The 66,190-nt window shown below is 43.2% G+C and overlaps 1 protein-coding gene across 3 annotated transcripts; it reads left to right on the top strand.

Moving 5' to 3' along the window:
• Window positions 1-26,868: 26,868 nt before the first annotated feature.
• Window positions 26,869-59,907, top strand: pigg (phosphatidylinositol glycan anchor biosynthesis class G). 3 transcript variants are annotated; one of them, XM_033021354.1, is made up of 14 exons: window positions 26,916-27,063; window positions 27,155-27,166; window positions 30,135-30,347; window positions 30,945-31,154; window positions 35,682-35,870; window positions 36,406-36,544; window positions 40,108-40,317; window positions 42,297-42,514; window positions 44,397-44,678; window positions 52,068-52,525; window positions 53,913-54,104; window positions 57,343-57,652; window positions 58,127-58,290; window positions 59,546-59,907. In XM_033021354.1, the coding sequence occupies exons 3-14, from the start codon at window positions 30,198-30,200 to the stop codon at window positions 59,772-59,774; spliced, it is 2,751 nt and encodes a 916-aa protein (XP_032877245.1). In that variant the 5' UTR covers window positions 26,916-27,063; window positions 27,155-27,166; window positions 30,135-30,197; the 3' UTR covers window positions 59,775-59,907. The 3 variants fall into 3 exon arrangements, with proteins under 3 accessions (XP_032877236.1, XP_032877254.1, XP_032877245.1); XM_033021345.1 differs by lacking the exon at window positions 27,155-27,166 and having other exon boundaries at window positions 26,869-27,063; window positions 30,142-30,347; XM_033021363.1 differs by lacking the exons at window positions 27,155-27,166; window positions 58,127-58,290; window positions 59,546-59,907 and having other exon boundaries at window positions 26,869-27,063; window positions 30,142-30,347; window positions 53,913-54,121; window positions 57,343-57,561.
• The last annotated feature ends 6,283 nt before the right edge of the window (window positions 59,908-66,190 follow it).

Below are 66,190 nucleotides of genomic sequence, written 5' to 3' on the forward strand. Positions count from 1 at the left end.
TAAATATTTAACATGTTCAAATACATCACCTTATTTATAATACTTGTACCTAATGTAACTATGTACATTATCTGAAAACACAGATTCTGTATGGCATACAGAATATACATTATTAACCATAGAAACAGAACCCACCTATTTACATTCAGAAAAGTTATAATGTGGTTTCCAGAACCAGAACACAATGAGTGTTTTGTTCAACCTCCTCACTGTTGTATTGACTGGCTGTTGTCGTGTCTTCCTGATTGAAGACTGGAAATATTTAAATATTCTTTCATCCATTTTCATTTTTTAAATGTACAACTGATGGGTTATATTGTAAATTCATAGGTGGACAAAAATGCTGGAGAAACTCAGCGAGTGAGGCAGCATTTATGGAGCGAAGGAATAGGTGACGTTTTGGGTCGAGACCCTTCTTCAGACTTATGTGGAGGTGGGATGGGGGGGGTGGGGGGTGAAGAAGAAAGGAAGAGGTGGAGACAGTAGGCTGTGGGAGAGCTGGGAAGGGGAGGGGAAGGAGGGAGAAAATAAGGACTACCTGAAATTGGAGGTCAATGTTCATACCGCTGGGGTGTAAACTGCCCAAGTGAAATATGAGGTGCTGCTCCTCCAATTTGCGGTGGGACTCACACTGGCCATGGAGGAGGCCCAGGTCAGAAAGGTTGGATTCGGAATGGGAGGGGGAGTTGAAGTGCTGGGCCACCAGGAGCTTAGTTTGGTTAATGCAAACTGAGCGGAGGTGTTGGGCGAAGCGATCGACGAGCCTACGCTTGGTCTCACCGATGTAGAGCAGTTGACACCTAGAGCAGCGGATGCAATAGATGAGGTTGGAGGAGGTGCGGTGAGCCTCTGCCTCACCTGGAAAAACTGCTTGGGTCCTTGGATGGAGTCAAGGGGGGAAGTAAAGCGACAAGTGTAGCATTTATTCATAGTACATTCATATGTTGCTATCAACTTATTATTGGCTATCTCCATCGATTTCCATGAAACATGAACTAACAAAACATGTTTGTAGATTAAATGTTTTGGGGCGCCATGGTGGTGTAGCGGTAGAGCTACTGCCTTAGAGCGCCAGAGACCCTGGTTCGATCCTGACTACGGGTGCATCTCTAAACTAAATGCAGGGCAGTAGTCTTAATATCTAATTTCATTAGACTGGAGCAAATGCTCAGAAAATTGCTAAGTCATCCATGGTGTGTTTTTCTATAAAGTGATTATGCACAGCGCATAGATGCATTATCAAAACTTAATCTGAAGTGCCATACAGAAGCATTTTCCCAACTCTTTGAGTATTGACCCCTGCTTTGCATCAGGAAACATCTGTTCAGACACACCGTGACTGGACAAAAAATCTGAGCAATCATGCAAAATGTTTCAAAATACCGACACAGGGAACTGTAGATGATGGTTTACAAAAGAAAATCATATTGTACTGGAGTAACTCAGCGGGTCAGGCAGCATCTCTGGAGAATGAGGATAGGTGACGTTTTGGGTCGGGACCCTTCTTCAGACTCACAACCCAACCTGAAGCATCACCTGGAACAAGCTGCCAGAGGAGGTAGCTGAGGCTGGGACTATCCCATCGTTTAAAAAACAGTTAGACAGGTACATGGATAGTGTTTAAGAAGGAACTGCAGATGCTGGAAAATCGAAGGTACACAAATATGCTAGAGAAACTCAGCGGGTGCAGCAGCATCTATGGAGCGAAGGAAATAGGCAATGTTTCGGGCCAAAACCCTTCTTCAGACTGGTGGGGGGTGGCGGGGAGAAGAAAGGAAAAAGGAGGAGGAGGAGCCCGAGGGCTGAGGGATGGGAGGAGACAGCCCGAGGGCTGAGGGATGGGAGGAGACAGCAAGGGCCAACAAAATTGGGAGAATTCAATGTTCATGCCCGCAGGATGCAGACTCCCCAAGCGGACTATGAGGTGCTGTTCCTCCAATTTGCGGTGTTGCTCACTCTGGCCATGGAGGAGACCCAGGACAGAGAGGTCAGACGGGGAATGGGAGGGGGAGTTGAAGTGCTGAGCCACCGGGAGGTCAGGTAGGTTCTTGCGGACCGAGCGGAGGTGTTTGGCGAAACGATTGCCCAGCCTCCGCGTAGTCTCACCGATGTAGATCAGCTGACATCTAGAGCAGCGGATGCAATGGATGAGGTTGGAGGAGATGCAGGTGAACCTCTGTCGCACCTGGAACGACTGCTTGGGTCCTTGAATGGAGTCGAGGGGGGAGGTAAAGGGACAGGTGTTGCATCTCTTGCGGTTGCAACGGAAAGTGCCCGGGGAGGGGGTGGTATGGAAGGGAAGGGAAGAATTGACAAGGGTGTTGCGGAGGGAGCGGTCTTTGCGGAAGGCAGACAATGGGGGAGTTGGGAAGATGTGGCGAGTGGTGGGGTCACGTTGGAGGTTGCGAAACTGACGGAGGATTACTTGTTGTATGTGACGGCTGGTGGGGTGAAAGGTGAGGACTAGCGGGACTCTGCCCTTGTTGCGAGTGCGGGGATGGGGAGAGAGAGCAGTGTTGCGGGGTATGGAAGAGACCCTGGTGCGAGCCTCATCTATGGTGGAGGAGGGGAACCCCCGTTCCCTGAAGAATGAGGACATTTCAGATGCCCTGGTGTGGAACACCTCATCCTGGGAGCAGATGCGGTGTAGACGGAGGAATTGGGAGTAGGGGATGGAGTCCTTACAGGAAGCAGGGTGGGAAGAAGTGTAGTCCAGATAGCCATGGGAGTCAGTAGGTTTATAGTGGATGTCGGTCAGAAGTCTATCACCTGCGTTGGAGATAGTGAGGTCAAGGAATGGTAGAGAAGTGTCGGAAATAGTCCACGTGTATTTGAGTGCCGGATGGAAGTTGGTGGTGAAGTGGATGAAGTCAGTCAGTTGTGTGTGGGTGGGGGAGGTGGCACCAAAGCAGTCGTCGATGTAACGGAGGTAGAGGTCGGGGATGGGGCCCAGGTACGTATTGAACAAGGATTGTTCGACGTACCCGACAAAGAGGCAGGCGTAGCTGGGGCCCATGCGTGTGCCCATAGCTACGCCTTGTATTTGGAGGAAATGGGAGGAGTCAAACGTGAAGTTATTGAGGGTAAGGACCAGCTCCGCTAGGCTGAGGAGAGTGTCAGTGGCTGGGTATAGGTTGCTTCTCTGTTCGAAGAAGAACCGGAGGTCTTTGAGATCATCCTGGTGGGGGATGGAGGTGTAGAGTGACTGGACGTCCATGGTGAAGATGAGGGGGTGAGGGCCTAGAGAATGGAATGCGCGGAGACGACGGAGAGTGTCTGAGGTGTCTTGAACATAGGTAAGGAGGGATTTAACCAAGGGGGATAGGATGGAGTCAAGGTACGTGGAAATGAGTTTGGTAGGGCACGAACAGGCAGAGACAATGGGTCTACCGGGACAGTCAGGTTTGTGGATTTTGGGGAGAAGGTAAAATCGGGCCGTGCGGGTCTGGGGAACGATGAGGTTGGAGGCTCGGGTGGTCAGGGCGTGGGAGTTGATGAAGTCGGTGATGGTGCTAGAGATGGTGGCCTGGAGCTCGTCAGTGGGGTCATGGTCCAGGGGTAAGTAGGAGGAGGTGTCCGAGAGTTGGCGCGTGGCCGCTGCTTTGTAGAGATCGACGCGCCAGACTACCATGGCACCTCCCTTGTCGGCTGGTTTGATAACCCAATCTGGGTTGTTGCGGAGTAAGTCGATGGCAGTGCGTTCAGAGGGGGGGGGGGAGAGATTGGAGTGAGACAGGGGAGTGGAGAAGGTACATGGATAGGACAGGCTTGGAGGGATATGGACCAAGCGCAGGCAAGTGGGACTAGTGTAGCTGGGACATTGTTGGCCAGTGTGGGCGAGTTGAGCCGAAGGGCCTGTTTCCACACTGTATCACTCTATGACTCTATGACTCTATCCATGCCTAATGGCACCAGAGACCTGGGTTTCATTCTGACCTTGGGTGCTTTCTGTTTTGAGTTTGCATATTCTGTCTGACTGAGTGGCTTTCCTCTGAATGCTCTGGTGTACTCCCAAATCCAAAAGATTTGTAGGTTAATTGTCCACTGTAAATTGCCCTGGTGCGTGGGTGAGTGGATGAGAAAGTGGGATAATATTTAATTGATATAGATAGTCGGCATGGACTCAGTGGACCAAAGAACCTGCTTCCATGCTGTATCTTTCAATTAAGATCATTTTGGAGGGGATGATGGTGTTGAACACTGTGGTGTTGTTGATGAACAACATTCTGACATACATGTTTTTATTATCCAAGTGGTCCAACAGAGTGGAGAACAGTTGAGATTGCATCCGTCGATGATCTGTTGTCCCAAATTTCAGTGGGTCCAAGGTAGACACAAAGTGCTGGAGTAACTCAACGGGACAGGCAGCATCTCTGGAGTGAAGGAATGGGTGATCTTTGGGGTCGAGATCCTTCTTCAGACTGAAGTGGGACCCTTCCCACTTTCAATGGATCCATGTCATTACTCAGGCGGTGTCGATATGCATCATAACCAACCCCTCTAAGTTTTAAATAATTTCCATGTATTTACAGTTCCTTCACAAAATTACATAGACACAGCCAAGAAACACGGCATTTGGTGAAATGTTTAAGCAGATCTTTGTTTCCACATGTCTCCCTCCGCTTACTTTATTAAAACCAATCTTCAAATCATTTTATTCCTTTTTCCTTTCTATTTTGTGTACCTATTTAGTTTCCACCTAAATACGCCTCTTGGATAAAGTACACAAAATGCTACATGTTAGCAGGAGTAGGAGTGGTTGCAGGAATGGGATTTAGGTATGGGAGGAAATTGCTCTTAAATGCCACATTGGTCCAACCTTTTTGATAGCAAAATATCAAAAGGGGATTTGGATGAGATGCCACTCCATTATTTGGCTAAACTTTGTTCCTTTTTGATGGACTTCCTTTCACTTCATTATATATTTATCCCACCTCTACCTTGTCAAGGTAGTGGAAAATCTAAAATAGATTGTAAGCTTAATAAGGTCAGCGCAAATGTAATTCATCATATGCAAGGACTTAATTGTAACTGCACAGCTCCCTATAAATTGGACATTGACTAGATATTTCATTTCCATCATTAAGCTACATGAAACTAAAGCTGAACTTGCAGCTAATGACAGATCATTTAGTAAGCTCAAGCAGAAAATTCAAGCCCATCAGTTCTCCAGTGTGGAGCTGAAGGCATGCACCATTAGCAATGCTTTGGCCATTGTAGAACCAAGAGCTCAATCTGTGAAAGTGATAAAAGATGAAAATTAGTCCTGCATAACTCAGTCAGTCTGATCCTCTATAATGCAACCTACTGCCTGCGCAACTCATACTGAAAAGCAGGCACGTTGTGTTGATGTAACTCCCAATTGACAGGTGCACAAAGCTATTTCAAAAAAGAGAAAGGGTTTAGTTCAATTATTTGGTTCAGCAACACCCCGTATAAGGTCCTATGTTTTGGTAAAATACAAAAATTAAATAATAAATTGGCCATCAAATGTCACATTTCTAATACAATACAATCTTGAAATCATTTCATTTTTAAGACATGATAAGGAATGGTAATGTTGATGTTTACAATTCCACATTCTGATCTATCCCCTGAAGTGATAGTTCATTCTGAGAGGTGGGCAGACAGTTGATTGGAAACTCTCCACGCGGCTGCTTACATTATTGATCAGACTTCAACTGATAAGAGAAACATTTGTTATGAGGGAAGCAATTTAAAGCTCCTCAAGGATCAGCCAAGATCTGTTAATGTTCATCATACCAAAAGTGATTTGAAGATTGGATTGTCAGACAATGCTACATTTTAAACTCAGATTCGTAGCGGTGAAAAGCAACTGAAGTGTTGTGGCCTTTAAAATGAAATATTAAAGATCCCTGAAATTCTATGTTTCTTATAAGGCTTTGCAGCAGTTCAATGCAACAATGTTTGTCCAGATGAAGGGTCTCAACTCGAAAGGACAACTGAACATTTTGCTCCATGGAGACCACCTGACCCGTTGAATTCTTCCAGCAGCTCTTCTTTCTTTGGACCTCAATACAACCTCATCTAACTTTCATCCACTCAGCAACGTTGCAGCCACAGTGCTAAATGCTGGCCATTGCAAAAACCTGTGATAGACAATGTCCACTGAAATTGGCACAGTACAATGCTTTACAGAGAAATGCAACAGCACTGTACCATCAACCTTGCAAATAAACACTTCCAGTCTATGTTGAACTTTAACAAACAGTATTAGGATAACCTACACTGCTTTTATAATACCATTAAATGGAGTAAAGTAATTTCTATGTCTATGCGAGTTGTCATTATATTCGACACATCCAAATGCTTAATCATTAAGCATCAGCTTCATGATCTACGCATCATATCCACTTGGAAATCATTTGCTGAATGGAAATGAGAATTAGCCAATTCCCTGATCCTAACTCTCAAAGAGGTTAGATTCAAAATTAATCAAGAATAGCTAAGTTAGTCTTGAAGTGGTTGCCACAGTTGAGACATAAAATGGTCAAATGAAATAAGTGGTGAGATCAAAGGGGTTGGGTCAGTCAAGTATCTTCCTTATAGGAATCATAAGTAGTTTTGTTCTCATTATCAGCTTTATTACAAATTATTTTCTCCATTGTCTTTGTCACCACAAGGTCTCACACTTTATGTTGGCATTTCTCACCTGTATCGTGTTGGTGTGACAGATTTTTGAGAAAAGAACGTACAAGAATGGCTGGATAGTTTTGTCCTTTGCATTTGTGAGAGAGATGGCATAAAGGTTTTTGTGCATCTACCATGCTTTAGGAATGTTGCAGATTGACTAGAATCCTGCAACTGACAAACAGTATGGATCGCTCCACTCATTACTCACCCCCCACAATAACATGCATCCCATCAGGAATTTTAGGTAACCTCTAACAATTACCCTTTCTTTACCCCCTCCCCACCCCTCCCCTGTGTTGCACCTAGACTCATGCCTATTTCTCCCTCTCCATCTACATTCCTTCCTCTGGCTTCACAATTCGCAACTCATCAATCCTTTTGTCGCACATCTTTTTCTCATATCTGCCTTTAATCCAAAATGTTATCAAAATTCTCCCTCACCTCTGTTTATCTATTACCTGCCTCACATTGTCCTGCCCCTCCTGTCTTCTAGCTTTCATCAACCCCCTCCCACAATCAGTCTGAAGAAGAGTCCCGACCCAAAACATCACTAATTCATGTTCTCATGGGGTGATGCCTGACCCACTGAGTTACTCCAGCACTTTGTGCATTTTTTTTTGTAAACCAGCATCTGCCATTATTTGTTTCTATATGCATTCCATCGTCGGATATATCCCCTTAAATTTCATTTTTCTCACAGGTATTGTGTGCAGGCCTCTCCTTTAACATAAATAGCTTTTAAGTAACATTTGATATTCATTATCAAGGTGGCACAAAGCAGCTAAACTAATGGGTCGATTAAAATGGAGGAAATCATTTTCAGAGTTGCAGATGCAGGCTTGGTTATGTAGCTGCTCATTTGGAACAGTGAATTTTAAACCTTGAGGATGTATGGCATATTGATGAAACTTGCAGAACCCATTTACGATCCTGGCACTGTGTGAGAGGACTCATATTTAGAGGGTTCTTTCTTTGGCACTCAGTAATTTGCCCATGCATTTCATCTCAGGGGGTTTTCACAAATAGAAAATCGGTACCAACTATGAAGAGAGGAACAGTTAGCACTGCAGGTCAATATCCTGTCAGTAGAACTGAAGGTTGCTCAAGATTAAGAACTATGGACCAGGAGAAGCCAGGCTTGGGGAAAGGACCACAGGACAAACATGAAACCAGGTAAGAGAGACAAACAAATCATATATTTTTTATTATCCAGTTAAATCACTGCATATTATAATTTAATGTAATTTTGATGACAAAAAGGGATGATTTTTCTCCTGTCTCTCCCCTTTAATCATTTTCAGGAAAGACTTAGTCTCTCCCAGGAAGGCAATAACATCTTGGCCTATAGACATTTTCATCCCCATGGCCAATATTACAATAACTCCAGCCTGGTGCGGGTGTAATCAGCCAAAGAGTTTTTTAGTCTCTCAAGGAAACACAGCCTTTGTATTCATATGGAATAAAAAAGTACTGTTCATCCAACTCAAGCAGATGAATTGGAGTGACTGTTACACAAGGAGATAAATCTACAAATGTCTTGTCAGATGGAAAATATTGTGCAACTTCCAAAATATTGTGCTGTCCATGACAAGAGACATTTCTGGTCAGATTAAAGCTTCTCAATCACTTGTCATTTCAATTCTGTAACTTAGAATCAAATCCAGCTCCAGAACCTTTTATCGAGGACACAAATAAATGATTTCTGACAGCAACAGTGGAGGTTCTGGTTGCATTTTGCAACACAAAAAGGAAACATAGGTTTGCACATCAAGTACTTTTCACAACTTCAGGAGATCCCAATATGCTGGAAAGCCACAAAGGTTTACTAAGAATGCATGTTTTTTCTGCTGTGATGCAGGAACCAGCAGTTACTTTGCAATCAGCAAGCCCCCATAAACAACAAGGTGTGAATGACTACTTAATAAGATTTTATCAATATTGTTGATTTGGGAATGAATATTGTCCAAGGCATTGGGAATAAACCCTGTGTTCTTCTTCAAAATCCCATGGAATCTTTTACATCCTGAGAGAGCAGACATACCCTTAGTTTAACATTCATGGGTAAAGCAATGCAAAAGACCCTTGTTACTAACTGAATATTAGCAAAGAATTTTGAGTTCAAGATTCTGGTGTGGGGAGACAATCACAGTCTTCTGAGTTTGAGACAAGTGCTTTTAATTGATTAGATAAGTTTATTGTCGGTAGGTTCATTCACGAAGATAGAATGAAATTCTCTATTAGTTTAGTTTAGAGATACAGCACGGAAACAGGCCCTTCGGCCTACCGGGTCCATGCAGACCAGCGATCCCCGCACATTAACACTATCCTACACCCACTAGGGTCATTTTTTACATTTACCAAGCCAATTAACCTACAAACCTGTACGTCTTTGGAGTGTGGGAGGAAACCGAAGATCTCTGAGAAAACCCACGCAGGTCATGGGGAGAACGTACAAACTCCGTACAGACTGCACCCGTAATTGGGATCAAACCCGGGTCTCCGGCGCTGCATTCGCTGTAAGGCAGCAACTCTACCGCTGTGCCACCATGACCAACCACAGAATAAACTTGAGCCTCACAGAATAAATTGTACATAAACAATAATGGTAAATACAACAATAAATGCAAGGATGTGCAACATAGCACAATGGTGCAAGATTGTAGTGCAATCAGTAGTACAAATAAAAAATTAAAATACAATACAGGATAACCAAATAAAATAGAGTTAAGAGAGAGTATGTGGTAAGCATCTGGGAAGAGGGCGTGAATGGGATTATTGGTTCAAGAGTCTGATAGCAGATGGAAAGAAGCTGTTCTTGAGTCTGGGCATTTGAGCTTTCAAGCTCCTGTATATTTACAGAGAAAGTAGAAGAAAGAAAAGGGAGTGGCTATGGTGGCAAACGTCCTTGATGATACTTCCAGCCATGCTGATGCAAAGCACTGAAGATGGACTGGATAGAAGGAAGTGACAAGTCTCTAAGGCACTATGTTTATCACTCTCTGTTGTTTCAGGTGTCCTTTAGCAGAGTAATGGCCATACTAGACTGAGATGTATCCCTTCAGAATCTATATTACTAAAAGTCTGATCTTGACCACTTCCTGGTGTTCTGTATATTGATTTTAGAAAAAACGCTGCCACTTACGGCTGTGATTTTTGGTCATCTTATTCAGATTCCCTCTCCGCTGCACAGGACAAGAGAATTTTTCCCATTGATGAAAAATAAAAGAGTTATTAGTGTTTAAAATTTTTTGAGATTCTCTCTCCTGAAGGCCACGCCCCTTCCGGAGGGACTATATGTTGAGTGTTGAGTGCCTCAGTTAGTCTCTGCAAGATGGGAAAGCGAGAGGATCACGTCTCTCAGTCTGAGCTGTGAATAACACTGAACACATGTCTACTAAACTGTGAGTGGTTTTACTGACCTGTCAGTGCCCTTAATGTGGTTTGAAAATATAGTTTGGAAATGCTAATGCTGTGTTGCCTTTGGTTTGGAAATGCTAAAGCTGTGTTGCCTTTGGTTTGGAAATGCTAAAGCTGTGTTGCCTTAGGTTTGGAAATGCTAAAGCTGTGTTGCCGAATTAAAGTTGCCTTGCCTAATTAAAGTTGCCTTGCCTAATTAAAGTTGCCTTGCCTTCTATATAAATAAAAGTCTAATCTTGACCACTTCCTGTTTGTGCTTTATATTGATTTTAGAAAATACACTACGACGTACGCTTGTGATTTTTGGCCATCTCACTCAGAGTCCGCCTCCACTCATCAAGTGCAGAGGATTTTTCCCATTGATAAAAAATAAAAGAATTATTATATGTTGAGATTCTCTCTCCTGTCAATCATGCCATGAAGGCCACGCCCCTTCTGGTGGGAGGGGGAGGGACTATAAAACCCAGAAATGTGGGCGTGGCTCAGTCTGCAAGATGGTGGAGGGAGGGGTCACGACTCGCTGTCTTTAGTGGCCTTGCATCCTGCTTGAAATGGTATGAAACTGCACTTGAATTTGGTGGCCTTGCACCCTGCTTGAAGTGGTAAGAAACTGCACTTGAATTTGGTGGCCGTGCACCCTGCTTGAAATGGAATTTCAAGGAATACCCGTGAGTCAACTGCCAGCCCACCAGCCGTGAGTGAGTGAGCTGCCTGCACAACAGGCTTGAGTGACTGAGCCGCCAGCCCAAGAATCCATGTCCATACTAGCCCTTTGGAAACCAGTCCCTTCAGCCCACAACACCCATACTAGCGCTCCAGAACCCCTCCACTGGCCACCAATATTGGAATTGGTGGAGAGGTGGAATATTGTGTTGGGGGACAAGCCCTCCCGTGTGACCTTGGGTCCCACTTAGTCTGGTATTTCCTATAACTCACCTCTAGATGTTTGAGAGAATTCTTGTGGACATGCTGAATCTTCTCACATATCTAAGGAAGTAAATATGCTGATGAGGTTTCTAGTTTCACATCAATGTGAAGGGTCCAAGTTAAATTGTTGGTGATATAGATACCTAGCAAGCTGTTGACGATGTCTACAGCTGCTTTGTTAATGTCAGGATTGTGTTCACTTCTTCATTTCCTTAGGTCAACAACCAACCCTTTTGTGTTGCTGACTTTATGGGCTCCGTTGTTGTCCTGATTAAACGTTCTTGATTTCTTTCTTGTACTTGACCTCATTGATGTTGTTAATCCGGTCGACAACAGTGGTATCATCACCAAACTTAAAGATCGAGTTAGTGTTGTATTTGGCCACAAAGTCATGTACAGGGAGTAGACCAAGGACCTGAGCACACAACTCTGAGTGACATCAATGTTGAGGGCCAGGGTCGAAGAAATATCATGACCAATTCTAACTCACTGAGGTCTGCCTGTCAGGAAATCCAGAAGTCAGTTGCAACTGAGACCATAGGCCAAGGTTCTTAAGTTTACGGATGAGCTTATTAGTTCATGTTCTAGGAGCAGAATTAGGCTATTCAGCCCATCAAGACTACCACACTGTTCAGTCATGGTTGATCTATCTTTCCCTCTCAACCCCATTCTCCTGCCTTCTTCCCATAACCCCTGACACTATTACTAATCGACTCCCTTACTAATTACGTATTATCGTATAGAAGGCTGAACTGTAGTCAATAAAGAACATACTGACATAGGTGTTTTTATTGTTAAGGTGATCCAGAGCTGAACGTTGTGGCAGGTAATAGGTTGATACAGGTGAGCGGGGAGAGGAGGGGGGGTGGGGGGGCTCTGATAGGTTGATGGTTGGACAAAGGCCAGAGATGAAAGGGCAGAAGGTGTGAGACATAAGGTTTGTTGTGAATTGTGAAGCTAGAGGAAGGAAGGGGAGAGGGAGAAAGAGCTATTTAATGCTAATTCTATTTAGCAATAGTTTGTCTAATCTTTCGTCTTCTTAATTTACAACGAAACAGAGACAGTAATTCCAAAAATATACATTAGTGTTTTGAAATCTCCTTAAGTAGTGATCGGTGCTATATAAACACAAATCTTCCTTTCTCTCTGATTGCAGACTTACAGCCATAAGGTGAACAAGAATAATGCGATTCTCCCTTGGATACTTTCAGTAAAGATGCATGCTGTCTCACTGTGATGACACAACTCCAATCAGGAATTCACTGTGGTAAGTTTGCATCTCACACTCTAACACGTACACAATGTGTTAGAGCCTCCGTGTGCACAGTTTTGATGGTCTGTTTTTAAAAGGGTACGTCACCTTGGTTATAGATCCTACAAAACGAGCCAATCTGAACAATAAAATATGTGGTGATACAATAGGTAAAGTGTTATTGGAGACCCACCTTCACAAAAGTTAATTCTCATGTACTAGCTTACAAGAAGAGCCTAATGGTTGATGGGAAGTAGCTGTTCTTAAACCTAGAGGTAACAGTTCTCAGATTCCTGTACCTTCCCCTCGATTGTACCAGCAAGTTAAGAGTGTGGCCTGGGTCTTGGATGATATTAGTTGCCTTCTTGAAGCTGTGGTTATTCATGTAGATCTCTTCAATGGTGGGGAGGCCAATACCTGTGATGGAACGGGTAACGTCCATCACTTTTGCAGACTCCTTCGTTCTTGGATGTTCAATTTACCAAACCAGGCCGTCATGCAGCCAATCAGCATGCTCTCTACCTGTAGAAGTTTCATAAAGCATTTGGCAACATGACAAATCTCCTCAAACTCCTGAGGAAGTAGAGCCATTAATGAGTTTTCTTTGTGAGTGGTTTAATGTTCTTTCCCCAGAACAGATCTTCAGAGATCTGCATACCCGGGAAGTTGAAGTCCTAACGAATGGACTCAAAGTTCCCAATGCCATCCTGAATGTGCCATCTTCAACAATGGAACAATGAAATTCATATTTGCTGCACTTTTGCAGGCAAATTAACTCTTTATTCCCTAACAATCTAATAGTCCAGAAAACTCTGTTGTGGATATCAAACCTAGAATATGGACCAATACAGCACAGGAACAGGTCCTTCAGCCCACAATGTCTGTGCTGAACATGTTGCCAAGTTGATCTAATCTCCTCTACCTGCATGTGATCCATATTTCTCCATTCCTTGCATATTCATGTGCATATCTAAAAGCCTCTTAAATGCCTCTATCCTATCTGCTCTTCCTACCATTCCTGGCAGCACATTCCACACACTGATCACTATCTGTGTAAAAAAAACCTGTCCCACAAATCTTTAAATTTACAGGTGCAAGAAACTGAAGAAACATCCTCTGTCCATTCCCTCCACATATGCTGCTTGGCCAGGTCGGTGAGTTCACTCAGCACTATGGTTTCTTTAAACTGTCCCCACTGACCTTAACACTATGTCCCCTAGTCTTTGACATTTCCACCCTGATCAAAATATTCTGATTATCTACCCTATCTATGCCTCACCTATTTTACATCCATCCTGGAGCATGGATGCCGAGGTTAATGAGAAAATAATCTGGATTTGTCCAATCTTTCCCTCTAATCCAGGCAACATTCTGGTAAACATTTTATGCACCATCTCCAAAGGCTCCACATCCTTCCTGTAATGGGGTGACCAGAACTGCATAGAATACTCTAAATGGAGCCTAACCAAAGTTTTGAGGTGCGAGATTGCAACCGTCACGTGGTCCACCCTGTTTCGACTACTGCAATCAACCCGATGTGCACAAACAAATAGATCAAATAAAACAAGTTGACCTACAACTTTAGGCTGTGCTCGCCATACGAAACCAAAGTTTCATAAAATTTCAACATGACTTCCTGGCTCTTATAATCAATGCCTGGCTGATGAAGATACACATATCATTCACCTTCTTTACCACTCTACGTCTGTTGTCATTTTCATGGAGCTATGGTCTTGGATCCCAAGATGTCATTGCACATCAAGCTTTCCTGCTTTCCCATTACCTTCAACCTCCCAAAGTGCAACTCCTCATATTTGCTTGAATTAAATTCCATCTGTAACATCTCTACAGTATCATCTACCATCTGTAAATGATCTACAGTATATCCTGCAGTGTCCGTTGGCAGACTTATTCATCGTCCGACTATGCTCGATGATATACTGAATGATTTGAACCTCTTGGTGTTCAATGTTGAAGTTTACAGGACAGGAAAGAATGAGTGGCATTGTAGAAACATACATCATACATATATGGACAATAATAAAAATAGATAATGCTGGAAATGCTCAGCAGAAAATGGAAAGAAAGCTAATATTTCAGGTGGAAGTCACTCTTCTCCACTTGAAACTTTTACTGTGTTTCTATTTCCACAGATGCCGTCCGATCTGCTGAGTTCCGCTTCGGTTTGTATTTTGTTTCAGTGAGTTTAGCGAGCCTGGCTGCATTAACAGGTAACTTCTACCTGTCGAGGAGGGGTGTGGGTGGTAAGGGGAGAGATACATTGAGAGTTGCAAATTGCTGGACAATTTTCCTGCTTTTATGAAAACATTTTATGAAAAATAAAAAAAGGTTACAGATGAAAATTTGCATAAAATGTTAATATTAATACAAGAAACATTCAACAGGTCAGACAACATCTGTGGATGAAAATGGACAGTGAGTACTGGCACTCTGTCAACAAATTCTGACCCGTCCATTTATCCAGGGCCTTAGAGATCAATCAATGGGCATTACTGCCACCTACTGTGGTGTTCTATCAAGCAGCATTCAATTCATACAATGCTGATTCCTTCAGTTCTAACTGTTAACGTTCCTTTTAATGCAGCAATTAAATGATATAAAATAATTTATCAGCATTTCAAGTATCAGATATGGCATTTTAACCTGTATGCTATAAAAAAAAAACTATTTATGCAGTGGATCTAGTACATTGTAATTGTGACAAATATAAATTTGTGATACAATGGTTCAATTATACTTTATTGTCACATGTACCTAGATACCGTGACATTCCTTTGCATATAGTGGAGCAAATCCTATTTTACGTAGGCACAATCATACTTAAGTACAAGAGTGTAGGAATAGTAGGTTGCACTGAGTACACAAGAGTTGCCACTTTTCTGATGCCATTTTGTATGATTGCCCAAAGTCCAAAGTTGTTAAAATTGTAGTCTCAAATTGGCCATAAAGGTGCATTGTCCTGGCATCGGCACTGGGTCAGAGTTGCAGGGTCGGTTTGGCCGGCGATATTGCCGTCCTGCTGCTCTGTGCTGCTGCAGGCCACATCTCAACACCGTTCTCGGCCTCTTGGAGTAGTGTCTAATCCAGTCGAGCTCTAGGCTGTTGCAGGGACTCCAGTGGCCCACTCCACCGTCACCTCGATCCGGACATATCGACCCGCGGACAATTAGAATCCAAAATAAAAGAAACATATGCTAAGATGATATTTCATCTATGAAAAACAATATTGCTGTTATCTGTACAGAATTCTCAAAGTAATAAAATTGGTGATTTAATTTAACAAGTAATTAATTTAATTTGATCATAGATGATGAACAGTGATGAAAATCAGGTTTAATTTTATTTGTAAATCAGCTAATTAAAAAAAGCATTAAAGAATCTTTCACAACTTCAGGGACTCAAAGGCAATGAGATTGGACACTAGTAACACAGGAAACACAGCACAATTGGACACAGCAGCCTGCAGCTGTCTGTCTTTTCACTTCTTTCTTTTATTTTTAGTGTGTTAAAAATTGTTTTGTTTGGAGGTCTATTCTTTTTTATGTGGGGGGGAAGGGGGAGACTGCTCTTCCTGGTCCCTACCCGGTCGGAGAGGCAGCTTTTCTCCGGGCTGCATCTTCGACCTGTCCTCGCGGCCTACCAACGGGTCTGGAGCGGCGTTTCCTGAGGGGCCAGGACCACGACTTCAGCGGCGGCACAGCGCTGTAGCGCTATCGCGGAGCGGGCGATGCTGGAGCTCCGGAATGCTGAGACCGCAGGTGAACATCGCGGAGCTGCGGGTCTGTGGATCGGCCATCCGTGGGCGGCGGCGCTGAACTTTAACCAGGGCTGCCAACATTGGGTGAGAGTTGGGAGTGAGAAATTGCGAGAGACCAATCCCGAGGGAGTATAGCGATGGGGGGGGGGGGGGGGGGAGGGGAGGTTCCCCCTCCCATTGGTACAGAACATTTGCATTTTTCAGCTTGAAATTGTGCAATATGGTGCATACTGTAGCGAATCTTTTAACTTACACTTGAATACAATATATATGCTTTAAATTGGATTGGAGCGTTTTTGAAAGGGGGGAGGCTGTGCGATCACTGATCACTGGCTTTGGGGGTACCTGGTGAGGGAGTGGAGCAACCGAGTGGGGAGAGGGTGTGGAAGAAGGGTGTTCCCCCTCCCAGGGTAGGAACTATTTGAAATTTGATGTATTAAAATCATGTTTTAGTGCACTGTAGAAGTATGATTTCAATGTTTTTTGTATGAAGTATTTTTAAGAGGTAACTTTTTAAGGGGTAACTTTATCCACACAAAGGGTTATGGGTGCATGGAACAAGCTGCCTGAGGAGGTAGTTGAGGCAGGGACCATCCCAACATTTAAGAAAAAGTTAGACTGATACATGGATAGGACAGGTATGGAGGTATGGACCAAAAGCAGGTGGCGTAGCTGGGACATGTTGGCGAGTGTGGGCATGTTGCGCCGAAGGGCCTGTTTTCACACTGTATCACTCTATGACTACATTATACCTCCACCATGCATGAATGCTTCAAAATCAAGTGATCGAGTTTTATTGCCATATACTCAAGCATAGAAACATAGAAAATAGGTGCAGGAATAGGCCATCGCTTCGAGCCAGCACTACCATTCAATATGATCATGGCTATTCATCTAAAATCAGTACCTCTTTCCTGTTTTTTCCCCATAACCCTTGATGTCGTTAGCCCCAAGAATTAAATGTAACTCTCTCTTGAAAACATCCAGTGAATTGGCCTGCACTGCCTTCTGTGGCAGAGAATTCCAGATTCACAACTCTCTGTGTGAAGAAAGTTTGTTCTCATCTCAGTCCTAACTGGCCCCCCCTTTATTCTTAAACTGTGACCCATGATTCTGAACGCCCCCATCGGGAACGCCCCCATCGGGAACATATCGGGAACATTTTTCCTGCAGTTACAGTAAGTGAAAATCTAGCAGGCAAGCAGGGTGCTTTCTCCAACCACCCCCATTTGAAGTCCACTATCTTCCGCCGTTTCTACCCAGTACTTGGTACTTACTTCCAGCAGCCACTGCTTGTCCTCCAGGATGCACCGAGCCATAGCCTGATCCATGCTGGTCACCTGGGCTAATTCGGCACAGAGACTCTCTCTCTCCCCCCCTCTCTTCTGCTCTCTCTCCTCTCAACCCCCCCTCTCTCTCCCCCTCTATCTCTCCCCTCCCCCTCTCTCCCCTCTCTCTCCTCTCTCCCTCTCCCCCTCTCTCTCCCCTGTCTCCCCCCTCTCACTCTCCCTTCTCTCTCCTCTCCCCCTCTCTCTTCACTCTTCCCTTCTCTCTCTCTCCCTCTCCCTCCCACCTCACTCTCATCCCCTCTCCTCTCTCTCCCCCCTCTCTTTCCCCTAACTCCCTCTCCTCTCTTTCCCCTAACTCTCTCTCCCCTCTTCTCTTTCTTCTCTCTCTCCCCCTCGCTTCCCCCTCTCTCTCTCTCTTTCTCCCTCCCTCTCCACACACTCTCCCCTCTCTGTCTCTCCTCTCATCTCTCTCTCTCTCATCTCTCTCTCCCCATCACTCTCCCACTGGCTCCCTCTCCCCTCTCTCTTTCTCCTCTCTCTATCTCCTCTTTCTCTTTGCCCCCCCATCTCTCTCTCTCCCCCTCTCCCTCTTTTACCACCCCTCACTCTCCCCCATCTCTCTCCCACCCTCTCCTTTCCCTTTCTTCCCTCACCCCTCTCTCTCCCCCCCCTCCCACCTCACTCTCCCCCCCCTCCCACCTCACTCTCCCCCCCCCTCCCACCTCACTCTCCCCCCCTCCCACCTCACTCTCCCCCCCCCTCCCACCTCACTCTCCCCCCTCTCTCTCCCCTACCTCTCTCCCTCTTCTCTCTCCATTCACGCCCCCTCTGTCTCTCCCCTCTCTCTCCTCTCCCCCCCCTCTCTCCCCCCCCCACTGTCTCCCTGTCTCCTTCCCCTCTCTCTCCACCTCCCTTTGAGAGTCTGTCCCTTCGGCACAGAGACTCTCGCGGCAGCGGCACAACGCTTCCGACGGCTCCGCGGCCCGGGACTCTTGCACTGTCCGGAGTGCTCCATGGCCGGAGCTGCAGCGTCAGCGCCGCAAACACTCGCAAGTCCCGGCTCCCCGCATCTGTTCCCGCTGCTGGTTCTGCTCCCATCCCTCCTTCAGCCCCGGCTCTCCAACACCCGTGGACCATGCAGTTTATCCGAGTTTTGAAATTTTCGTTGATCACAAAATTTCTCACCACTGAGCGTGAGAAATTTCTGATCAGCGTGAGGGCGTGAGAGTTTGCTTGAGGGCGTGAGTCTCACGCTCAAAGCGTGAGAGTTGGCAGCCCTGTTTTACATCGGGAGCCTGGGATCTCTCGCTGAGATCACCAGTGGTGGAGCTCCATCCAGCGCGGCCTGCCGGCTTCGGAAGTCGTGGTCTCCAGTAAGGAAGCGGCTGTTCCAGGTATCCCAAGCTGCTGAGAGGGTTCTCCCGACGCCGGCGCACCATCACCCGGCGAGAGGGCCTGAAACATCGGGCCGCCATAGCGCCGACTGCAGAGGCCTCAATAGACCCGACTATGAGTGGACAAGGGGATGGGGACTGGACTTTGTGCCTTCCCTCACAGTGGGAACCATTGTGGAAGGATGGTTTATGTTTATTGTAAAATTCTTTAATGTTGAGTCTTATCTTTATTTGTGTGCTGCACGGCAAGACAAATTTCACTACATCAATTGGTGTATGTGATAATAAATGTCCTTTGTATCCTTTGAATTGACTATACTTAAATATGAACACATTTTAGTGCTTGTGGAATACATTTCTGACTGACACACAAGGAGTAACTTCCTTGGTCTTCAATGAAAAAGGAGCATGAAATCTACAACTGCGCAATAATGACATGGCCACAGTTTAACATCTCAGAATGTCTTTCAGGGATTGGTGCATTTCCTCAGGGCTGCATCTGTGATGCAGTCAGTTTTTGTTTTGCTCAAATTTCTAATGTTTGCTCAAACCTAAAGCCCTCTTGTGGCAGAAGCAAGAATGCTGCCCAATTAGAACATAGGCTGCAACTCCACAAATTACACGACACTTTTTGAAGGACATTGATCGCAGTCTGACAATGACAATGTGTTCACCCATTGGACCAAAATGATTTAATGCCAGCACTGAAATGACCCTTGCGAGTAAAACCAATTTGAATTCTTGTTTTGCAGCTTTCTGGCTTCTGAATCAAAAGGTTTTAAGATCAAATTCAAAAATTATTTACCTGCACCTCCTGCAACCTCGTATATTGCATTTAATGCTCTCTGCATGGCCTCATCTACAAAAACGATCTTAGGTTTGCTGACAAGTGCCAGGATAAAATGTGTAGGAAGGAACTGCTGATGCTGCCTTAAACTGAAGATAAACAGAAGATTTTGGAATAACTCAGCATGCCAGGTAGCTCCTCGGCAGAAAAGGAATAGGTGATATTTCAGGGCGGAACGTTATCTATTTGTTTTCTCCAGAAATGCTGCCTAACCTGCTGAGACTTCAGCATTTTGTGTCTATCTTAAGTGTCTATGACATCGAGTCAGATAGCCCATCCCAGGTACAGGTAGTAATTATGTGCAACTTATTCTGTTGCTAGTCAGAAGGTGGATTGAGCGGCAGAGTCCCTCGGCCATTATTGAAAGGGTCACTGAGGAATTGTAAGATAAAATAAATTAATCTCTCCATTCTTTATTAATCTACATGAATCATTCAATAAAATAATAAGATTTATTCTATGATAGGATAAATCCAACTTAAGATTATAGTATTTCTGTATTAATTTATCACAATAATATGAAATATTTCAGAATTGCATTATTTGATCATTGCAATCAATAAAAGGGTGGGAGAGGAACATTGTGTTCCACTTAGGTAGGTTACAACCCAAAAGTATGATAATTGAATCTCCAATTTCAAGTAATACCCCACTTTCTTTCCCATTGTCCCACCCTGGAACGCACACATTTCTCCCAACCAATCACCCTGCTCTTTTCCCCTCCTTCCCACACTCATGTCCCATCCTCGTCCTATTTCACTTCTGCCCCACCTCCCCTTCACCCCTTCCCCTCTACCTTTTACCGTCCCCATTTCTTCCCTTCCCTCCAACCATTCCCCCCCCCCCCCCCCCCCCCCCCCGCCTCTCCTCCCTCAACTTTATATTCCATTCTTCCTCTTCTCACCTTATCTGGCACCCTTTGTCCCCTTTTCACCTCCAGCCTTTGTCACCCATCTGTCAATCACCATCCCCTTGCCTGTATCCACCTATCACTTGCCAGGCTTTATCCCACCCCCATCTCTCTTCTCCCACTTTCTCCTCCCTACTCTATGCAATATATGACACCCAAATTACAGCCCCTAAAGTTGCAATATGCTAAAGATCCCACTTTCTCCACCTCCATTACAATAACTGATCGGCTCCAACTCAGCTCTTCCCAGTGCAATATCCGATTGGCCTTTTGTCTGTTTCTCGTACTCAGCCCATCCTATGCCACATCTGAAATGAAAACAGAAAATGTTGGAAGCACTCAGCGGGTCAGGCAGCATCCATAGAAAGAGAAATAAATTGAATGTTGCAGACCATGGACCTTTCTTTGTACAGGGAAAGAAAGAATTGCAGGGTAAATGAGCTGGTGGTGAAAAGGTCAAAGAGAAAACCTGGTAGGTTGAGGCCACAGTTGTGGGGAGATATTGATCTGGCAGTTAGAACATGACAAAGTAGCAGTTCAGAAGGGCAACTGAAGGGAAAAATAAAGCCTTTGTATTCCCTTTCCATTAGCACATTCTGTCCACTATATGCAACACATCACACTTCTTGGTCACCTTCCGAATCCAACTGCTGGCATTAACAATTCATCCTCACAACAAGCCGGGGCTCAATCTATTTGTTTTTCTATTGGTGCTACCCATGCTCCCAACTTGTCTACAACTTAGTGTAGATTTTAGTTTGGAGATACAGCGCGGAAACAGGCCCTTCGGCCCACCGAGTCTGCATGGACTAGCAATCCTGCACATTAACACGATCCCACACACACTAACGACAATTTTCACTTACACCCAGCCAATTTACCTACATACCTATACGTCTTTGGAGTGCGGGAGGAAACCGAAGATATCGGAGAAAACCCACACGGTCAGGGGGAGAACGTACAAACTCCGTACAGACAGCTCCGGTAGTCCGAATCGATCCCGGGTCTCCAGAGCTGCAACTTAAAACTCTTTGTCAATTCTGCCAGTGCCACACAACGGCAGCAGGCATGGCTCGCCCATCGCAGAGCCAGGGAACCCACCTGGAGTGGGAGCCACATCCGAGGCTCGTCTTCTGTTTGCCCCCGAAGTCCGGGAACCAGAAAGTGTTGGAAGTCAGCGACAGCGGCGGATGCATTAGGTTCAGCATTAGGATGGAGAGTGACACAGTTAATTCAGAGACTAGGTTCCTGAACTTGAAGAAAGGACACTTAGAAGGTATGGGACGTGAATTGGCTAGGATAGACTGGCAAATTATATTTAAAGGGTTGACGGTGGATATCTTTAGATATGTAAAAAGGAAAAGATCAGTGAAACCAAATGTAGGTCCCTTACAATCAGAGACAGGTGAATTTATAATGGGAAATAAGGAAATGGCAGAACAGTTAAACCAGTACTTTGGTTCTGTCTTCACTAAGGAAGACACAAATAATCTCCTAGAAATACTAGGGGACCGAGGATCAAGTGGGAGGGGAAACTGAAGAGAATCCACATTAGTAAGGAAATGGTGTTAGGTAAACTGTTGGAACTGAAGGCAGATAAATCCCCAGGGCCTGATGGTCTGCATCCCAGAGTACTCAAGGAGGTGGCCCTAGAAATCATGGATGCATTGGTGATCAATTTCCAATGTTCTTTTGACTCTGGATCAGTTCCTGTGGACTGGAGGCAATGTAACTCCACTTTTTAAGAAAGCAGGTAGAGAAAATGGGGAATTATAGACCAATTAGCCTTACATCGGTAGTGGGGAAGATGCTTGAGTTGATTATTAAAGATGTTATAGCAGCGCATTTGGAAAGCAGTGACAGGATCGGTCAAAGTCAGCATGGATTTATGAAGGGGAACTAATCTTGACTAATCTTCTGGAATTTGTTGAGGATGTAACAAGTAGAATGGATAAGGGAGAGCCAGTGGATGTGATGTATCAGGACTTACCAAAAGCCTTTGACAAGGTCCCACCCAAGAGATTAGTGTGCAAAGTTTGAGCACATGTTATTGGGGGTAGGGTATTGACATGGATAGATAACTGGTTGGCAGACAGGAAGCAAAGAGTAGGAATTAACGGGTCCTTTTCAGAATGGCAGGCAGTGACTAGTGGGGTGCCGCAAGCCTCGATGCTGGGAACCCAGTTATTTACAATATATATTAACGATTTAGATGAGGGAATTAAAGTAACATCTCCAAGTTTGCGGATGACACAAAGCTGGGTGGCAGTATGAGCTGCGAGGAGGATGCTATGTGGCTGCAGGGCAACTTGGATAGGTCAGGTGAGTGGGCAGTTGCATGGCAGATGCAGTATAATGTGGATAAATGTGAGGTTATCCACTTTGGTGGCAAGAACAGGAAGGCAGATTATTATCTGAATGGTGTCAGATTAGGAAAGGGGGAGGTGCAACGAGACCTGGGTGTGCTTGTACATCAGTCACTGAATGTAAGCATGTAAGTACAGCAGGCAGTGAAGAAAGCTTATGATATGTTGGCCTTCATTGCGAGAGGATTTGAGTTTATGAGCAAGGAGACTGCACCTGGAGTATTATGTGCAATTTTGGTCTCCTAATTTGAGGAAGGACATTATTGGTGTTGAGGGAGTGCAGCGTAGGTTCACCAGGTTCATTCCTGGGTTGGCGGGACTGACATATGATGAACGAATGGGTCGACTGGGCTTGTATTCACAGAAATTTAGAAGGATGAGAGGGCATCTCATAGAAACATATAAAATTCTTAAATGATTGGATAGGCTAGATGCAGGAAAAATGTTCCCGATGTTGGGGGAAGTCCAGAACCAGAGGTCACAGTTTAAGAATAAGGGGTAGGCCATTTAGGACAGAGATGAGGAAAAACTTTTTCACCCAGTTGTGAATCTATGGAATTCTCTGCCACTGAAGGCAATGGATTTCAATTCACCGGATGTTTTCAAGAGAGTTAGATTTAACTCTTAGGGCTAAAGCAATCAAGGGATATGGAGAAAAAGCCGGAACGGGGTAATGATTTTAGATGATTAGCCATGATCATATTGAATGGCGGTGCTGGCTCGAAGGGCCGAATGGCCTACTCCTGCACCTATTTTTCTATGTTTCTTTCTTTGTTTCTATGCTGGACAAAGAGCCGGTAAGGAGAACTGGTCGTCTTACCTTCCGCGCCCTCAAGGTCGGCTGTGGGAGGCATCTCCTCCTGGGGCACGAAGGCTGCAGGCCGGGCATGAGAGGGACGACAGTTCACTGGCGATCGAAATGGAGGAAGGAGGCACCGGCTGCAACAGGCCTTTATTGGACTCTTGCATATGGAATCCATTTCTGTACATTCTGCATTTAATCGGGGATTGTACTTATGTATGGCAGTAATGAGTTATGTCACATTACCGGCCTGTGTGCACAAAAGAATTTCACTGTACCTTGGTACACGTGATAATAAAAGATTATCATTGAGGGTCTTCGACCTGGATCTGAAACTCCTTTTGTGTTTCCACAGATAATGCACGATCAGCTGAGTGCTTCCACCATTTCTGTTTTGGTCTCAGATTGACAGCAGTTTATGTCTGATATGCTATACTTGCTCCTCCCAGTGCAATATCTCGCCTACCTCTTACTGTGCAACAAATTACCTTCTCCTTGCTTGCTTCTTCCTGTGCAGTCTCTGGCCTGCCCCCTTGCTCCCTATTACTTTGCAATCTCTGCGGAGCCCCTCACTCATCCTTCCTGTGCAGTGACTGACCTGCTCCTTATCCCATCCTGGTACATCAGTCTCAAGCCCTCCCTGTGCAATCTCTGGCTAGTACCTTGCTTGCCTTTCCCTAAGCAGTCTCTCACGTGCACCTCGCTCACCCCTCTGTGCAATCGCTCCCCTGCCCCTTGCCGTTTTTCACTGTGCAATTTCTCACGTGCCCCCTTGCCCAGGTGCAATCACTCCCCTGCCCCTTGCTTGTTCTTCTCTTTGCAATCTCTCACCTGCCCATCGCTCGTTTCTTCCTCTGCAATTTACCTGCCTCTCGCTCACTCCTCCTTGTTGAATGTCTGCTCCCTCCTCCCTGTACAATAGCTGCCCCTCTTCTCCCTGTGCTATCACTAGCCAGCTACTCCCTGTTTAATATCTCACCTGTCCTTTGCCCCGGTGCAATTTCTCTCCTCCCCCCCCCCTCCCCCCCCCTGCTCATCACTCCCTGTGCAATGGCTCTCTGTCAGATCCTCGTCTTGACCCGAATGTAATAAACACACTCCAAGGACACTGAACACAAACTATTTTATTCCGGCATATCTGCTTCAAAAGCTGAATTAAACAATTACTAGTTCATCTTAAGGTAGACAAGCCGCAAGGGTCTACATTGGAGACAGAAGCAGAATCGTTTGTACAATTTGTCGCAGTACACGCTACACCAAGAACAATGAGAACAAGAGAAATAGAAGAAGTCAGACAAGGATGCAGATCTATAAGATATTAGAGAGTGGATCCAAAGAGGAATATCCACACTGGACATACACAGCTATCAGTGATGAACTATGCACAATTGGAAGGTGTGTGATGAGAGGAAACAGGATCGTAGATTCGTAGGGCCAACAAAGCTGTGATCAAGGATGATCGCATTGGCTCATGAATGTCATTTAACAGTTGTTGGAACTAAACAAAATCTTTGTATCAAAGTATGGTGGCCAGGGATGGAAAAAGATGTGGAACGACATGCATGTCAGATGGTAAGCAGACCCAATCTGCTTGGGCCAATATGAAGCACATTGTTGCCGACAGGACCATGGGAAGATGGTGTGGTAGATCTTCTAGGCCCACTCCCATCAGGAGAGTCCATATAGTTGTGATTGACTACTAAAGTAGAGATTGTGCGATAATGAAATGTACAACATCGGGACAGGTAAAGGAAAGCCGTTTATTTTATATATAAATTTGCTTCTAAGGATGCCTTTAATCAAAATTTCACGTTGCGAAAATGTCATTATGTAAAAATACAAACCGGCAGTATTTTTCCTGCCGATATGAGGTTTAAATTCACCGCAACCGCAACGTTCAAAACCAGCGCGTTCCACAAAATCCCACTCGGAAGATGATTTAAATGACCATTAATTTATGGAAATTAAACACTAAATTTCTTCCATTTGGCCTATAAATTCATGACCATGAGATTTAAAAATCATGTTATATTGTGAATTATTGTGAGAATGTTATTTGAACACTTAGGTTATTTTAAAATGTTAACTTTTTCTTAAGAAATGGATAGATGTTTAGATCTAGTAATTGAAAATTTGTAATTAACTACAATTGGGTAACTAACTAATTATATGCTTTAATTTCAGGTCATCCAAGTAAGATTGTTTCATATTTGTTTCAGAATGCTTCAATCTATAATAACTGAAATTTTCATTCAGTTCTCTTAATTTTTAATTGGCTTTTGACTGTCCTTGATCACAGCTTTTGAGTTAAGTCAATGGAAAAGCAAGATGCTGATTTCAGTATGGAAATGGCCATAAATTTTTTAATACTGAAGATATGAAAGTGAATTAGGTGTCAAATTAAACTTCTTTTTATGCTTTATCTGATGGGATAAATTGCAGACTTGATTTTTTAAATCTCAAAATTTTGTAACATTGCTACTCATTCCCCGGCGAGTCTGACGGCTTGCATCAGTGAAGGTGACAAAGGTGTTGCAGAAGCTGTGATAGATGAGAGCACGGCCATCGCACAGTAACATGTGAAGGAGGAGGAGGAGGAAACACTGTTCAGTGTCCTTGTAGTGTGTTTATTATATTCGGATCCAGTGGAGGATCTGACACTCTCCTGTCCCCTGCTCGCCCCTCCCTGTGCAATGGCTCTCCCACTTCTCTCACCTTGTCCAAGTGCAACCTCTCACCTGCTTGTCCCAGTGCAATTGCTCATGCTCGCTGTTCCGTGTGAAGCCTCTCCTGTCCCCTGCTCGCTCCTTCCTATGCAATGGTTCTCCCACTTCTCCCAGTGCAATCTCTCTCCTCTCCCTTGCCGGAATGCAATTGCTCTTCAGCCGCCTGCTCGCCCCTCCCAGTGCAATGCCCCTCCTGCTCCTCGCCGCAGTGTAATCTCTCACCTGCACCATGCCCCTGTGCAATGCCTCTCCTACCCCCTCCCTTTGCAATGCATCACCTGCCCCTTGTCCTTGTGCAATGCCTCTCATGCCCCCCTGCCCCAGTGCAATGCCTAACATGCCCCTTGCCCCAATGCAATCTCTCACCTGTCCCCATACCCTAATGTATTACTTCTCCTGCCCCTCGCCCCAATGCAATCTCTCACCTGTTCCTTACGCCAGTGCAATGCCTCTCCTGCCCCAGCCCGCCCCTCCCAGACAGTGCGATGCAGCTGCTGCCCCGCCTCCACCCAGCAGCGCACCTGCAGCGCAGTGCGGGCCCGGCAAGATGAGGCTGCGCTCATCGCTCTTCGGCGTCTGCGGCCTCCTGCTGCAGCTCTTCGGGATGGCCATCTTCCTGCGCGGCTTCTTCCCCGCTCCCGCAAACACTTTCGGCGCCGCCAAAGCCCGGGCATCGGCCGCGCCGGCGGAGCCAGCCGGAGGTAAACGCCGCGGCCTTGAGCCAGGGCCGTCCGTCCCTACTGTACTGCCGCTGGGGCCGGCCCTACTGTACTGCCGCTGGGGTAGATGCTGCCGGGGCCGGCCCTGCTGTACTGCCGCTGGGGTAGATGCTGCCGGGGCCGGCCCTACTGTACTGCCGCTGGGGTAGTTACTGCCGCTCGCCCGGGGCCGGCCCTGCTGTACTGCCGCTGGGGTAGTTGCTGCCGGGGCCGGCCCTGCTGCTGCTACTGCCGCTGCCGCTCGCCTGGTGCCGGCCCAAGGGCGGAGCTGACGCTGCTCCTTGCAGTGGCCGAGCATTGGGTCTTCCGAGTGTGTTGTGGCCCCCCTTGTCCGCCCCAACGCTGCACCGAGGCTGCCCCAGTTCCCCTACACCCCAGCTCACTCACCTCCCCTACACCCCAGCTCACTCCCCCTCCCACCCCTCCCCTACACCCCAGCTCACTCCCCCTCTCACCCCTCCCCTACACCCCAGCTCACTCACCCCTCCCCTACACCCCAGTCCACTCACCCCTCCCCTACACCCCAGTCCACTCACCCCTCCCCTACACCCCAGCTCACTCCATCTCCCACCCCTCCCCTACACCCCAGTCCACTCACCCCTCCCCTACACCCCAGCCCACTCACCCCTCCCCTACACCCCAGCTCACTCACCCCTCCCACCCCTCTTGCAACCCATGCCACCCCTTCCCATCGCCCCGGTACCGCCATACAACCCAGTCCACCCACTCCTGCACCACCTTCCCCCTACACCCCAGTCCACCCCCTCCCACCCCTGTCTTGTACAGGCTACCCCCCTCTCTATACCCCTCGGTAAACTGTCATCAGAATAAGCAGGGAAAATACATGCTGTGGTGGTTCTGCAAATGTTGCATATTGATGAAACAAGGAACTGCAGATGCTGGTTTATTTGTTTAAAAAGTGCTGGTGGAACACAATGGGTCAGGCAGTATCTCTGACCATGTATAGGTAACCATTTTGGGTCAGGACCAGTATCTTTGGTCAGGACCCTTCAACAGACTGGTCCTGACCTAAAACATCACTTATCGATGATCTCCAGAAATGTTACCTGACCTGCTGAGTTACTCTAGCACTTTTTGTCTATTTTGGCATATTATATGTAGCAGAGCATACCTGGGGCATAGATAGATGATGATCATGGGTGATTTTGCCTTCATTAGTTACTGCTAATGGACTGGGTCTTGTAGAAAGGGGATTGCTTGCTTACTTCTGGATTGTGTTGTTCTGTTTGAATTATCAAGTTCCATCCCTTGTTTGGGTAGCAGATAAAATATTTTGTGATACTTTAATAACTCCAGGTATTTTGCAACTAATTAACTATATTTAGTACTGATGTAATGTAGGAAAAACATTAATTTTCAGTCGAGTTTAAGAATGTATTGACAGATATTGAGTGGACTCCTGAGTAGGGCTTGCGGTGTAGTTCCAAGTGGATTTTTTGATGTGATCAAGGATACCCCTCATCCTTTCAACTCGAATAGGCCCAGAACTTAACAGTTACCTTGTAATATGTGGCTATAGCCACCAGGGTTTGGTGTAGGTTTGTCATGTCATAAGTGATAGGAGCAGGATTAGGCCATTCGTCCCATCAAGTCTGAATCATGGCTGATCAATCTCTCCCTCCTAACCCCATTCTCCTGCCTTCTCTGCATAACCCCTGACACCCCTGTTTGTGTATTACTCTTGGATAGATCTGAGCCTTTCCCCAGAAGAAGGAAGTCAACTGAAGTTGGTTAGAAAAAGTTTGTTTATCATTACGTTAATAGTCTAGATGACAATATTGCTAACGGGATTGGTAAGTTTGCAGATGACAAAAAAATTGGTGGTGTAGTGGACAGTGTAGACTTTATCTAAGAATACAATGGATTCTAGGAGAACTGGCGAAATGGGCTAAGGAATGGTAAATTGAATTTGTCTCGGACTTGTGCAAGGTGTTGCATTTTGGTAAATTAAGCCAGGCTATGTCTTGCAGAATAAGTGGTAGGACCCTGGGGAGTGTTGTAGAACAAAGACCTCTGGGTATAGGAACATAGTTTCCAGAGAGTGATAACACAGGTAGATTGGGTGAAAGAAAGGCATTTGGCAATTTGCCTTTAAAAGGGACCTGAGAGGGATTTTATTTTCACACAGAGGGTAATGGGTGTATGAAAGAAGCTGTCAGAGGAAGCAGAATGGTTGGGTACAATTACGTTGTTTAAAAGACATTTGGACATGTACATGAATAACAAAGGTTTGGAGCGATATGGATTCTGCAGATGGGACTAGCTTAGATAGATATTTTGGCCAGCATGGTCAAGTTGGGCTGAAGGGCATGTTTTCACGCTGTATAAACTCTGTGGTTATATTTCCAGCAATGTTAATTGTAGCCTGGTTACTTTGAATGCATGTCTAATTGTTCAGCTGCCATGTCATGTAACTAGGCAGTCCTAGAGAGTGATCCTGACCTAACATCTACCTCATTGGAGATCCTTGGACTATGTTGAATTAGACTTTACTGGACTTTATCTTGCACTATACATTATTCCCTTTATCCTGTAACTGTACACTCTGGACGGCTCGGTTGTAATCATGTATAGTCTTTCTACTGACTGGATAGCTCACAACAAAAAGTTTTTCGCTGTAGAAGAGTCAAGAGTTACCTCATTGCACGTGACAATAAATTAAATTATACACAAAACGATGGGGTAACTCAGCGGGTCCGACAGCATCTCTGGAGAAAAGGAATAGGTGATGTTTCGGGTTGAGACCCTTCTTCAGACTGACATTCCAGACCTGAAACGTCACATATTCCTTTTCTACAGAGATGCTACTTGACCTGCAGAGTTACCCCAGCATTTTGTGTCTATCTTTGGTGCAAACCAGCATCTGCAGTTCCTTCCTAAAGTAAACTAGGCATGACTTTAAAGATTAGATGAAATAAAGTAAGCATTACACTCTCTATCGGTTACCAAGATTTGCGCTTGCTCTTTCGGGAGTTCCAATAAAGTTTAAAAGTTAAAGTATGTGAAATGAATGATAAAGTATTGATCATTTTGGTTTAGGCCTGGCATCAAACCGGACAGGGCTACCATCTCCATTGTTTGGAAGAGTGGTGATTATGCTGGTGGATGCTTTGAGGGAAGATTTTGTGTTTGGACCTAAAGGAAAGCAATTCATGCCACATACACAACAATTGGTTGAGCGAGGTTCATCACACAGTTTCATTGCGAAGGCCTGGGCACCAACAGTTACCATGCCCAGAATTAAGGTAAGACTTTTACAGAAACACTTGCTGCAGTTAGCGGAGCTGAAGAACAATTCATTGCCATAAGCATACATCTTTGGGTGGGGAAGAATGTAAATTCGGCACAGGTTTCTGGTGAAGAGCGGCAATTAAAAGGCTTTTGCACAGGCACATGGATATGCAGGAAATGGAGAGATAAGGGGCACGTGCAGACAGATAAGAGTTAGTCTTGGCCTCGTGTTCGGCACAGACATGGTGGGTGGAAGGGCCCTTTTCCTGTGCTGTACTGTTCAAAGTTCTATGTTCTGCTTTGCGTTGTCTCGCAGATAAATGAAAAGATTTGTGAAGATGAGTGAGATGCCACGTTCTTTAGTTAATAAGTAGTACTTTCCTCAAAGTGGCACATTAATGGGGCGTGGGAGAATATAGTGTAGGAAGATCTGATGTTAAGTGGAAACTAACTGAACCATTCTTGAATGGATCTGCTTGAATGGAATCTCAGAGCTGCTCCAGTTGTCAAAACTTAACATTTTTCAACTTTGATTACAAATACAAAACGTTTCCATATTTTCTAAAATACTGAACGTTTTTTTCTTGTTGGAACTGTGTGAATTTGTTCAGGCAATGATGACTGGTAAAATACCTGGATTTATTGATATTATCATGAACCTAAATTCTCCCACTCTGCTGGAAGACAATCTGATCTGGCAGGCAAAAGCTGCTGGAAAAAGAACCGTGTTCTACGGTGATGACACTTGGATCCGAATGTTTCCTGATCAATTTATAGAACATGATGGAACTACATCCTTCTTCGTGTCTGATTACACTGAGGTTAGTATATTTCTGACACGTTTTGTGCTTAGATTGGTATCAGTCCAAACACTGAAGGAGTTTTTAGTTTCCTGATCTTTGTTTGATAATGAATCCTGATGTTAACCAAGTGAATGGTGTGAAATTGCCAAAAATTACAATAAAATGTAATTGACAAGCAAAAATTGTCATCTAAATGTATAAGTTTTGTTGGAATAATATGTTATACCCATTCCTGTCGGAATTGATGTACTTTGATTCATACTGACAAGATAAATATCAATGTTGCATTCTGAGCTCTGAGTCAGAAGGTTATTGGTTTAACATAGTCCCTGGAATTGAAAATATAATCTAGTCCAACATAACAGTCCAGTACAGGTCCTCCCCAAGTTACAGCAGGGTTCTATTCCAATGAACTGTTCATAAACAACCAGTTTGCAAATTGGAATTGCAGCCATGACCAAATTTACAAATGGCAGAAGATCTGGCAGCACCACAACGTTCAGCAAATCCATACCACCGGCCTGCCAAATGCTCACTCAATTATATAGGTTGTACATATATTGGGCTTTTGTAAGATGGTTACAACCTGTACTGAGAATTGCACTGAATATGAAGGAGATGGGATTGAATTCTGGAAGCGGAATACAATGCGCAACTGTTTTAATGCTGGTCACCAGGATAAATCTCTACCTTAATGGCTGTAAAGCACTTTAATTCTGCTTGAGGATGTGAAATTCATCACATTTAATGTTGTTCATGCATGCTATGAAGGGATGCATCACAGCATGGTTTGGGAACAGCTCCATCTAAGACCACAAGAAATTGCAAAGTGTGTACGTAGTCCAGGCTATCACTTTCCTTCCATAGACTACGTCTACGACTTCCTTCCATAGACTACGTCTACGACTTCCTTCCATAGACTACGACTACGTCTACACTTCAATCTGCCTCGGCAAAGTCACCAGCGTAATCTAGGACCAGTCTCACCCCTGTCACTCCCTCTTCTCCCTCTCCCACCAGGCAAGAGGTACAGACATTTGAAAACACATACCTCCAGATTGAGGGACATTTCTTCCGAACATTGAACAGTCCTCTTACCTGCCCTCCCACCTACTTCATTCGAGACATTTGTACTACAGGTGCACAACCTTTTATCCGAAGATCCAAATAACGAAAACCTCCGAATAACGGACATTTTTTCGGTCCTTGAAGAAAGGTCCTTGAAAACGTTCACCGAGGTAGGCCCGCAGAGGTGACAGCGGAACCTCCGGTCGGTCCTCGAAGAAAGGGGAACTAAATCCCCATTCATAAAAGAGAAGGTGAGGGTATATTGCGCGGGAGGGTTAATAATTGACAATATGCTGCTGCCTGCCCGCTGAGTTAAAAAGTTCCCACGGTAGACTCACGATACACAGTGTATCGAGCAACAGATTGTCGCTCCCTTCAGTTTCACCCCACCTACACCCCTCTGCTTCCCGGCCATGTGTGTGACCCCTTTCCCTCCCCTCTCCAGCTCCCTGCCTCATTGCACCGGCGCGGGGGCTTTGCACTGTCTTCAAGTCGGCAATTCCAGCAATCAGTGCCAGTCACCGGAGACATCAGGACCAACGGGACACCGACCCCCAGGCCCACTGCAAGCACGGAGATCCCAGAGACCCACAGCCAGCAGCAGCCCAGCCCCGTTCCAACTCCAGAGGAAAACTGCAAACTGGCCGGAGACATCAGGACCACCAGAAGCCGTTCCCCGATGGGCCGCTACGGCGACAAGTGGCAGTTCGCCCACAGCCCGAGCTGCGCCCCCTCTTCGGGACACCGACCCCCAGGCCCACTGCAAGCACGGAGATCCCAGATCAGCAACTCCAGCCCAGCCCCGCTCCAACTCCAGAGGAACACGCTCCCCGTAGGGGCAGAAGCTGATGGTGTGCAAGGTACGTCTTGTTCTTGGGGTGGCGCAGCTCGGGCTGTGGGCGAACTGCCACTTGTCGCCGTAGCGGCCCATCGGGGAGCGGATTCCTCTGGAGTTGGAGGGGGAGGGGGGTATTGTGCTGTTTGATCGCCCCCTACTATCCCAGGGACAGGGAGACAGGACGTTCACCGAGGGCGGCCCGCAGAGGTGACAGCGGAACCTCCGGTCGGTCCTCGAAGAAAGGGGAACTAAATCCCCATTCATAAAAGAGAAGGTGAGGGTATATTGCGCGGGAGAGTAGGAATCCCAAGACAAAGTTGAGTGAGCGTTCACCGAGGGTGGCCCGCAGAGGTGGCAGCGGAACCTCCGGTCGGTCCTGGAAGAAAGGGGAACTAAATCCCCTTCATAAAAGAGAAGTGGAGGGTATATTGCCCGGGAGGGTATATCGCCTACCTGGAAGAAACCGGACATTTTTTCCAGGATGTCGTCTGCACACCAAAGCTCACCAAAGCTCACGTTTGGCGCCAAACGCACGTCGCCTCTGCTGCACACGGATATAAGAGTGTGAAAATGTCGCCTTAGTCCGCCTAAGGGCATGTAGCCCCGCTAGGGTGACATGAGTGCGAGAGGTGATTCAATGCTGCGGTCACATTTACAAATTCAGGAATTCATTCAACACACTGCATTTCATACAGACATTTATTCTGCAAGAAAAAATTACATTGAAGACTCAAACTCGCGATCGAGGAACTGACGGGATCAAGGCGCAAACTCGCGACCTTGCGGATATGTGCCGAGCACTCTACCACTGAGCCAGACATTAAAATCTACGCAAAAAAATTTCCATTCCGAAGGCCGACAAATTCCGAATTACGAAAAGTGTCTGGTCCCAAGGCTTTCGGATAAAAGGTTGTGCACCTGTATCTTTAATCGGACTTTATCTTGTACTAAATGTTACACCCTTTATCCTGTATCTCTACACTGTGGACGGCTTGATTGTAATCATAGATAGTTTTTTAATTGATGGATAGCACGCGACAAAAAGCTTTACTGTACTTTGGTACACGTTACAATAATAAACTAAACCAAACTAAAAAGCTGCTACATAATTGTCATTTAAAAAAAATTTTAATCTCTAAATTTTATTTATTTATTTATTTATTAGAAGTAGACATATTATAAAATGTAGTTACATATTATAGTAAAAAAACTTTTCATATACATTATTAAAATTTTCCATTATCAATTGCTTCTGCTTCTAGTGTTTTTATTTTTTATAGAAAGAGGGAAAAAGAGAGGGTAGAAAGTTACAAAGAAAAAAGAAAGAAAAAAAACACAACAGAAAAACAAGGGAGGTGGAATGGGTTACCTGTAATACGTCAATGGAGATAGGTTCGTAGGTTATAAAGTATAGCTTTTCATCTGTTCCTGAGTTCAAGTTTCAGTTGGGTCCTCGTGCTGTGCCAATCTATCCCTTCAGATAGTTAATGAATGGAGCCCAAATTTTATGGAAAAGATCTTGTTTGTCCATTAAGACAAGTCTAATTCTTTAAATTTAAATTTTAAATTTTTATTTATTAGAAGCAAATGTACAAAAATAGAACCAACGGCATATGAAATAATACAGTTATTGTACAGCTTCACTTTTAACTTTTAACTGTAGTTGGAAGAAAAGAAAGGAGAAAACGCAAGAAAGAGAAAAAGTGAGATGTGCAAAGATAGAACCCCTAGACTACCAAAGTGGTGTAGCCAAAGAGTGAATAAATGAAAGAAAGAAGAGAGGAATAGAAAAAATAAGAAAAATAAAAGGACAAAAAGAGAAAGAAAGAAAAAAGTGGTGATATACCTTCCTCACATCCCTCCACATCCACCTCACCGAACCCGTAATTAGATTTAAATCCAAAGTTGTGTTGTACCATACTATCCTTGTAATAAATCAATGAATGGTGTCCATGTCTTTGAAAAATTATCTGGTTTTTCTGCCAAGACAAGTCTAATATTTTCAAGATGTAGCATCTCGGACATGTTTATAATCCACATCTTAAGAGTAGGGACTGATGTATGTTTCCAAAATTTGAGTATTAGTTTTTTCACCATTATCAGGCCATAATTAAGGAAACTTCTTTGAAATAATGATAGCTCAGAGCAGGCTTCTGACGTACCTAGAATAATCAATTCTGTATCTGGGTCCAATTTTGTTTTTAGTGTTTTTGAAAACATTTCAAAAATTCCTCTCCAAATATTATGTAACTTTATATAAGAGACAAAGGAATGGGTTATAGTTGCTTGTAATTTTTTTAAATGTAAACTGATTCATTCACTTCATCCATTGACCATTGAACCATGATTTAGATTCCGAATTTTAAAAGAGTCCTTTTTGGTTATCTTTCCTTCACATTGGGAATGTTTTGTATTGTGGTCACCAGAATATAATTTGTAAACCCTATTGTTTATTTGTGGCTAAGTCATTGGTGTCAGTTAAAACATTCCTTTTAAAATATTAATCAATCCCTGCGATAGTTTCGTATTTGAGATTCATAATGCCCCCTAAAATGTTCGTTACTCTTGTGTGGTGTATTGTTTTTAAACATTATTAAAAACTCTCTGGTTCAAAATTATTAAAAAAAAGATATTTGCAGGTTGATGAAAATGTAACACGACATTTGGATAAAGTACTTGAAAGAAACGACTGGGATCTATTAATTTTGCACTACCTTGGATTAGATCATATTGGCCATCTGGCCGGACCCAACAGTCATCTGATTGGACCAAAACTCTCAGAAATGGATAATATTATTCAGAAGGTTCATACAGGACTTGTATTCAAGGTTTGTAAAGTTTTATTTAAATTAGCATTAAACCTGAATCTGCAGGAATCCAAAAGTACAAAAAAGTTGTGTGTCAGTTGTATAGAACTTTGGTCTGATCTAATATGATCTATGGATGTCCAGGTTTGGGCACAGAACTCAGGAAATAATATATTATCTCTGAAGACAGTACTGCGAGTATCACCAGAAACCTACCAAGAAGTAAAAGGTTAAATTATGAAGCTTCTTCACTTATCCCATCTCAGCTTGTGTACCCTTACATTTATTTTCCCTTGCTGTCTTTTCCATCTTCTGCTCTTTGCCGTGCATTCTTTTCAGTAATGGACATTTTAGGGTTTTGTTGGGGGTATTATACATTAATATCCTTGCACAAAGAAACACGTTCATGGAGCACTTAAGTGTAGAAAATATTTCCACCTGTGAACCTCAGGAACCTTGTAAGATGTTTTAAAGTTTAAAAACCTGTTTGGAATGCGATGTGAATATATTCCATAAATTGATTAAAAGATATATATTTTTGTATTATAATTTACAGGACGGTGAAGCCCCTCTACCTAATTTATTGATATTGTGTGGGGATCATGGTATGTCAGATACAGGTAGCCACGGAGGATCGTCAAGTCATGAAGTGAACACTCCGCTAGTTTTTATTAGCCCTGCCTTCAGAAAGAAAAGTGAGTTTACAGAAATTCTGAATGACCATTGTAAAAGTTATTTATTAGTACTTGATCCATTTTGTTACTTTGTGCCTTTCCAATGCTTTTTTAATTTAATACGTTTTAATGTTCTCATTTGTGTTTAAACTGATTGTCCTTTACCTTCGAGTTTTAAAGCCCAAACTATGCAATTGTAATTTTAATTAGTCCAGGTCAGCACCAGTATCTCGCTTACTGCTCCAGATGTGTCCTGTGAGTACACTGCTGGATTCAGCGCACACAGTTGTTACACTTCATACGGAAAATGTGTTAGTAACAGCATTGTTCTGGTTTGGAGCTCAACCCTTGCTGGCACCTCAAATACGATGGAATGGTTAAAGTGATCGCATTGTTGCATGGCTTGGTGTGAGGGCCTTTGTTGGGCAGGCTGAGGTGAACAGCGAAGCCTTTCAACATTGAAGTATGGTGCATCATTGATATGTGTGGGCCATTGGCAGTGACCCAGATTTTAGTCTCTCATCATCTCCTATGGATGTGATGGATGCTGTTGCCTCCTCCTCCCCTCTTTTATTTGGCTTCACAGCTTTCTTCCCTCTGGGGGTTTTCTTTACGGTATTAAACAAAAGATGATGAGAGTCTGTGGAATTTGGACAGTGTGTCAACACATGGAGCAAGTGCTTCTGTCTCCAGCAATGGCTCACGCTCACTGTACTGGCCAGGGTCTGCATACCACAGTGCTGAGTGGCTGGGTATGCAGCCTGCCCAGCACCTCAGCCTGCCCAGCACCACCCCTTGCAGGCAGCCTCTGCACGTTGCCATGGTGGGTTCCACCTCATTGAGATGTGCTGCAAGGAGATCACTGTTCCCTTGCTGTGGGGGCTCCAGTGGAGGGCAGGGGTTCACTCCAGGTTCCTGGCACTGCCAAAATGTCAATGTATTCCAAGTCTTTCCTGTATAGTTAAACATTTTTCATCTGTGATACTTTTATTATCTGAAGAAGGGGTTCGGCCCGAAACGTTGCCTATTTCCTTCGCTTCATAGATACTGCTGCACCCGCTGAGTTTCTCCAGCATTTTTGTGTACCTTCGATTTTCCAGCATCTGCAGTTCCTTCTTAAATACTTTTATTATCAACTGCTTATCAACATTCTGATAGTTTTGCTGAAGATGGTGAATTGTCCATACTCCAACTCCTGTCAGATAATAGCACCAGCCTGATCTCAGTCCTGCCATTTTGATGCTTCAGGGATGAGCTGATTTATTAGAGTCATAGATTAATACAGTGTGGAAACAGGCCCTTCGGCCCAACTCGCCCAACAATGTCCCAGCTACCCTAATCCCACTTGCCTGCATGGTCCATAATCCTCCAAACCTGTCCTATCCATGTACCTGTCTAACTGTTTCTTAAACGATGGGATAGTCTATATTCTGAGATAAATTATTCTGAGATAATTTATTGAACTCCATAAACTCATTAATTTACATCACTTAATTCTATTTGGTTTGAAATAGTCCATTGTAATTTGAGGCCATAGATAAAGCAGTGTTTTAGGAGCCATAGATAAAGCAGTGTTTTAGATCTATTAAACATTTACAGAGACTTCTTAGGTTATATGGTTCATCTTGTGGTTACTCGGCTGGCAAATTTAATATTAAACACTTTAAAGAAATCAGAGTTCTGTTGAAATGGAAACGTCACTTTCTGTTGCTGGTCATGAAGTGTTTTTTGTTGGAATGCTTTGTACCTGGATTCACTTCAGATATTTCATTTCAAATGTGTAAACAGAACACTTTCATACCCTATGGTGCATACAGTTCATTCTTCTGCTTTGAAAATCTTGCTTGAAGGACGTCAATAGAACAGGCAAAGCAGTGATGGCAAAAAGGATTTTAATGTTCAGTATGACCTCTTTGAAACCTAATTTATTTGCTTAGCACAATATTTATGATCCTTCAATAACATCTCTCTTATTGAGAGCTAGCAGAAACCCAACTTAGATTATATGTGTTCCGTTTTGGAAGATAAATTGCTAAACTATCTTTTGTAGGGCTGAACTCGCACTGTGGAATGATACAAATCCAGTAGAATATTATAGGGATGGAGCCCATAAGTGGGCCCTCACATCACATCCATGCTGACTTTTTTTGTTCATCTGCATCAATCCAGTTTTCCTGAATTAGGAACTATCCTATTCTTTGTAAGAGGTGCTATAGCTACCTGACTCTAGCATGCATTGTATTGTGGAACCATTATGCAATTAAACTCCAACCAACTTGGTTTGGTTTGTTTATTGTCACGTATACAGAGATAGAATGAAATGCTTGTTTTTGCATGCTATCCAGTCAAATCATACCATACATGTGTGCAATAAAACCTTTTGCCAAACAGCAGGCAAAGAGCCACCTTGCAGCTTTTAAGTCTCTGAAAAGTCCAAACTTGGCCAAAGGAGATACGCAATTTCTTATTCTCTCTTTAAGGCCAGTTGTCCTGGCGGCACTAGATGGATGAAGTAGAGGCCGGCCTTGCCCAATGTGATACCATCAGCACCCGCCACCGCTGCCCCATGCAGCTGCCGCAGGCCGCGCTCGATTCACTCCCTCACCCAGCTGCTGTAGGACTTCCCGAGGCTGCCTCCATCAACACCATATCCTGTAGGCACCGTAAACTAACCATTCCTCGCCTCCAGCAGCCTCACCTTGCTTGTGTGCACTGTACACGCTGGTACCTGCTTCTCAAAATAATCACGTTAGGGTGCTCTACTGGGGCACGGGAGGTTGGTTTACAGATCTTTCACAGCCTCTGACTTGCCCCTTCACCTTCAACACTAATTCTTCATCAAACACCTCACCCATCGCCATCCACCATTTAAATTACTAGTGGTACTCACATTTAAAACAAGCTAGAATTTTTATGGTCCTACTTCCTGATTGTGAATTTTAGAAATAGTTCCTCATTCCGTGAGTCATTGAATGTGTAAGGAGATGTTGCTTAATTAATACCTCGGAGACTAACACTAACTAGCAAAGACATGTTTTCGCACTCAGGTCAAACCTAGCTCCATTAAATAATATTTTGGACAATCCATTAAAGGAAGAGATATCTTATAATAAATTTGCCCCATGGATATTTTACTTTTGAAACTCTTGTGCATGCTATAAGAATTTGGAAACAAGTAACATTCAAAAGTAATGTATTGAATCTTTAACAAATGCTACATTTCATATTTTTCATAAAACCAAAAATGTACTTCAAGGCGATTTTGGAATAAAACAGAAAAATCTGGAATGTTCAGCATCCATGGAAAAAGATTTATCATTTCAGCTTTGAACGTCATCAGATATTTTGTTTTTCTTTTTTCACAGATGCTGCCTGACTTGCTGAGTATCTCCTGAATTTTGGTTATCAGATATCCATCATCTGTAGTTTTCTGCTTTTTCTGAAGGATCGTATTAATTTTGCCAATTAGAATGTGATAGAATGAAAGATTCTGTTGTTAAATTAACCTAATTAGAAATTAATCTTGTGTGATCTTATTTTTGGTTCCCAGTTAAAAAAAAAATTTTCCTCTATCAAATTTCTAGAGTCATTTGAATCTGAATACGTCGAGCAAACCGATCTCACGTCCACTTTAGCATTAGGATTTGGTTTACCAATCCCACGGAACAATTTGGGACATCTCATTCCATCTGTCTTCGAGGAAAGATCTCTACGAGAACAGCTAAGATATTTGCATCTTAATGGCTACCAACTTAGTCTACTGATTCAAGAGAGTATTCCTGCATTTGAGAAAGGTGAGGCCATTCCGCTGTGTTTCAGACACAGTTTAATTCATGACCCAGGGAGAAGACTTCAGATTAATTCAAACTGAAAATAAAGCTATAGTTCTAGCATAAACATTTCAGTTTAATGGCTCATTTTGAAATTATTTCCTCCTCAAAATAATAAACTGATTCCTCCCTGTTTATTGCTGGCTGATGGTTAGTATTGAGATAACTTGGGTATCCAAGAGAGAGTGAGTGTTTTATTGTCATATGTCCCGAAATAGAACAATGAAATTCTTACTTGCAGCAACATGAAAACAGGTTGTACATACAGTACTCAATACATAATATAATAAACACGAAGTTCAATAAATAAATAACCCAATAAGATCATATGTGATAGAAATAGAATTAGGCCATTCGGCCCATCAAGTCTACTCCGCCATTCAATCATGGCTAATCTATCTCTCCCTCCTAACCCAATACAGTGCAAAAGCAAAACAAAGACAAAATCCCTAGTGCAACCTAGGTAGTTTGTAGTTTGAAGTTCATGGTATTCAATATCCTGATGGTTGTTGGGAAGAAGCTGTCTCCATGAGCGTGTACAGTGAGAATTTTCATGAACTGTGAACGGCACTGCTTCTTTCTCTTAGCATGCGATATACCCTGAGGTTTTTGCATTATTCCAAGTTTATTCAAATTTATTGCATACAAAAACCTGTATATTTGCATTTTCAGCATGGTTTGTTAAACTGCATCTAGTACCTCCCACTACCCTGACTCTCCCAACTAATATGATCTATTCTACTGTTTCCTTGATCTCCATTCCCTTTGTCCTGTTTTCAAACCTTACACTTTCTTATCTATGTACCTCCCACTCCCCTGACTCTGAAGAAGGGTCTTAACCCAAAACGTCATCCATTCCTTCTAGCCAGAGATGCTGCCTGTCCCGCTGAGTTACTCCAGCATTTTGTGTCTATCTTCTGTAAAACTGCATCTGTTGATTGAGTCCCTGCTCCAGCTAACTGGAAATCTAAATGGACTATTATCACTGTGCTGCATCAACTACCTGCCTCCCAAAGCTTTAAAATTAATATTTTCATTCTTAAAAAAAAATCTTCCATTTAGCTTCCCACTTCTTAACTCTCTCTTAGTTCCATCCCCAGAACCCTAGAGTTCTTGGGAAAATTCCTCCATTTCTGGCCTCAAGCACCCCTGATGGAGCAAATGTTTCACAATCATTATTTAAACAACCTGGGTTGCGAAGTAGCCACCATAATGTCTTTGTTCACAAAATATTTTTCAAAGATCAGTTAGTACCATCAAAGTTCTAAATAGCATCTTGGAATCCATATTTTTAGGTTGATTTGTTGGAGATTAAGTTGTACGTAACAAACTTGAGGGTTTTTTATAAAAAGAAACTGGATAAGTAAAAGGAAGACTGCACTTGGAACAGTTTCTCAGAATAAATATCAAAAAGGCACAGTGACACAGTGGTAGAGTTGCTGCCTTATAGCGCCAGAGATTTGGGTTTGATCCTCGCTAGGGTTGCTGTCTGTACGGAGTTTGTACGTTTTACCGGTGACCTGTGTGTTTTCTCCCACACTCCAAGGACGTACAGGTTTGCAGATTAATTGGCTGGTGTGGGGGATGTGTAGGATAGTGTTGGTGTGCGGGATCGCTGGGCTGAAGGGCCTGTTTCTGCGTTGTATCTCTAAATTAAACTAAACTAATTTTGCTTTAACCATTATAAATATTTGGATACGTGATGCAGAAGGAAGAAGAAGTATTATTATTTGTATTGAAAGTGAAGTGGATTGGAATTTTACCCATTGCTATATAATCTGTCCCAAAGTCCACTTGCAAATTCCAATTTTTTCCCACAAATAATCGTGCTTTACTGGACTTATTCGACCATAATTTAGATGGAGTAATCTGAGATTGTTGAATAATTTTATTGTAACAAATTCCCTCGCTCTAAATAGTGTTTTGTTTTGATCTATTTGCAGATGCTGGGTACAAATTATTTCAAATAGCGCAAAAATCCCATGGTTCTTGGATCAAACTTTACTTGGATGGTAACACTTCAGAGACTCTTGCAAACCTCGGAAAGAAGGTGTTGAGGCAGTATTTGGATGCAGTGAAGTTCATGAGCTCCTCGCTTTCCAAAATTGTGGCACAGTATGATTTGTACTCGATGATTGTAGGAACCATCATTGTGGTGGAGGTAGGATCTGTTACATAATATTAATTTCTTCTTTCCTCCCTCATTGGTCCATGTTTTTTTTAAACAATTTTAATAGAGTAGATGGTGGCTTGCAAATTTGATTGAGGCATTATTTCACACTGAAAGTACAGCACCTGCTATCTTGGTAAAGCTCCATCTGTGACCGGCATACACCTCCAAAACAGTTTAGGTCTTGTGTTTGTGCAAATAGCATATACAAAACATGTTTAAGGCACCTTTATTTTACAATGTTAAACTGTATGTGTGCAACGGGCATGCGTGTTGAGGTGAGGAATGTATTTTAAAGGTACCATGGATGTTTAGTTTACTGTCACGAGTGCCGAGGTACAGTGAAAAGCTTTTTGTTGCGTGCTATCCAGTCAGCAAAAAAACTATACATGATTATAATTGAGCTTTCCACCGTGTACAGGTACAGGGTGAAGGAAACGGCGTATTGCGCAAGACAAAGTCTGATTAAAGATAGTCCGAGGGAAACATTTGGATTGTTCTCACCGATGCAGAAAAGATTAAGAGCAGATAAAATGATAACGATATAAGTTTGAAAGAAAAGATGAATGGATTGTTGCCTCTGGTAAGAATATTGATAACCAAAGGGCAGGAATTTGGTAGCAAAAGAACCCAGAGAAACTGAAGAATTGGGGATGTCAGCAGTATTCGGTGAATTATCCGGTGAGTGCAAGAGAACAGCAAGAATTTTTAACTATAAAGGATTGTTGAACAAATTAGAAAGTTGTTGTGTGTGCAGAACACCAGAAAAGTTAAGGCAGGACAAGGGCTGGTCTAAGTTAAGGTTAAATGATTCCCTGTCATGCTGGACAATAAATCCGATTTGTCAAGATGAATCATTTACTTCGCCATGATCTTTATTAACATCATCCATCTAATGATATCTGATGTCCTTGTGCTATCTCACAGCACCAGAGACCTGGGTTCAATACTGACCTCTGGTACTGCCTGTGTGGAGTTTGTACGTTCTCCCTGTGACAGCATGGGTTTCCTCCTCAAGCTCTGGTTTCCTCCCACATCATAAAGATGTGTGGATGTAGGTTAATTGGACTCTGTAAATTGTCTCTAGTGTGTAGGGAGTGGATGCGAAAGTGGGATAGCGTTTGATAGAGGGTTGGCGTGGGCTCGGTTGTCCTATTTCCATGCTGAATTTCTAAGCTAAACCTAACGGGCCAAAACTTTAGTATCGGCTGTAAACTGCCTATGCTGATCAATGTGGTAAATATAAGCTTGCTAAATCTACCAGGTATTAACTTGCATTGCAAAGTCCTCCTGATTCAACATAGCAAACACCTGTACAAGGTAATGTTAGCCTACAGGTAAGCCAGAATTAGCTCTATCCACAAAACAGGAAAAGGAAGTCCCAGACTTTGAGAATCAAGCCTGCTTCAGAAACATTTAAAAGCATAGAGGAAAAAAAATCAATGATTTTTTTTAAAAATGTACACTCTTCAAATAAAATAAAAATATTTAAGCAAACTAAAATAAAAGGAATCTAGTCAGAATCACTATCAAAGGAAGACCATTTGTAGTTAACCTGAATGTGATGGCACCTGTGCATGAAATGTATGATGCAGAATTGTTAACTGTGTCTTTGGAATGCCATCATGTCTTGAATCTCTTATTAAGTTCCTCATCACATTTGGTTAAAATCCCACGTCCTCCTTATCACTTTCTCAGTTAACACGGCTTCATCTCCCTTCACATCTGCAGTTGAACACTTGTGCCACAAGATGGAACTTTAAAAGTAATGGAAGCTGTGGGACTCATATATGACTGGCTTTACTAATAATGATAACCTCTTTATTTTTAATTGAAAATCCATTAACTGTTGATGTACATATTTTATTTTTAGGTCATTTTCCTCCTTGTCATATGTACCCCAGAGGCATTGGGCAGCACTGCAGAATTTGAAGTGCCTGTGTTTTCACCATTCTACTCACTACTGTTCTACCTGCTGTGTCTGATGTTTGCAGCTGTTCATGTTGTTGTGTGCACATCAACCTCAACATCTTGCTACTTTTGCAGTCTATCCTGGCTGCTGGTTGCAACAGTGGTCGTACTGATATCTGCCTTGCAGTGTGTGCTCTTTTCAACTCTTTGGAAGTGTTTTGCTAATGGAAAACCTCAACAGAAGGTGAGGATGTACCTTATCTGTTTGTTTCTAAGATTAATGTTTTTAAGTACTCTTCAAGAATGGTGAATTTAGGCTAGCAATTGTGCTTGAATTGCGTTCTGGTTTGGACTTATAGACCGACTCAAAGCTACACAGCAAACCCTCGTTATATAGACACAAAATGCTGGAGTAACTCAACGGGACAGGCAACATCTCTGGAGAGAAGGAATGGGTTATAACTGACCATATGGGGGGGGAAATACTGCCAGTTATTGCCGAGTGTGCTCTAACCGAGTAAGGGATTCACTCCAAGCACTTCGCGAAACGACATTTTCAAATACAAAGTTCTTTTTATCAACTAAAGATGTATTTTTGTTACTGCGTAAGATTATTAAAGGCTGTTTGTTACATTGTTTAATAGAGTTAAGTGTCAATTGAAGTGATTGCTTGTCAATTTCTATGCCTTGTTAATTTCAATACCCTTCACTGTGTAACTAGCAGCCTGCATTCTTAAAGTAACTGAAATAGTAAGATTAAACGAGAACTTACCAGTTCGAAGTTTGATCGTTATTTTATGAGGAGTACGTTGAGGGAATACGTGAAGAACCCCGCCAGGACGCATGCGCGTCATTCTTCAAAGCAGCGGTGTGAAATCACAGATAACTGTAATGACTGAACATAGTAAGATTAGAGAAGAAAATACCAGTTGAGTATATGATCAAGGGTGGGAGCGGAGGGCACGTATTCCCTCAACGTACTCCTCATAAAATAACGATCAAACTTCGAACTGGTAAGTTCTCGTTTAATCTTACTATTTTACTTCGGAGTCACGTGAGTGACTACGTGAAGATTTCAAAGCTCTGTGATTTCATGCCGTGGAAACGAGTCCATGCATCACATCTGCCTTAATTGACTGTGGGAGGAATTGTGTTAACATGTTTAGACATTAATCCAACATTGAAATCCATGATAAATTGTTAACAACAAATTATAGCCCCTATTTATGGGGTGAAATTATGTTACAGAACTTAAAATTAGCTCTGCAAAGTTCCAGTTTAACTATTGGTTTGTGGTAGAATAGTTGGAACATTTTCCCCTGATCCATCCTGCTGTCTCGAGGATTTGGTTCATTGGTACATCCAACTCCATAGCTGCCGATGTAGTTGCAGCCCTGGTGGAATAAGATTTGAATATGTTAGTATCCACCCCAGCTGTTGTTAAAACCTGTTTCAGCCATCTGGAAATAGTTTGAACCGACACTTTTTTGTGGGTTGTTTGTGGCTGATTGTGTGCCATCTCATAGCCTCAGATGTTTTTGGTATTCTCCATATAGAACAATAATTGTCTTATTATACAGAGACGATATCTGTAGGGTAATCCCTAAATTCTATTTTGTGGCCTGATAATCCCGGTCTGTTCTGTTTGACTAATTCGTAATATGAAACGTTATATTCCTGTTGAAGAAGTCATATAGTCCAGCCTTAACTTATGTATGACTGCACCCTTAGTGCCGTGACCAAAGCCATCAGCATGACTGTTTTGTGGGACAGAGCTGTTGCTGGAGACCAATTCCTTAGCAACGTTAGGGCAATACTCGTATCCCATTTAGAGAGTACCTGGTTCTTGGGGGATTGATATTAAAAATTCCCCTCATAAGTTTGGTTACCATGGGTGAGTCCCAACAGAATGACGCTCTGATCCTTGCCATAGATATGTTGAAAGGGCACTTCTGGCGCAGTTAATGGCACTGTAACTGAGCCCCTCATCATAATGGAGGCCTGCCAAGAATTCGAGAACAGACGTTATGTTCATCAAACTGTAGGTGATGTCGTTTCTGTGACAATATATCTCCCATTTCCTGATGTATACCAGATATAGTTTTTGGTGGACTGTTTGTGGCCCGCTGAGATAATGTTCAATGTTCGGTCCGCCAGTCCCAGTTGCAGTAGAGGTTTCTTTGGACTCTACAAATTGATAGGTTTGTTGTTTTTGACATGGATGGGTTCCCCAGTTACGGGATGAACCAATAATCTGGTTGTTTCAGGATGGTGATGCATGGTTAAAACCCATGTTGAGTATCACAGGAAACCATGGTTAAGTAGGCCAATCGGCACTACCAATTAACAGACGCTGAGTCTTGTTGTATTTTTCGTAATACCCGACTGATGATGCAGAAAAGGAGAGAATGCATAGATAAACAATTGCCCCCTTAATGCAGTGAAAGGCATCTGTCCCTGCTGTCCCAGGGTCTGGTTCCCAAGAAACACAGTTTGGTAACTGGTGATTAAGTCTTATTTTATTGAATTTGCGTGACCTGATGTCTGTCACTGAATTTTGGATTACCTGGTAGGTAAGTAGCTGATATTCCAATATTTCTCTGGATACACCATTACCAAATTGTATTAGTCAGATTGTCACTCTGTAGTCTAACATGCTGGTGATTTATCCCAGAGCAGTATGACTTTAGGCCATAGAACGCACCCCACATTTCCAGGTAGTTTATGCCCAGTGTCTGATAATGATGCCTCCTGTGCCTTTCATCTACCTCCACAGATGGAGATGGAAATTGGTAGTACCCCAACCAAGCGCACTGGCATCAGTTTGTAGCACCACTAAGGGTTAGCTGATAACGATAGGGTTGGAACAATGCTGAATGTTATCCCTCCACCATTTAAATTCCATAAGCTTTGATTGGTGGCTTATTGGTCTGTCGAAATGACCAGTATTAACTTTAAGTGTTTGTATTTTTGCCCTTTGTAGATTTTTGGTAATACAAAGGTCCAAATTGTGTGGCTGGAAAGGCAGACACTATATGCCAATTATACTTGCTACCAATCTGATAGACGGTTCACTGATGTCAGTGGGGTTGTTGCAGGCCTCAGTTAAGACTGTAGCCTTGTCCTTTGGTAAAGTCACCGACATGTGAGCTGTCAATAGTGAACCCCAAATAATCCATTATGTTGGTAGGCGTTAGTTTAGATTTAACTGGATGGATGATAACCCCAGTTTTCACCCATTGTATGGTGGCTGTTACAGCTAGTTAGGCCAACTCCAAAGTTATGCCCACAATTAGTATGATCATATGATTATGTATTTGGTAGAGCTCTATACTGCCAGAGCTGCCCCATCCAGTTGAATTTTTTAAAAATAACGTTTTGTGATCAGTCCGTGTAGGCACTGAATAGTAAGCATCTTTTAGGTCGATGCTAGCCATGGTGTAGCCTTTGGAAATCAGTCCTTTAGCAGTTACCAGTTCCTATTTTGTACTGAATATATAGTACAATGTATTCAATTTGGTCAATTCGATGATGATGCGACTGTCACCATCTATTTTGTTTTTGGTAAAGATATAAGACACAAATTCCAGCCAATCGTGTTGGGTTTACCCATTACCCCTTTTGCACAATTCAATGGTATATCCCTGGATACTGCTTAGGATAAGTGTCTGTAGTTAATATACACCATGTATCCAAAAGAGTGTAATCTCCCACAATGTGTGTATTATCCACTCTTCCTATAATTTGTAAGGGACCAGACCCACCTACCTCCATTGTTACCAGTGGAAGTTTGCTTCTTCTGTGTGGTCTTCGTGGAGGTTGAGGCGCCGGTGTCTGGGTTTTTGGGTTGGGGGTTTGCGCATCTTCCAGAAAGGCCGGTCTGGGCTATGGTCTAAAAGACCGCTGTCCTGTATGCCCGGCCTTTGAGCTTTCACCAGCTTCTCTTGTTCTGCTGGTGGGTGCATAAGGGTTCTGTCTTTGGCTGTAGGAGATCCTTAATGTTGTCGCCTTTATGAGCCCCAGGGCTTTCCTAAGTCCTGCTCCGACATGTTTCCAGATGCTATTTCCATGACTGGAACATTCAGGGATGCGCAGTTTCCTGGTCCCAAGTATTTTTGCCGTGGTGTCCATCGTGGTCTGGCTGTATGTATTTGGACACCATGACCAGTAGATTTTGCCTTCCTGCACACTTGTAGTTTTGTTCGTCAAAACCCCTCTTCAGGGTCAGCCCAGAATTGACCCCCCAGTACTCCCCTCTGACGAGGGAGATGCACTGTGCAGCCCTACGTTGCTGCGGTGGGTGTTTTTCATATCCCCACGGTGACTGGACTCCATCTCCCGGAGTCTGTCATGTTGGAGCTCTGCTCCATAAGCCGCTCCAACCGGCTCCAGCGCTCACGGTCGCTGGCCGCTCGCGGCTGCTCAAAGTCAGACTCATCAGTCAACGACTCTTTTGGTTTTCTTCTTGCCTTCCCGCCCAGACGCAGTGTTTAATCTGGCCGGTGTGGGGGCGAAGTCGGGCACAGCTGTTCCCTTACGGGTGATTCCTGTGCCGCCAGCCGCTGCTGGCGTCCGCAACTCCGCGGTCTTCCCCCGCCAGCTTTGTCGCAGCTCTGGTCGACTTCTTTGCCTTGTGCATGTTTCCCCCACCTGTAGAACAGTATGGGAACAATAAAGACCGCAGTATCACTTACCTGCAGGTCCAGGCTTAAAACTTGCCGTTAAGGGGGAACGTCCTTCCACCCCTCCTCCTGCCGTTTTGACTTGTCAAAGCCAACAGCTCCGTTCTGTATAGTCTCCCGCCCAGCCATGGTGTTTAATCTGGCCGGTGTGGGAGCGAAGTCAGGCACAGCTGTTCCCTTACGGGTGATTCCTGTGCCGCCTGCCGTTGTTTGCGCAGCTCTCCATGTTTCCCCACCTGTGAAACAGTATGGGAAGAATAAAGACCGCAGTTTCACTTACCTGCAAGTCCAGGTTTAAACTGTCGCTACAGGGGAACGTCGTTCCACCCCGCCTCCTGCCGTTTCGACTTGTCAAAGTCGACGGCCCCATTCTGAATAGTCTCCCGCCCGGCCGTGGTGTTCTGGCCGGCGCGGGACCAAAAGTCGGCACAGCTGATCCCTTACGGGGCTTGTGCCTTCAGCTGCTGCTGGCTCCCGCAACTTCGCGGTCCTCCCCAGCCAGCTTTACTCGCAGCACTTGTGGACACTATTTTGTCCAGCTTCCCCCCCCCCCTGTGTAAAAACAGCGCGGGGACAGACACTACCGCAGAGTAAATCACTTACCTGCTGGTCGCGGTTTCAAACTTACCGCTGCGGGGGAACGCTCCACCCCGCCTGTCGTTTCGCAAGCGTGAAAGCGATATGGCACGCATGCGTCCTGGCGGGGTTCTTCACGTAGTCACTCACGTGACTCCGAAGTAAAATTCTTGATAAACAGGTCGATAATAATGAGAGTTTACTGTATTTACATATGTATGCTCAAGAGAAGTAGCACGTGAGGTCATTTTAATTCTAAGCATTGCAAAGAAATTTTCTTAGAATGTTTTGATTTTGGTAAATGCGCAACTTTCCATTCTGGAATTGACAGTTTGGAGAAAAATTAACTTGCGATACCTGAATGTGCTTCATAGCATAAAACCATAAAAAACACTTTATAAACTTAAGGGACAAGTCAAGGTATACGAGAGGATTAATTAAAATCACACATGGAGTTTATAGTCAATCGTATTTTTTGACCAAATTTGCAAATGCACATTTGTGCAACACCTTTGTTTTTAAAAGGTTGATATCATTAGTACAAAACAAGTATGGTAAAAATGTACCTGGATAAAACCATAATATACAATTTAACTATAATTGAATATAAATAATAGCTTTTTAAGAGACTTGCTCATGTGCTCCAACAACTCCACCTTAATGAATTCCAAACCCAACATAACAATGAACTCTTTCTTCACCTCTGTCTTTGCCCATTTTCTTGACGATGAATATTCAGACAGTCGGTGGTCCCTTTCTCCTCCATCCAAGATTCTTGATCCACGAGGACCCCAGTCTCTGACCTTTTATTCTCCGCCACCCACCTGAGCTATTGAACTGCCAATATGATATTGACTACCTTCATAGTTTTTTGATCCCCTCATTCACTCATATTGGCCCTCTTCTGATCATGCCACAACACGATTCATTAAAAAGCAGCCTTTATCAGCATCAAACTCTGGGTAGTGCTTTTGCGGTCTAGTAAAATGATCCAACATCAGACATTTTTTCATGCTTCTCTCTGAAGAATGACACTAATCCTGAGCATCAGGTCATTTGCATTAAGCGCCTTGAGTATTAGAAAGGAGCTATATAAATCCCATCCATCATTATTATTATTATTGTCTCCCAGACAGTCATAGGCCATTTACCCTCTGGCGAGTTTTCTCTCGAGCTTGCAGCCTTATAGTCTCATTGCCCTCATTCCACCTCCTGATCAAGATCCACAAGCAAGAGTTTCTGGACAGACCCACTGTTTCAGCCTGCACTTGCCCATTAAATTTGCTTCCTCCTACCACGATTCCATCTTTTCTTCAGTGATCCAGTGCCTTCCCACCGACATTCATGACATTCCTCTACAACGTTGACAGTTTCCAATTCCCTGGCCCCCAGCAAACTCATCTTTGCCACAGACGTACCATCCAGTCACATCACCATCCTCCATCAGGATGGTCTGAACACCTTTAGTTTCTTCCTTGAATGGAGACCCCAACCAGCATCCTTCTGCCAACCCAAACGCTTGGCTGAACTTGTCCTTTTATTGAACAACTCCTCCAATTCCACTTACTTTCTCCAGGAACTGGAGACATATGTATAGCGATCTTTGTTTCAGAGATGGCTTTTTCTTTAATATCACCCTTCTGTGATATTGGATCTGTTTTCCTCTCTCTCCCCCCTTTAGCAATGCCTGACCAGCTGAGCACGTCCTATCTTTCCTTTCACATTCCTATGTCTGTATTCTCGCTCAAACTTTTTCTGTCTCGTAGATTTTGTTATAATATATCTCTTACTTGCCTCATGAACTCATCAGCTGGGTGACCTGTACAACTTGTCCCTATGGTGACACCACGAGACTGCAGATGCTGCAGTCTTAAGCAGTAAACAAATTGTTGGAGGAACTCGAGTTAGGCAGCATCTCTGGAGGCAATGGGCCTCTGAGGTTTTGGGTCTGGACCCTTCTTCAGACTGAACGTCATCCTCCACAGGGACTACTTGACCCACTGTATCGCCATTGCGAACCTGACCTCGCTCTCTTTGAGATTTTCCTTTATCTTTTTTATCCCTCTTGCGTTTTCTCTTTCCCATTTCTGACAAAGGATCTTCAACTCCTGAAGCATGAACTGTTTCTCGTCCCACAGGTGTTGACTGATCTGAATTTTTCTGACATTTTCTGCTTTTATTTCAGATTTTTAGCATCTTTGCTAAAAGTATTTTTAATTTTAACTTGAAACTATTTGAAGTTTCCCCCGCAAATTTCTATAATGAAACCTAAAACTTAGCTCATTTTGAACGATATTTGTTTTGATTTCTGAACAACAGTTGTTGAATAAACCCACAATAATTTAATACTGACCAGTGCGTTTTCTTTCCCTCAGAGTTGTGCGGTAGATTGTTCCAGCTGGTCAGAGCTGAACCTGGTCCTATTGCTTGGGAGCATTGGACACACTGTGAGTCTGGCCTCCAGCAGTTTTATAGAAGAAGAACATCAAACATGGTTCTTTTTAGTCAACACACTTTTACTGGTGTTCTTTCAAGACACCTGCCGGAAATATTTTGCTGTCAGTGACCCAAAAGGTAAAGCCACAAAATGGAATCCAGAAGATATTGATTGCAATGAACAGCAGACCGCAATCCATGGCTTATTTGAAACTTCCGATCTTGACCCAAAAGATGATAAATCAAAAAGTTATACACGGTCCGATAGAAATTTTGAAAAATTGTTGGTATTATCGAGCCCCTGGGTTATCCTTGTGTTTTGTCGGCTGCTCCGCAGTCTAAATCAGACAGGGATCAAATATGCTCAGAAGCCCGACATCGGCCACTGGCTGACAAGGTAGGTACATGTAAAATATACTGAATTCTTCTCTGGGTTAATACGTCTTTGTAAATAATTTTATTAAAAACCATAGTATATAACAAAACTACTGTACAGGATAGAAGTGGCGATTAATAATGATTAGTGGTCCGACGATCCAGAATAGTTACAGTTTAAACATCTGATGCATGGGTGCTTAGTGCTGGACTAATAATTACATTTATTATTTGTATTAATTATGGAGTTGAAACACATTGTTCACGCAAATAGTCCATATTAGTGTTTATCCTCCATGTGACCAGAAGTCCCCATTCCATGTCCACCTAATCCCATATTGAATTCTTCAATTTTCGGTGACCTGTAAATCTCAAGCCACCCCTCCTTTCCCCCATGCTTGCACCTTTTTCTCCCCTCGCCCTCCCCACATTCCTTCCTCTGGCTTCACAATTCACAGCTCTTCGAAGCTTTTGTCGCACACCTTCTATTTTAATGTCTGGCCTTTGTTCCAACCATTTGCTTATCAAAATTCATGGAGCATTTGCGTTATCTATATTTCCTTGCAACATGTTATATTATACATTTCTATCTTGTAGTTCATCTGCACACTTTAATATTTGATCTACCTCATTCTGCCATTTATAATTTGCCTTTCACTACCATTGTTCCCTCTGGTTTAGTTATGCCTTGGCTGATTTGCACAACCCAAGTTGAAATTGCTAGTAAATTAGAAGCATGATGAATATTTTCACCATCATCCTTGAATTCCTGCTCTGTACCCATCCCCATTATGTTGTCACTCATCCAACAGGTGCAGGGCAATTTCCTTCAATTTCTTATCCAGTTCAAAAAATAGCACCAAATGACATTGCCTTATTTTACATGTCGAACATTGGTTAGTGGCTTAAAAACAATATTAACTCTAACCCAAGATAGACACAAAATGCTGGAGTAACTCAGCGGGACAGGCAGCATCTCTGGATAGAAGGAATGGGTGACGTTTCGGATCGAGACTCTTCAGACGGGTCCTTCTGTGGTCTGAAGAAGGGTCTCGATCCAAAACGTCACCCATTCCTTCTATCCAGTGATGCTGCTTGTCCTGATGAGTTACTCCAGCATTTTGTGTCTATCTTTGATTGTTTCATAAGTCTGGTACAATGAAGTTGCATTTTCCATTTTGTAGTAGTTAGCTTATTTCACGGTAAAAGCATACGTTAGGTATTTTATACAACCACACAGTCAGAGGTTAGATGAGGGCCTTTTGAAATCTTGCAATATTGTGAATGAAAATAGAAGCCTAGTTCAATAATAAAAATTCAAATAATTTACGAAACGTGAGATTATGAATAGCCATTATTAATTCCAATCACACATTTTACTGATGATTGATATGCTTTTTGTTTTGCAGCTCCAATCACAGAATAGAACTCTCCACATTGACAGCAATTTCCCTGCTTTTGATCTTTGTCTTGGTTCAGAAGAAGTGTTCCTTTGTTTCCAAAGCAGCTCTTGCATTGGGGCTGGTGGGAATTTACTGCTATCGTGCAGCAGTTGGGAATGTGGTTTTTCCATGGAAGCCGGATAAACAGTATGTGTCCAAGTACGTACTTGCAGCAGGTATTTGCTATGTGCCTTGAGCCTAGTGTGCTAATTCAATGTGTTTTGTAAAAATATATTAGCCATGTACAATCATAATTGAAATTGAGCATAATGTAGCCTTTTGTCATCATGGGGAGATGTTTTAGGTTGCTTTTTTTTAATTCATTGAATTATAAGGATATAGAAATTATATAATTCAGATAATATTCCAGACCAAACCTAAGCACATTTGAATTGAATTGAATACCTTTATTGTCATTCAGACCTTACGGTCTGAACGAAATTTCGTGCCTGCACTCATACATACAATCATACAATAATAAACAACAATAAACACAAATTAACATCCACCACAGTATATCCTCCAAGCACCTCCTCACTGTGGTGGAGGCAAAAATCTTAGGGTTACTGTTACTTAGGGTTACATTGGAGGCCATTTGTGGCTTGAATTGATTCTATACTCATTGCTTCAGTGTACTGCCCAGCATTGTCCTTGGCAGTAAAATCAATTTTGCTAAGTTGACAAGATTTACATCTGCATGTACTGTTATAGACCACTCGGACAAAAAGACATTGGAGGCCATTTGTGTTTAGTTTTCGTTTAGTTTAGAGATACAGCGTGGAAACAGGCCCTTTGGTCCATCGAGTCCGCGCCGACCAGCGATCCCCGCACACCAACACTATCCTACACACTAAGGACAATTTTACAATTATACCAAGCCAATTAACCTACAAACCTGTACGTCTTTGGAGTGTGGGGGGGGAAACCGGAGAAACCCCATTCAGGTCACGGGGTGAACATACAAACTCCGTACAGACAAGCACCAGCATATAGGATCAAAGCCGATTATGTGGTGCTGTAAGGCAGCAACTCTACCGCTGTGCCAGCGTGCTGCCCTGTGTCAATGGTGATTTTACTCCAATATCTTATTGATCCAACTCCAAGGTAGTGATTAATAGGTTGATGCACTGTTGATTTAGAGAAATTCTAAAAATCAAGCTTGGAATTTTGATTATCTGTGCTTGCTATAGGAAAGATGTTAAGCTGGAAAGAATGCTGAAATATTTACGAGGATGTTTAGTTTAGCTTATTGTCACGTGCATCGAGGTACAGTGGAAAGCTTTTGTTGCGTTCTATCCAGTGAGCAGAAAGACAGTACATGATTACAATCAGGCCATTTGCAGTGTATAGATACATGATAAGGGAATAACGTTTAGTGCAAGGTAAAGCCAGTAAAGTCCAAACAAGGATGGTCCGAGGGTCACCAATGAGGTAGATAGTAGTTCAGCACTGCTCTCTGGTTGTGGTTGGATGATTCATTTGCTTGATAACAGCTGTGAAGAAACTATCCCTGAATATGGAGCTGTGCGTTTTCACACTTCTATTACTTTTGCCTGATGGGAGAGGGGAGAAGAGGGAGTGGCCAGGGTGCGACTCGTCCTTGATTATGCTGCTGGCCTTGCCAAGGCAGCGTGAGGTATAAATGGAGTCAATGGAAGAGAGGTTGGTTTGTGTGATGGTCTGGGCTGCATCCACAATTTGCTGCAATATCTTGCGATCTTGTATGAAGCTGTTCCCAAACCAAGCTGTGATGCATCCTGATAAAATGCTTTCTATAGTGCGTCTGTAGAAGTTGGTGACATGCCGAACTTCCTCAGCCTTCTAAGGAAGTAGAGGCATTGATGTGCTTTCTTGGTCATTGCTTCAATATGGGTGCTCCAGGAGAGGAGGATGTTGCCAGGACATGAGGTGCCTGAGCTATGGGGAGTGGTTGGCAGGTTAGGACTTTATTCCTTGGAGCGCAGGAGGATGAAGTGCACGAGAGGAATAGATAGAGTGGGTGTACAGAGTCATTTACCCAGAGTAGGTGAATCAAGAACCACAGGACATAGGTTTTAGCTGAGAGGGAAAGATTTAACAGGAATCTGAGGGGCAACTTTTTCATGCAGAGGGTTGGAGATATATGGAATGAGCTGCCAAAGGGGTAGTTGAGGCAGATACGATAACAACATTTAAAAGACATTTGGATAAATTCATGGACAGGAAAGTTTTAGAGGGATATGGGCCAAACATGGGCAGATGGGACTAGTGTAGATGGGGCAGCTTGGTCGGCATGGGCAAATTGGGCTGAAGAATCTGTTTCTTTACTGTATGACTGACTTAAATACACTAATATCCAGGGGAAGGAAATAAATGTTCCTTAAAAAGGGCTTTTAATGTGGGGTGAAGGAGTATGGGACAATTGACATTCTCTAGTGGAATAGGATTGTTCTGTGTAGAGTGGAAATAGTGCAACTGGATAATCAGTTGGTCATGAGAACAACCTTTCATATGGTGTCATAGACACATTATCTATAAAAACAGGCAAGGTGTGTGTATATGCGTAATGTCACTTTTTGAAGTTGAGCATTTTTGATTACTTGGCACTGCATTTAAAACTGTGTTGTGCTGTAAAGCAGCACACCCAATGTGTTCATTGCAGCACCATAACACTGTTACAAATCTTGCTTCAGTGTAAACCCACAGGGCAAAATATGTGAAGGCATGGAAAATGTCTCGAACCACAAAGCAATCTGGGTGTCTATAGGCCGCTAGAGTGAATGCCATTGTGGTGCATTAATGGAGAATGTCATCAAAGGCCAGGGCACTCTACTCTGCCTAGATAACCTAACTAACCAATGTTCTACTGGGAGAGGGAAAGCTGTTTGGATGGGTAGCTGGAAGTTTCACTTCTTCCTGCTGGCATCCTGTAGGATTTTAGTTTGTTAAATTCCTTTGCTAATTCTATACAGCTGAGTTTGAGTTCAGTCCAGTTTCTCCAGAGTCTGAGTAAGTAAAGAATCTTCTAGCCATAGACAGACTCTAAATGCTGGAGTAACTCAGCGGGTCAGGCAGCATCTCTGGAGAGAAGGAATAGGTGATATTTCGGACCGAGGCCCTTCTTCGGACTCGACTCATCCCAACGTCTTGACACATCACCTAATCCTTTTCTCCAGAGATACTGAGTAATTCCAGCATTTTGTGTATCTTCTGGATCATTTGACAGCACCTATGATTTCTCACATTTCCTTCATTAGAGAAACTACTGGTTTTATATGTATTGGTTATTCACCTGTTAATAATTTGAAAGTTTCAATCTAAGTCATCGTCTTATGACACAATTGTGTAAGGAGAATATGCCGTTCACTATAGCATACATTGTATAAATATAACACTTTATTCATGTTTCTTTTGTTAGGGGTATTATCGAAGCGCGTTTTGTTTACGTATTTATACTTGGCATACTTTTCACGGGAGTTAAAGACCTTCTGAAATCTGGAGTTGTTTCATCTGACACAGTGACAAACAGTCGGGGACTCTGGGAAATATACAATGGACTCGTGCTCTTGGCTGCATTACTACTGCGCCCTCACAACCTGCCAGTGTTATTGTTTATCCTTTTGGTTCAAATGATTTTGACCAGATTTATTTGGCGGACATTGGATTATGATGCAGCACAAATTACCATCATATATTACTGGTTTGGCCAGGCCTCCTTTTATTTTCAGGTAACTGTTTCTTGCTATTTTATTATTCCTGACCTTCAAGTCTAATGTTTTATACTGATCCAATAAGATGATATGAACGTTAGGGTTTTAGAAAGCAGAATTAGCAGAACATTTAGTACCTATTGTTAATTACAAAAGGAATTTCATTTTGGAAATGTGGAACTAATTTCAGGTAGTACCTTCTCTCTGTTCAGTGAGTAGTCCTGACTTGAAATTATATTTCAAAGATTGTTAGGCTTCTACATATGAAGATTTTTTTAAATAGGGCTTTGTGACGTGCACTATCCTTTATTTATAATATTGCTTTTCATTTTGAAAGTATGCAGATAAGTGTTATTTCAGTTGTTGCAACTTTTCAATGTCAATGTTATGACACCAAAGTAGGTCATTAGTAGAATAAAAATCCGTGGGTTTATGTGGAAGTTGAGACATAAAAATCCTATTTGCTAAAATGAAAATGTTGATTCTCTGCAGGGAAATTCAAACAGCATCGCAACTGTGGATATTTCAGCTGGTTTTGTGGGTTTTGAGGACTATGTGAAGCTACCGGCAATCTTCCTAACGATATTTGGTACTTATATTGGCCCTCTGCTGTGGGCAGTGCACCTCACCTGTTATATGAGCTCAGAAAGAAGCAGGTAATGACTTATTTGATTTTCTTGCATTGATAAGAAACAAACATCATTCACGTTATTTATGTAGTTTTCATTTGCAAATTGGAACTTTACAGGCATCAAAATTGAGTAATTTAATTCTGGTTCTCTTTGGGATAGTTTTTTTATAATTTTGAGTTTGTTTAAATGTGCATTTATGAATGGTTGAATTTTAAATACTATAACCATCTTCAGTGGAACTATTTTTCCTTTACAATGGAGCATTTAAAATGCATTGACACTATCACCATTCAATACATTCATTTTTTAAAAGACTCCAAGATCACTAATGAGCAGAACATATGATCGATATGATGGCATTTATTTATCCACTGGAAAAATATTTTCAATGTTGATCATCACTTAGTGAGTAGGATCCTGTTGAGAAAATCCTCTACTGGATCGAACCAAACTGAACAGAGGTGATCATAATTGGATGCAGATCAGTAACATCCTTTCAATGTTCCTGCTGGAGTTTAGTGGCTTCAGTTCAATTATAAATGTTTTCACACTAGTCCTTGAGAGCAAATGTTCCTTCCATTGTAGTTTAGTTTAAGAGTTACAGAGTGGAAACAGGCCCTTCGGCCTACCAAATCTGCCAATGAACCTACCAGCAGCATGCCTATGGAATGTGGGAGGAAACTGGAGCGCCTGGAGAAACCCAACGTGGTCACAGGGAGAGTGTACAAAATCCATACAGAAAGCACCCGCAGTTAGGATCGAAACCAGGTCTCTGGTGCTGTAAGGCAGCAGCTTTATTGCTGTGTCTCCCGCTGTGTACTGAAGCTTTCTTGATATCCATGAATTTCACTTGTGGAGCAGGTAGAGAATGTGCAATTACAATAAGTAGACTAATATTTGTAGTCTATTGCCTTTTGGAATTTGGGATCAGTGCTATGATTTTTCCTGTGGTGATTTAAGATCCTGGCATCAAAGGAAAACACATTATAAAACAAAGTGCATTTTTAGTTAGATAGAAGATTTAAAAAAGTGCAGGAGTAACTCAGCAGGTCAGGCAATGTCTCTGGAGAAAATGGATGGATGACATTTCGACCCAAAACATCTCCCATCCTTTTTCTTTAGAGATGCTGCTTGATCTGCTGGGTTAGTCCAGCACTTTGTGGCTTTTTGCATTTTTGGATAATTACATTAAAAGAGTAAAGTTTTTATTCATTGTGCTACTTTAAAATATGTCGTTTTATTTCAGATGTTATTCTTACCCTTGTATCTTTTCTGGCAGGTATTCTTCTGCTTCAGTGGGACACAGCTGTTACTGTTTTATTCTGTTGCGGGCAATTCCAGCAGCAGTTTACATTATTCTAATTACCTCTCTACGCTATCATCTATTTATATGGAGTGTTTTCTCACCTAAATTACTCTATGAAGGAATGCACACGCTAGTGACAGCAGCAGCTTGTGTCATGTTCACAGCAATGGATCAGAAAAGAATGTTTAAAACTTTATCTTAAAAACTGTATTGCACTGAATTTGCTTGTGGTGTTTTTCAAAAAAATCTGTAATGTAACAAATTGTTGTAAAGGAAAAAATTTGAATTGATGGTGATGCAAATGAAACCTACACTTTTCTACTGTTTTTATAATTCACAAATATACCCCTGTGCTTGGGGTAGGGGCATAGAGAGATGGTCAGGAGTGGATGGAGTTTCTCTTTTAAGCATTAAAAGGACAACAACAGATTGGTCTATCACACATCTTTTCAATCACAATTCTATATTTTTTGTCTGGTCACAATGATTACAATCCAGATGTTTGTGTTGTTTTGAGAAATCCTCCTTTGCCGGTGTCCCCCTGTCCTCATTGGGTCTGCAAATTATTTCCTTTTAGTTACCTACCCTGTTCCCTTTTACATGCTACAGTTGAATTGTCTCCATTTTCTTCATTACTACCTCTGCTGTATTTTATTTATGTTAGTGCAAAGCAGACTGCTAAATAGCTGTTGACCGTTCGTGCTATCAAAGGTTGGTTTCCTGCATATTGAATGATGTGCTTCTATAATCAGTCTTAATTTGAATAATGATGTAAATTTGTGGCTTTAGTGATTTTAGTGACCGTGTTGGGGCACTGTCTCTCGAGAACACCTCTTGAGAATGTTCAGAATTCGGCTCGTGACATCCTGAACCCTGGGAGGCAACAAACCATCCTCGCATCTCGAAGATTCCCCAAGTCGTTTTTATTAACTAAGTTAATTAAATGTTAACTAAGAATCGTTTTATAAAATGTCAGTCATTATTTTGATGGGTTCATTTTGACTGTGCTTGGTGTCAGTTAACAATGGCCATACGAGGTCAAATAGCTGTGGGTTCAAGTCCAACTTTGGAGCTTTGAGGCAACAGTGAAGGCTGATGTAGTGCAGTGTTGATGGAACATTACACACAGTTGATGCTGTCCTATTGAGATTGGTGAAAAACAGGGATACAAAAAGAAAGATTCTATAAAGTAATCTTGAACTTAGTTAGACATAAACAGAATGTGGGAGCCCAGGGACACAGGTGGAGCCTCTAGCTGCTACAACTGTGGCAAGTGCGTCCAGCTTCAGCTCGTAAAGGACTGTGTTGGGGCACTGTCTCTCGAGAACACCTCTCTCGAGAATGTTCAGAATTCGGCTCGTGACTTCCTGAACCCTGGCACCAGGGAGGCAACAAACCATCCTCGCATCTCGTCTGCCGCCACAGAATCTCCTGTCTGCTCCTCGGACAATGGAGTCACCCACCACTAGGACTCTGCCCGACGTCGGTCTCGCCGGTCGAGTCCCATCTCCAGGATTGGAGCCACCGACGTGTCCGCTGCTCGGACTGGAAACGCTGTCTCCCCGGACAATTCCCAAGAGGGCGTACCTGTTTTCATTAGGCACAGTCGCCTGGGTCTTCTGCACTCCACGATTTCCACCCTTTCTCTCCGTCACACACCTTGGTTCTTCCCCTAACCTCGGCGTGACCACCTCACTGTAGGCCCTGTCCAGGAAACTCCCGTTTTCCCGGATGGCCCAGTTAGAAACTGGCAAGTATGATGTTGTTGGAATTACTGAGACATGGCTGCAAGAGGGCCAGGGCTGGGAACTGAATATTCAAGGGTATAGCTCCTATCGAAAAGACAGACAGGTGGGCAGAGGGGGTGGGGTTGCCCTTTTGGTGAGGAATGAAATTCAGTCCCTTGCAAGGGGTGACATTGAAACAGGAGATGTGGAGTCAGTATGGATAGAACTAAGGAATTGTAAAGGTAAAAATACCTTAATGGGACTAATCTACAGGCCCTCCAAACTAGCCTGGACATAGGGCGCAAGTTGAATCGAGTTAAAATTGGCATGTAGTAAAAGCAATGCTGTGGTTGTTATGGGACATTTCAACATGCAGGTAGACTGGGAAAATCAGGTTGGTACTGGACCCCAAGAAAGGGACATTGTAGAGTGCCTTCATGATGGATTCTTTGAACAGCTTGTATTGGAGCCTACCAGGGAGAAGACAATTCTGGATTTAGTGTTATGTAATGAACCGGATTTGATGAAGGACCTCAAGGTTAATGAGACATTAGGAGGCAGTGACCATAACATGGTCAGGTTTAATCTACATTTGGAGAGGGAGAAGAGTAGATCGGAGGTGTCAGTGTTGCAGTTGAATAAAGGGGACTATGGGGCCATGAGGGAGGAGCTGGCCAAAGTTGACTGGAAAGATACACTAGCAGGGATGACAGTGGAACAAAAATGGCAGGTGTTTCTAGAAATAATACAGAAGGTGCAGGATCAGTTCATTCCTAGGAGGAAGAAAGATTCCAAGGGGAGAAAAGGACAATCATGGCTGACGAGGGACGTCAGGGACAGTATAAAAATTAAAACGAAGAAGTACAACATAGCAAAGATGAGCAGGAAGCAAGAGGATTGGGTAATGTTTAAAGAACAACAGAAGATAACCGAAAAGACAATACGGGGAGAAAAGATGAGGTACGAAGGTAAGCTAGCCAAGAATATAAAGCAGGATAGTAAAGGCTTCTTTAGGTATGTGAAGAGGAAAAAATTAGTTAAGACCAAAGTTGGACCCTTGAAGACCGAAAAAGGTAAATTTATTATGGGGAACAAGGAAATGGCAGATGAGTTGAACAGGTACTTTGGATCTGTCTTCACTAAGGAGGACACAAACAATCTTCCTGATATAGTAGTGGCCAGAGGATCTGGGGTGACGGAGGAACTGAAGGAAATCCACATTAGGCAGGAAATGGTGTTGGATAGACTGATGGGACAGAAGGCTGATAAATCCCCAGGGCCTGATGGTCTGCATCCCAGGGTACTTAAGGAAGTGGCTCTAGAAATCGTGGATGCATTGGTGATAATTTTCCAATGATCTATAGACTCAGGATCAGTTCCTGTGGATTGGAGGGTGGCTAATGTTATCCCACTTTTTAAGAAAGGCGGGAGAAAACGGGGAATTATAGACCAGTTAGCCTGACATCGGTGGTGGGGAAGATGCTGGAGTCGATTATAAAAGATGAGATAGCCGCACATTTGGATAGCAGTAACAGGATCGGTCCGAGTCAGCATGGATTTACGAAGGGGAAATCAAGCTTGACTAATCTTCTGGAATTTTTTGAAGATGTAACTAAGAAAATGGACAAGGGAGAGCCAGCGGATGTGGAGAGGGGATCTCATTGAAACATATAAGATTGTTAAGGGCTTGGACACACTAGAGGCAAGAAACATGTTCCCGATGTTGGGGGAGTCCAGAACCAGGGGCCACAGTTTAAGAATAAGGAGTAAGCCATTTAGAACGGAGACGAGGAAACACTTTTTCTCACAGAGAGTGGTGAGTCTGTGGAATTCTCTGCCTCAGAGGGTGGTGGAGGCAGGTTCTCTGGATGCTTTCAAGATAGGGCTCTTAAAAATAGCAGAGTCAGGGGACATGGGGAGAAGGCAGGAACGGAGTACTGATTGGGGATGATCAGCCATGATCACATTGAATGGCGGTGCTGGCTCGAAGGGCTAAATGGCCTACTCCTGCACCTATTGTCTATATACCTAACCTCTCTTACTTTGAAAGCCATAATTTTAAACATAGTCCCATAAAATCCAAAGGTGGCTGATTTTTTTCTTTATAGATTTGATTGTGGTGTGATTGATTGTAGTTTCCAAACACTGGAGCTTGTAGATGGATCACAGTGACATTGTCTCTGTGCAAAAATCAAGAGTGCTGACAGAACTCAGCAGGTCAGATTGCATCTGTGTAAGGAAATGGACAAGAAGTTTCAGATCCATCCTGCCTGGTTGCTGCGTTCTTCCAGCACTGTTTTTTGCTCAAGATTCCAGCATCTGCAGTCCCCTTTGCATTCCTTATGATTATTTTTATAGACTTTATAAAAATTAAAAACAAATTTTAGACACTCCTTTCAAATCTTGGTAGTTGTGCAATAACACGTTAGTTGCGTTCCTAAGATACCTCATGTTATAGAAAATCTCAAGACAATTGTCAATGGGGGAAAAGGGAGTTGGGGCTAGAGAGTTTCAGACTCAAAATAACAAAGATATTTTTCCCCACAGGAAATTCAAAACTAAAGATCTTTTCAATAGCAATAATTATTTTTGTTGTTTAAAAATAATGTTACATTGATTAATAGTGTATCTTTGCACAATCAAAGTGACTACTTGTCAATTTCAGTGGCCGACCACAGTTAAAGTAGCAGCTATCTTAAGAGACACTGTCTGATTATTGTTTTACCTTTTCTTCTTGTTAATTTCCAAAGTAACTTTTTAATGGTTCTCTTGTTATGGAGTTCTCTAATTCATAATGCGTTATATCCAATGCATGTTAATGGAAATGCAGATTTTAGCAGAACTACCTATACTGTGTTCAGACTGGATGGTGGGAATTGATGGTCACTAAACGCATCTTATCTGTTCTTCCAATTTACTACTTGATAATGACACCAATTATTTGATCTATTTTTTAATGCAGAGGAATAAAGCGACTTATTTTTCAGAATTGTGTTTTCTTTGCATGCCTATAATCAATGCCACTATTATGAATTGTAATATTTGACAATAAGATGCATTAAAAAGCACCTGTGACCATTTTCGTTTAAACCCTTCATTTTGGGTCAGATTGACAATCAATTTGTTTTCATAACTTGGTCCATATCCTGAAAGAGCATACAGCAGCATCCACTTTGGAACTAACAATTGCCAGTCTGAGATTAATGTCAACTGAAAGGTTATAAATTAATCTTTGGGAAATGATTGACAAGGTATGATCAAAGATAAGGGCCAATTTAGGCTTTGAATCCTGCAATATAATAAATAAGGGTTATAGACTTCAGCAGTAGTCAAGGGAATAAACTTAAATTGCTGACTGCAGCAAATTTTCCTACTTCTAAAGAAGATGATCGTTCACATTTGTGGCACATTATCTGGGAACATGAACCAGTTAAAACTAAATTTAGTTTTATCAATATGACACTCGGTTTGAAGTTTATAAATTTAATTTAGCAGCATGAATTAACAATGTTAAGGAACAAGTTCATCAAGTTGGGGAACTGATTTTTTTTTAACATTGTAATCCTATCGTAAGGAATAAGGATGCCTCTGTCCATCATCTATATGGAATCACTAAGAAATGCTAGTGAGGATAGGACAAATTAATGTGTAGCCGAGTTGCGCTGGGAGCAGAAATTCCGATTTTGGGACCATTGGGATTTCATCTAAGACAGAAGTGAAGATAGACACAAAATGCTGGAATAGCTCAATGGAACAGGCAGCATCTCTTCTTCCTTCTCTCCAGAGATGCTGCCTGTCCCACTGAGTTACTCCAGCATTTTGTGTCTTTCTTCGGTTTAAACTAGCATCTGCAGTTCCTTCCTACACATTGGGACAGAAGTGAGGATGCGTTGCAGCTGAACCGGAGGCGGACTAATGTTCTGACAGGCAGGCTTACATGTGCTAAATTGGCAGCAGGACTGGATCCAATGTAGTAGTGATGTGGGTGGGAAGTTGATACGTCAAAGACAGCATGTTAAGTAAACAAGGCAGGCACAGCAGGGAGTGAGGAAGGACAGATAAATTAGTCTGAGATGATATTACTTAGGAATTGTCCAATGAGACTACATGGGTGAAGCTGAAAAATTATACGGGAATGTTGGAAATGTACTGTAGGCCCCAAGTAGGCTTCGGGGGTGGATGCGACCATTCCTGCCGTATCCCCCATCTCCGTGTGCCGAGGCCTATCGCGGAGCTGGCGGCCTCCAACTGCGACCGACCTCGAGGCTGCGGAGGCAGAGCCAGGACTTACCAACGCGAGGCTGGCTGACTTCGGGGCTGTGGTTGCGGGGCGACCCAACTTCCGACCCGACTTTGGAGCCTCGGAGGCTCGGCCGTGGGCCAGTGGACGACATCATCGGGAGCTCGCAGGTCACAGGTTGGTGACCTGTTTTTCCGGAGCTCCCGCAACAACAGCTGCGTCCGCTGGACTGGAGGGCGGCAGCTTCGGCAGCTTCGACCGCCCCGGGCCGCGGAGTTTGAACCGGCCCGTTTGCGGAGCACGGATTCAGCCGTGGGACTTACCTACCATCACCCGGCGAGGTCACAACATCAGAGGCTTGGATTGCCTCAGCGCAGAGGGAGAGCAAGGAGGGAAGAGACAATGACTTTGGGACTTTAAACTGTGTTGAGTGTTTGTTATTTATTCTATGTAATGACTGCAGGCTAAACCATTTTGTTGCACTGAAAAGTGCAATGACAATAAATTGAATCCAATCCCATCCAAATAGTCACTGAGAATTAGAGGAACAAATATGCTGCGACGTTGCAGACAGCTGCAAGATCAATACGGTTGTTATAGTAAGGGGTTTTAACTTTATTGATATAGAGTGGGACTGTCATAGTCCCAAGG

This window comes from Amblyraja radiata, chromosome 1 (genome assembly GCF_010909765.2).
Source record: "Amblyraja radiata isolate CabotCenter1 chromosome 1, sAmbRad1.1.pri, whole genome shotgun sequence".
NCBI classification, from domain to species: domain Eukaryota; kingdom Metazoa; phylum Chordata; class Chondrichthyes; order Rajiformes; family Rajidae; genus Amblyraja; species Amblyraja radiata.

Excerpts from the sequence above, each read along its gene's own strand:
- pigg (XM_033021345.1), top strand. The coding sequence starts at position 26,910 with ATGAGGCTGCGCTCATCGCTCTTCGGCGTCTGCGGCCTCCTGCTGCAG. Across the intron at positions 42,515-44,396 it reads GAACCATCATTGTGGTGGAG|GTCATTTTCCTCCTTGTCAT; the intron begins GTAGGATCTGTT and ends TTTTATTTTTAG. Across the intron at positions 44,679-52,067 it reads ATGGAAAACCTCAACAGAAG|AGTTGTGCGGTAGATTGTTC; the intron begins GTGAGGATGTAC and ends TCTTTCCCTCAG.